Source organism: Carassius gibelio, chromosome A7 (genome assembly GCF_023724105.1).
Source record: "Carassius gibelio isolate Cgi1373 ecotype wild population from Czech Republic chromosome A7, carGib1.2-hapl.c, whole genome shotgun sequence".
Taxonomy (NCBI): domain Eukaryota; kingdom Metazoa; phylum Chordata; class Actinopteri; order Cypriniformes; family Cyprinidae; genus Carassius; species Carassius gibelio.
The window spans coordinates 23,472,232-23,544,320 of NC_068377.1; the positions used below are offsets into that span (position 1 = coordinate 23,472,232).

Below are 72,089 nucleotides of genomic sequence, written 5' to 3' on the forward strand. Positions count from 1 at the left end.
TAAAGAATGATACTGATTTGAAATCATAATCTTCTCTAATACTTAAACTAAAATGAAAATTATTTTTAATAAACACACTAGTGATTTAAGGACTCTATTATTATTTATAATGTTAACCCTGAAATTGATATGGACTCGGGTGGTCACATGGTAGGTCATCTGGTAGGTTTCTCTCTTAGGTATCTGGACATTAACTGAAAATATGTTTATTTACATGCCCAAAATCATATTTGCAGAGCTGGGCTATCAGCTGGAGAAAGTGGCCTGAAGAGATGAACAAAGTAATGTAGGCCAATACTAGCAGTATTATTGTACATTTGCTCTAATCATAGCAAACACCTAAAACGAAAACACACATTTTGAAGAATAGGCAGGACCATGTTTATTGTAAAAAAAAATAAAAAATAAAAAAAGGAATGAACTGTGAAAGTCATATAATGATCAGAATCAGAATTCCCTTTTTTTTCGCCAGTTGTGTCCAAACACATGAGGAATTTGTGCTGGTACACACATACATACAGAAAAAAAAATTAAATAGTAAGCCTTAACAATTAATAATAATAATAATAATAATAATAATAATAATAATAATGTGTATGAATCTGGAACAGTAGATTTATCTACAGATTTGTACATTGTTTACTCTATATGCAGCTGTATAAATAAAGAGATATGTATTATGTATTTACATAATACTTGAAAAAGAGCCAATAATTAAAGATTGAAAATGAATTAGAGAAATGATTACAGAACATAGGTAATGATTTATGTGTTACCAGTTTAATAAGCTGGAGATGGCATAAGGGAAAAACTGTTTTTATGTCTAGATGTTCTAGTGCACAGAGATCTGTAGCGTTTGCCTGAGAGGAGAAGTGCAAACAGGTTGTGTCCAGGGTGAGAGGGGTCTTTGATGATGTCACATGCCCATTTCTTCACTTCGGAGTTGTACAAGTCCTGAAGGTTGGGCAGGTACACTCCAATGATCCGTCCTGCGTTCCTTACAGTCCGTTGCAGTCTTCTTAAATCTGATTTGCTGGCTGACCCAAACCAGACCGTTGTTGTAGTGCACAGAATCAACTAAATAACAGCTGAGTAAAACTGTGTCATCTGTGCCTGTGGCAGGTTGAACTTTTTCAGCTGATGGAGGAAGTACAACCTCTGCTGGGCTTTTTCACAAGGGAGTCCCACTTCAGGTCCTGAGAGATGGTGGTGCCCAGGAACCTGAATGACTCTCCAGCAGTAACAGTGCTGTCCACGATGGTGAAAAGGGGGAGACCTCCTGAAGTTCACTATCATCTCCACAGTTTTGTGCGTGTTCAGCTCCAGGTTTTTGTGACTGCACCAGACAGCCAGCTGCTCAACCTCTTGTCTGTAAGCAGACTCGTCTCCTTCCTGGATGAAGTAGTGTCATCTACAAACTTCAGGAGTTTGACAGAGGGGTCAGTGGAGGTACAGTCATTTGTGTAGAAGAAGAAGTGCAGAAGGGAGAGATCACAGCCCTGAGGAGCTCATGGTGCGGTTGTTGGATGTGAGTTTTCCCAGCCTCACTAGCTGCTGTCTGTCTGTCTGTCAGCTGTTGATCAACTGATGGAGGTGGGTACAGAGAGTTGTGTGAGTCAGTAAGCAAACTGCAGGGGGTTTAGCAAGGGTCCAGTAATGTCCTTCATGTAGGCCAGCACCAGTCTATCAATTGACTTCATGACGACAGATGTTAAAGCAACAAGTCTGTAGTCATTAATTCCTATGATTTTTGGTTTCTTGGGTAGCCTACAGGGATGATGGTGGAACATTTGAAGCAGGAGGAGACTACACACAGCTCCAGGGATCTGTTGAAGATCAGTGTGAAGAAGGATGATAGCTGGACAGCACAGGCAGGTTTGGAGGTAGGTTGGAGAGACACTCTCTGGGCCTTTGGTTTTTCCGTACCTTTGACTAGGTTTACAGGACAGTGTTTTCTTCTTACAGCATAGTAGTCTACTTGATCTGTGGAGTCCATGAAGCTATTTCTGCTTATCATGAATTCATGAGCACACTTTTTTTTTTCTGGAGACCCATTGTCTGCTCATCTTTCTTTTTTTTTCCAGAACAATTTTTTCATTACTTATTTTGTTTCCTTCAAATTTCTGATTTTCTTGTAAACACCACAAAAATTGATTTACAGAATGTACAACCCTCAAGGTATTAACATATGTATTAAAAACACCAGAATTGCTTGTATCATAAGGGTTCTTCTTGGAGTCAAACACCTGTAAGATAAAGTGTACACTAATGAATCACACAAATCACAGCGTTAGCAACAGCACAGAGGATTCATTAAAGGCACATATGACCCTTAATTGAATATTGAGTGCATTGATTTGTATTATCATTGATATAATAATCTGTTGTCTGGTAAAATCCTTTATTATTGAATTTGGAGCATATTGGTACTCTTATTCATACCTGAGCTACATCCACACATATTTGTGCACTTTAATTTGTGCTTTCTGCTTTTTCATGCATGCAGTATCTGAGAATTATACTTTACCATTCCAACGTTTGTGATCAGTAAAACTTTATTTATTTATTTTTGTCGAAATGTTTTTGAAATATTTGAATGGCAGTGAAGTTGGTCTCTTCAAAAATAAATTGTATAAACCACGTGAAATGAAATGTTTATTTCATTCACTCAAAAACAAAAAAAAAAAGCATGTTTTAGAGAAATGTTCTAAAAAGTGCCACAAGGTGGGACCATCGAGTCGAGTCATTTGTCTCATCCATGGACTTGTAGAAGATTCCTATGCTCTTATTGCAGTAACGTCTGTTTGGATCATGTTTTTGTGTCTTTATGTTTATTTATTTTTATCTTTTAATATTTCACTATAGAAACAAGCCCAATGACGTGATTATCATTTTTAACATATTGTTTAACTACCTGCTAAGTGATATAGACCTATAACCTCAAAATAATATAAGTCTAGACACAAGAGCATCAGTATCAATTAATATGATTATCATTTCAGAAACTTGCTAATTACTAATTGTCACATATATTATTTTGAGATTTGAGAACATCAGCATGAATGAGACATTATTGACTCATATTTGGCTTTCTGACAAATATGGCATATAAGCGTGCGAAATATTGAACAGGTGGGTTGGTTCAAAATTCAAGTTAACTTCAAAAAGGTAGCCTTTACCCAGTAAACTTTTATCGTTCCACAAGGTTCATTTGTTGATATCCAGGGGAAATACAGTCTAATGGTTCTCAAGAGTTGCAGAGCAACAACCAAATCAGACATAGCCGACGTAATAACGTATTGTATGACTGTATTCAAATCGCAGACGGACCAAAAATTCGAAATAAAACATGTAATCAGCCATTAAACTGGGTTGTTATTTAGTGTGAATGAACGTTCATTTAAACATTACGTCATCGTGTCACGTCCTTCCCCCGGTCTAGAGGCACTCGAGTCCGCGCGAGCTGGCGGCCTTTCTAAGCGCGCGGCAGTCATCAGCCTGCAAATTCAAATGCAGTCAAGCCTGATCGGGCTCTGGAGCTCATGTTAACAGACAATTAATCAACCGGTTGATTGCAGCGTGCTGCGAGCACTGAAGTTGACCGAAGGCGATATGTGCGATACCATTCATCAACTTGTCACAGGAGCTACAAAGACTCGAGCTGGAATGGAGCGAGATGTTTTTGATTAAACGCTTCCAAGGAGATGAACCAAACAAACGTTGCCATGAACCAGTGTGTTTGGTTACACACACACAGAGGGCAGGGAAGGCTGCCGGAGCCAGGTGCCGGGCTGTTGTGTTTGTCTATGGTGTGGATGCCATGGCAATAGAGGGACCAGCGTCGACGTCCTGTCTGTCCCTCAGGTTAGACTTACCATAGTTGCTAAGTCCGCGTATTATACGCTGTAAGGTAGCTTAATGTTTTATTTTTACAATGTTTTTGTAATGTATTAATTATCACTGTAATAATAATAATAATAATAAAAAAAAGTAGGCATAGCATGCTAATACTTAGAGTATATTTGGTTTGAATAGACAATATTTTAGTAGGCTATAAATATGTCCCATTTGAAGCTCTTGTATTTTTTCTAATTTCCCATCTCTCTAATCCTCACAGGTGATTGGAGATGAGTTTTGTTCCTGCTTTGTTGCAGTTTGCTGATTTTTGTAAAATAACTTATGTTTTTGCTTTTCAGATTAAACAAATTGTTGAAATGTAATATGTTGCAGGCTCAGTTATTGGTAATTGATAATAAATAATATTGATGATAATAGCTTATCAAAAAATATTGGGCTTGTTTTGGGCTTGTTTTTGAAGCTGCGGTTGCTTATTTGTCTTTCACGCTGTGTGAAATTGTAAATAGGCTATGACAATATATAGCGTTCAGAAAACATATTTTTGACTTTGTTATTAAGTGTTTGGTGTTATAATTTTTTAACCACAATTTTACTAAAATAATAATTGTAGCTACCACTATTTTTGGAAGTTTACCGTCTTTACATTGGCACATTTTGTTAGGTTTATGAGAGGAAGCACGGGCAGGTTTAAAGAACATTTTATGTGCAAGTACTAAACAAGGCAAAAAAAAAAAGAAAAAAAGAAAGAGGTTTCAATCTTACAAAACCAGGAATGACAAGAGACGTCCAAGTTGATTTTTTTAACAACATCATGATGCATCAACTGCAGTTGTTTTTAATGTGCTTTATTATTATTTTTTAAATAGACTAAAATACAAAAACAAACAAAAAAACACACCAAAAGTCATTTAGTAACGGTTTATAGAAAGGCAGTTTCCAGTTTCAGTAACACAGTAAACTAACTAAAACAAAGATATGACAATGCATTTTTGGAAATAATAAGAGAAGGGTAGCTAATACACAAATAAAGCTGGTTTACCATTATCCTTTGAAGAATGACATTTTTTGACAAGTTTCAGCAATGAATATTGTTAGAACTTAACGAAAGCAATTACGCAGGTCCATCAATACACATGTTAGAAGAAATAAATCTCTTAAAGGGCTTACTGTGTTTCGCTTCTCAGTCTGAAGCATTGCAACGTTTGGATGCACCTTTCTCGTAACTATTAAACAAAAACATCAAATACACCACTTATCTGTTTCCCCACTTGAAGAGCTGTCTTCATGCTTGCTCTTTGAGATTTTCACCTGAAATCCTACATACTGTACAGCAGATGCTGATCTGCATAAAAGGAGTTAGACCAGTCCTCACCAGTTCCTTCTTACTATTCTTTCAACCTTCTAATGGAAACCCACTGTATTATGTTTAAAGACAAACATTTACAACAGTTCCTGTGTTACATTGCATAGTGGCTGTTTGATTTTACAGGTCAAAGTTCAAGTTTGGGTTTGGTCCAGACCTAAGTGCTAATAAAGATGAAGCTCAGAGCTTGTTGACATGGAGACAGTGTGGCCTTACTTGGCCTTCGTCTTCTCCTCGTAAGTCCCAGCGTTCTTGTAGGCCCCTACATAGCCAGTGTGCTCCACAATCTCCTCCCGTCCACCTTTTCCTTTGCCTTTCCCACTCTCATCAAAGCGCTCCTTGTGTGAGCCCGTATATTTAGATGTGTCGGTTAACCGATCCACGGTGCCAGTTTTTGCCACTTTCTAAAATGGTTAAAACAACAACAACAACAACAACAAAAAACACAAATTAATAAGGAAATTAATAAAACTATTGAATTACAGCAATATCTGTCAAAGCTGGAGAGCAATACACAGAGTAATATATATATGTGTGTGTGTGTGTGTGCGCGCTCTTGTTTTTGTGACATATGATATCAGGACACAACTCTGTATAATGACATGGGTATGACACAGGTATTACAAGGAGAGGGCGACTTATGAGGACATAACCCATGTCCCCATTTTTCAAAATGCTTATGAACCATTCAGAAAGAAGTGTTTTTTTGTTTTTTTGAAAAAGTAAAAATGCAAGTTTCCTGTGAGGGTTAGGGTTAGGTGTAGGGTTGGTGTAGGGCCGTAGAATATACAGTTTGTACAGTATAAAAAAACATTACATCTATGGGATGTCCCCACTTTCACAAAAACAAACGTGTGTGTGTGTGTGTAGGAATAACAGTGATATCATAAATGGAAAATATAATAAAAATGGAACTAGAAATTACCCATAATATGTGCTACAGCACACCAAATTATTATTTTTTATTTAATCAGATGATCTGCACAAGGCTGTTTCAGCCTGCCTCAGCAGAGCCTTTTCTTCATTGAATGAATTCCACATATACATCACATATTCCTGCAACTTCTTTTGAACTTTTAACTAGTTGCCAGGTTTGATTTAATATCGTTTGATTTGTTACTGCCCTCGAAGTGCTGAACCGTCTGAGGAATGATGTAGTAGAACCTTATTAGTGTTTCGCAGTCTTGCTTCTGGAGGTCCACCAACACTATTCATTGTAGGTGTCTCACTAATCACATCCAAATGACACATCCAGCTGAGTTCATAGAGAGTTCTACATCTACAGATGGGCTGAATTATGTGTTAGATACAGGAGACATCCAATTTGTGCAGCGTTGAAGAAGCATCATGAGCAACAACTGCTTGGCAGACTTTGTTTTTCTTAGTTCATCTTATATTTGCAAATATTCAGGCAATACACTCCCATATTCCTGTCACATCAAATATATTTCTGAAAGAAGTTGATGCAGCCTAGTAACTGAATGGATGATGTCATTAGAATTGACTTGCAGTGAAGTAGGATGAAATGGCACACCGATAACCTTTCTGTCTTCTTGCTTTATTCTTTAGGATTATTCAATGCATTTATTTGAGTAAAAAACAATACAGTCACTTCATTATTATTGTCAACTATTATTGCAAATAATATTAAAATATTAAAATAATTGTTTTTCTATTTAAATGTTTTAAATTGTAAATTATTCTTGTGATGCAAAGCTGAATTTTCAGCTGCCATTACTCCAGAATTCAGTCTCACATGATCTATCAGAAATCATATTAATATGCTGATTTGGTACTCAAGAAGGTACACAAGTGATTATTTTCCAGGATTCTCTGATAAATCAAAAGTTAAAAAGAACACCATTTATTTGAAATAGAAATCTGTAACATTAAAAATGTATTTACCGATCAGTCACTTATTATCAATTTAATGCATCTATGCAGAATGAAAATATGAATTTATTATTATAAAGTATTACTGATTCAAAACTTTTGTTTGGTAGTATATATATCACAATTTTTTTGAAATGGCAACACTGATTTTGATGCACAGTATAGTCACATTTATTTTTCACATGCCTCAAATGATTGTTTTCAAATGGTTGGCTTACCGTTACACCGACGTTGGCAGGTTCTTTGCCCTCGATTAGCTTATATATGGACTGCAGTGCCTCTTCTTTGCTTTGATTTTTGAACCTCTTTGGGGCCAATTCTTCTAGAGCTTTCTGGAACTCCTCATATGTTATGACCCGAGATGTTTTTGCTCTGAATAATATGGTAAACATAAACTTTTCATTATTTCTGTTACATTGCCAGTACAGTGTTTATTTTTCTATGAAAATATTAATATTTACACTTAACATTTTATGTGGTTTATTTTGCATGCACTGTAAAAAAACCAAAACAAAAAAACAAGGTATATTAAGATTTAAATAGCCATCTGAACACAAAATTATAAAAAAACTCACTTGACTTTTGTGAAGACAATATCTACATCAGTGCCGGTGACATTCTTGCTGTCAATAACTTTGCAGTCTTTGCACAGTTTAGCCCAGTTTTTGCCGTTCATCTCCTTTCCAGTGGCTTTGGTGTCACCATGAACAGCAAACTTCTTAAAGGAGGTCAGAAGCTGGTCCATTTCTGTGCTTTCTGCCATATTGGGTATTCTGCCAAATAAATAGTAAGACTATAAACCCATGAAACAGTTTCCCACAAAAAAGAGATGTATTAACTGTCCAAATAAAACATCTGCAATTGTGGCATGATCACGTTTTAATTAGACTAAAGATATTAAAGAAATGACAGAATAATGTGGTACACTTTAAAAAAGAAGCATTGCATTGCATTATTATCTGATAGGAATCTCAGATGTGTATTATTCAGTATACACACATAATGTCTACAGCCTCAGGTTGTACAGATAAGGTTGAGTCCAGACAACAAAGCATCTTTTGCTCTGATTTAGCATTTCTGCCTGATCCAAGTTATCTGCATTATCTAAATTGTCCTGTGATTTTGGCTTTGAGATATTTCACTGATGGTATTCTTGTTACAGATCTTTGGAAAAAACTTCTTCAGCAGGTCACCCTCTTTTCCGTTGCATTTTGAATGGCCCGAATGAATAAAATACCAATTAAAGAACCAGCCAAAAGTAACACATTGGGTGTGTGTGGAGCAACAGAGCACGGTGTAAAATTTAAAGGCTGGAATGACTGAGCACTCGGCAGACGGCTAATTATTCACTTCAGACAAAAGACACTTCACAAAAGACAAAAACATACTGATATTAGAATTTACTAAACATTTTCAGATGGCCTCTTTCTCTCCTTAGTAGTTTTGCTCTTTTTTTCTTTTTCTTTAGTGTGCTGTTAAGAGAACTCAGCCAGCTTCCTAATATGATACAAAATCATGTATCATATGATACAGTATCATATCATGTATCATAGTGATGAAGTGCCCTGTCAGTCACTATGAAAATCTGTTATTTACTATAAAGATAAAGTTTTAAAAATCATTCTAATTCTACTAAGGATGTTCACAGCACAACTATAACAATAAAGACACAGAGGAACAATATCGTTGGGATCAATTCCATAAATGGCTGCCCACTGCTCCGGGTGTGTGTGCACTGCTGTGTGTGTGCACTTTGGATGGGTTAAATGCAGAGCACGTATGGTTCACCATACTTGGCTGTATGTCATGTTTCTTTTTTACTTTCAGATATAAATGGGATTATTGGCATTGGTGATGTAAAGTACAAGAATGCATGGACTTGCAATTTCAAAGGATCTGTGAATGTGTTTGGATAACATGGAATTTCAGAAGTGAGGCCTAGACTTCTAGACGTTCTTGGTGTGTCTCCACAATACAGCCATTGTAAATGGAGGTGAGAGTAGGTGTGTGGATGGTCTGATGTGTCTCGGAGTTATTGTGGAATGTTTCAGATGGATGTCAGAAGTTTGGCAGCCGATGGCCTCATGGAGAGGTGATGAGTGTACAGCAGCAGTGGGTGCTTGCCCTGGCTTTAGCTCATACTGCTTCAGCCATCTGTAAGTCTCCGCAGCTCACACACACACACATCAAACAGTCTCTAATGCTCGGCAAGGCTGCATTTATTTGATCAAAAATACAATAAAAACAGCAATATTCTGAAATATTTTCTATGTTCCTGTATTTGAAAATGTAATTTATTCCTGTGATAGCAAAGCTGAATTTTCAGCAGCTGTTAGTCCAGAGTCGCACGATCTTTCAGAAATCATTCCAATTTGCCGATTTGGCACTAAAGAAACATTTCTTATATTATAATCAATGTTGAAAACAGTTGTGCTGCTTAGTTTTTTTTTTTTTTTGCTGATAAATTTTATCAGGATTCTTTGATGAATGTGAAGTTCAAATGAACAGCATTTATTTGAAAATAGAAATATTTGATAATATTATACATTTATTTTCTGTCATATTTGATTCATTTATAATGTGTTCTTGCTGAATAAAAATAAAGGTATTTCCTATTTGTTGTGAAGAATGAATCCCAAAATTGTCGCACCACGTTGTAATCATCAAACGGTTCCTCAATCACTGAACAACTGAAGTAATCTCATTTTATAAGTCATCATGCTTAACATTTTGCATGCGTGTGCTGTGAATTTCCTTAATACAGTGTGTGAGGGATCGTGTGCGAGCTGCTGCTGAGGTTATGCACACACAGGCGTCTGGATAAAGACATCATTGTGAATGTGAGCCTCACCCTTCTAACACGCATGCACAGGCAGTCGTCCACATAAGCACACACTGCCCACCTCCCAAGAGATCCCCTCACTCAGGACAAGACTTTGTGGAAGTGTCCATGGAAACCATTGTATTAAAGACGGAAACAGAGACACACGTATCCACCCATCCAGACAAAACACACAAACAAACAGTAGACCCATCAAAATAACAAAGGCATATCCTGAAGACTTTACGAGCAAATCACAATCATCTGTTTCAGCCCTTGAGATTTATAGCTAAACCTGGATTTCATACTGAAGTATAACAGATTTAATATACAGTATGATAATCACTTCACAAACAATAAAACGTTACATGTTTTAAAGACAACTTAACGACTGTTTACTTGAGAAGACAGACCCTGTAATTAACCTGATGATATCAGTAGTGTTTTGTTCAACATTTATGATATGAATGGCATCGTAATGTGCCAATTTGCCACTGGGAAAACATCATGTAATATATTTAGCCTATAAATAATTGCAATCTAAATCATTTTAATTAATGGCAGTTATAATTATCCAAAGTGAACATGATTTAATCTTCTGGCACTTGATGGCCCTCAGTCACACTGCAGATGTTGCAGTCAGAACATGTTACACTGTCCACTGAAAACATTTTAAGTTTTAAATTCCTACATTTTTAATTCATTTTTGCAATTAAAACATTATATTTTTACCCAGTTTGACTTCTGTGCTATTTATTTATGGGGGAAACATGCCAACAACAATTTAAAAAAGCCATGACGAGTATTCCATTCAGCACAGTTTCTCATAGCAATGATTGCAAATTTAAAACTTGCTTCAAATTTGGCAAAATCTGTAGCATATGTCATGTGTCTTGAAATAACACCACTATGTGTTTATGTAAGCTTATGTACTGAATTCACATTGTACTGTGCAGCCATACTCATATAAGGCATGTTTCTAAATGTAAACAACAGCTGCTGATGCATGGTGTATTATGGGTCCATATGATTTTCTGTGTGCATGCATATAACGAATAAGATGAGTCCATGTATGCATGTTTACCAGACTGCATTTGTATATGAAGACATTCTATCACATTAGTTTCAGTAAAATTTCTCTTACCTGTGCTACTGACTTCCAGCTGCAGGCAATCCACACACACGCACACACGCTCCCGGGTCTGCACAACTTCTATCCTGTCCTGCTCTGTCTCTCTCTCTCTTTTTCTGTCTCTCCTGTTTCTCCCTTCTGAAATGGACTTTAAAGGGTGAGGGCTTGTTATCATCTGTTTATTCCTGTATCCATGGAGCCGTCCTGTTTAACATTAAGGGATGGCAATAAAAGAGAGAGAGGAAGAGAGTGTGTGTGTGAAGGAGAGAGAGAAAGAAAGAGAGCCTACTCGAGTTGTAGTGACCAGGGTCATTTATCAGTCGGGGTGAATTGGAGACTTGAGCACAGCAACATAGAGAAGCCAGAAAAAGATTGAAACACTGTCCAGGGTGTGGCACTTGTTTGTTTGTTTTTTTGTTTTTTGTTTTTTTCTGGTTTGTGTTCATCTTGTGTTTTACCATTGCTGTTGTTGTATGTAGATGCTACTCATTCAGTGGTGTGAATGTGTAAGAAGAGAGCGAGGAATGCGATTCATCCAGCACTGCATGCATGTGTTAGTATGCGTGTGTGAGAATGCTCATCCAATACTGCCTGTGTGTGTGTGTGTCCATACTTAGCTACACCTTCGAACTAGATTGGTCCCCAGAAGTGCTCAAGCCAAATCTGGCAAAAAATCTATTTTAAGGACATTCAGGAACTATGTCATTTCTACAATTCAGTCAATTGTAGAGGCTGGGTTTAAGCAAACGAAATGATCGAAACCTGACATACATCATCAAGTGATTTTAGCATTAAAATAAAAATAAAAAATAAATAAATACATGCACTGATAAATTGTTCAGAGGTCAACAGCATGCATTTAGGAAATAAATTAATTTTCATTGCATGCTGCTTTAAACGCTATGGCATGCTTGATTCTTTTTGGTCAACAGAAGCTTTGAGGATTCAAATATTTTTCAATGATTACCATTGCTCATCTAGGAAATGGTCATACTCTGTCTCTATTTAAGCTAATAAAATAATTAAACCATTTAATGTCCAAGTATTTATTTAGGTAGATGTGTTATAAGTAGAATCAATATAAAGTCAATATATTGATATATATATATTTCAATAAATATGCTAGATTTATTAAAGAAAATACTTAAAAAAATAAACAAATTAAAATATTATTGGTTAAATATTGCAAATATATTGTGGATATGCAAAAAAAAAATGTTATTAGCGTTTTTGTATGCATGTACTTCTCTTTAAAAAAAACTTTGGAGTGTTGCCATTCTAAATAATGATCTAATGAAATCATCTTTCATCACTCACTTGACCTGATTACATTACAGATGACAGCACTGAGACTTGCTATGGAAAAGAAAAACTACACACCACGGCAATACATTGGGTGTGTGGTGTGTGTTTAAGAGGAAGGGAACAAGACATTGTGTTCATTTACCGATCAAAGCCATCAAAACTAAGAATACGTTTGTCAGCATTTAAACACTGAAATATAAAGTGTCTTCATTTTATTTCGGTTTTATAAAGTTTCCTACATGAAGGGAAGCCATCAGTTGAAAAGCAAACAACTTCATCGTAAATACAGCAGACATACCAAAGTAAATATCTTGTCCAATATGAGGGGCCTTTGAATATGGTGTTGGAAAATGGGGGGCCTTCAGGTCAATAAGACTGAGAACCAGTGTTTAAAAAAAAAATATATTATAGTGGCACCCCCCTTTGAAAGTGGAAAGCCACTGCATTCATGTCACATTTAAGAGACTGAGCCAATAAACAACACCCACCTATTCTACGCTACCCTGAAAAACATTCAGATTCTGAAATGTAAAACAAAAAAATATTCAGGAGCGCACACAGTTGTAGACATTATCATTTAATATGGGAACATACCGGATTGGATTATTTCTTTCTGTTAAAATAATGATTTCGACCATAGATGTGTGACATGCACTCAGCCCTGTTAAACTTTTATGTTTCAATAAAGTGTTGAGTGATGTCTGTTACACATTCAGTGGCTTAGACACACACTGTATATCTCTATGACCTTTTGATGATTGACACGTTTAGTGGGTGTATGCAAGTTGTCATGGAAACACATTGTTGTGATATCAAACTTCACAGAGAAAATGGCGCGCAGAAAGTGAACGGTCCAGTATCTGCCGTAGTGTAATATTTACAGTGCACAACATGTCAAGCAGACTAAATTCTTGCACTACAGCATTTCAGCACATCAGAGACGGGACATGACATGCATTTACCACAGAATTTCAGTTCATATCCTGTTTTACCCTCCCACTCGCAGCACCTCTTTATCACCCATATTATTTTAGCAAGCAACAAATCAGTTTTATACTCACAAATTAAAAACATGAAAGCTGACCAGTCAAAGGTGGTTTTAATGCAGTATGCATCATGGAATTGGAATATTTTATCATAACTGCTCTTTATTGCATGATTCATTGTGCATATGAGGAAGTGGTCAGCAAATCCAAAATCCAGCCGCAATCCAAAAATATCCAGTTTTCTCATTAGCTTTTTACTTAGCTGCTTTTCTATGCAAACGAATGTCTCTGCATCCACTCATTTAACACTGTGAAAGTAGAGAAAACCATAGCCAACAGGAAACAGATGTGCACCTCAGAACCAAAGGTCTGGAGCTGCTGGTTTGTGTCTTTGCATGTTTGATGTATAATGGAAAGAATCAACTCTTATGTCCGCATTGACTGTTCATTAGGCTAGCTGGTTTTTGCATGTGACCGAATATGAAGTGTGTAAAGTGTTTTCGAAGTCTGCTTGTATGTATAACCATTGGAAAATCTAGTACTGCATCTATCTGTCCAGCAGTGACCACTGGTGTCCACAACAATGCTGTGATTTAATGAACACAAGCAGTGGGAATGGCATCAAACACTCACTAAATATTTCAGCTTTTGTTTTAACTGTTGTCATAGAGACTATTGCTGCTAGCATATGTTATTGTCTTTCCATTTTTATCTGGTTAAGGACTATAGAAGATCTCTCAGGCATCGGCGATGCATCGGTTCTCTCAGTTAATGTACTTGATTTCGAACACAAGCGAACACCGATTTGCCTCTGATTTTGGGTTTTTGTTTACAGTACAATATCCACTAATTGTAGTGCTAAAATAGCTGGCTGTCAATATTTAGTTTGTTTAGTACTTTTAACAAAACACATTGTTTCAAAATCTTTAGAGTATCATGATGTTAACGTTTATAATAGTCGCATTTAGCAGATTAGAGCTGTACGATAATATACTTTACATTTGACATTTTATATGTATTACTTTGCTGGTGTACAGTATATGTGAGGGTAACGTTTGATGGGCCTGCTTGTTGTAGGATGAAAAAAAAAAAACTAACATGGCTGGAGCTTTGAATATCAAATCCCTTGATCTCACTATCCCATACGGACAACAAAAGCAAAATTTTCATCAGTGTGCACCGTATAATTCATGAGATGTCACAATGCAAGTCATAATAAGGTCTTTGTTTGACTATGATGATCAGAACAGTCTATAAATCTGTTTGACTGACAATAGTTTGAACACATTATGAACCAGCCAAGGTGAATTCTGAAAACTCAGCTCTTCGTCTGTGGTGAATAATTGCGTGCAGTGTGCTCCTGTCTCCAGCCAAAAGCTTTCTGTCAGTAATACTGCTGCTGCTGTCACTGAGTCCTGTCACAAGTTCTGCTGCATGCCTCTCTTCAGCAGAGCAACTCTGACTGACATGTATAACTGTTACCATGTTATAGTGTCCTGAAGCCATGGTTACTGTGGGCACACAGCACTGCAGAAACAGCCACCTGGGTTTTACAAGGACTATATCCAAGACCAAAAAGAAATCGCAACTAGTCGTCCTTGAAATAGTACATTTTTAAACATATTTTAAAGGCTTATAAAAAAATATATATCTATGAAAATGTTAATATACCTAAGAAGGATTTTAAAAGCGGAATAGGCAGCACAGTTTTATAGTAGCTTGACATTAAAAGGATGTAGGAGCAGAACGTGATATTGAGCTTTGAAAGCAGGATAGGAAGGAAAGTCTGAAAGATTTTATACAGCTGGTCAGGGAACAGGATCCATCTCATCTGTGCTATTTTCAAAACCAAAACAATAGCCCCATTCTCAAGGAAAGAAAATCACAAGAGTAACTGCCAATGATGTCATACATCAGATGTTGGTAAATAAACTTCAGTGGTTAACCACACTCTTATTTGGATATCGTGACTCAAGAAAGGTCTGACATTTCATGTCCCATGTCTCTATGCACCCATATTGAACAAGTTTTCATCTTAACCCTCTGGAGTCTAAAGGTATTTTTGGGGCCTGGAGAAGTTTTGTCATGCCCTGATATTTGTCAAAAATGTGTCATTTTTCAAACTTTTGTTTCAGTTGCTTATAAACATCTAAATGGCTAAAGTCTAATCTCACTGTAATCAGCACAAACTGGGCTGTAATAATATATGAGCAACATGTATGTACATGATTGTGTTTTTGAGAAAAAAATTGTTTATGCGTTGTGTATTTTTAAAACTAAAAATGTTAAATCACTTGAATAAGGCAATAAAACACATACAGAACATACAGGTTACCAGAACTGGAGCTTGTAGCCTAGAATTTTTCTTTCTAAAGATTATGTGAAAATCTTCGTTTACTCACTCACAGGAAACATTGATTTAAATTTGCAAAGACACTTTTTGATGGTAAAAGTCATATGCGAGTCGGCATCAACTATCATGAATATCATTGTGATTTACACCTGAGAAGACAGGCTTTCAGCCAGCCTTCTCCAGTCACACAATCCTTTGGAGTCTAAAAAGAGTTTCCCCCAACTCCACGTTTGACCATTACATAATATTGTTTTCGCCTACGAAATGACTTTAACAACAGGCTTTCTGTCAACTTTCTGACCTGGCAGAGAACAGTATTAGTGTTCTCAACTGATAAGCCCATGAATATGCAGTATTGAAATATACTGGTAGGACCTACATCAGGTGTTTGTGTGACATGATTGTGTGCAGGTTTATGCTACTAAAAGCTTTGTCACTACAGTTCTACACAATTACACAATCAAAAAATAACTTACATTCTTCCTAGAGCAATATATGAATATTGGATATTTGGGTAATTTCTCTAGAGTCTCCAAGTTGTCATGAATTTGTATTACCCAAGTGTTGCTATAGACACCCGTGACTATTTTTGCTTTGGATTCTGAATTAATTGATGTGTGCACTAGTATGGACTGTAGAACCTTAAAAAGGAATGTACAGTACTTGGAAAAATGTCTACTATTGATTCATGACACAAAAACAGGGCAGCAATCATGCAATGATACATGTGCTCTTTTTAATAATAAACATGTTCATATTGCTTCCCCATCGGGCCATCATTCAGCTACTCCCTCTACCCAAAACATCATGTACCAAGAATGTTTTGGTTCATAAATAAACAACTGTGTAACTAGGTTGTCTCGATAGTGCACACTGTGACTCAAGTTCACTCATAGAAAACTGGACCTGATTCAATCAACCAGAACCAGACATATAAAAGCTTATAAAAACAAAAACGAAATGCAACAATTAAATTACAAAAATAATTTTAAATTGGTAACTAAAAACAAAAACGTACAGATAATGAAAATAAAAACTTTGGCATTTAATATATATAAATAAATAGTTAAGAAGGGCAGCACTACATTAAGTATTTAAAAACATAGTTGTGCAAAGCTTCGGCAAGGTCATAGTGAAAGGTACTGGAATCACTGAAAGGCTAAATAAGTTAGTTTATAATTTATATAGTGTTGTGGAATCCTCAAAAAAAAATTAGATGAGGGCTCAAGTCCAATGCTACAATTCACAATCAACAATTTCATGACTAAATATACGGTATATAAGTAAATCTGATGACCCGCTGAAAACATATCTAAATGCAACTTTGAACAACGACAACCAGCATTAGATGTTTTGTCAAGCAAAAGGTCAGACAACAAATTCTCTCTGCTGACATTCGGTGGTGTTTTGCATAGGTTGCATCAGGTTCTGAGTGCTACATCAGTTTTATTCTCATCTTACTAAAGCAGCTCAAGTTTTTTAATGGAGAAACAAAGCCGATTGCCTGCCCCATGAGTCCAGACTAGTGGTGATGCGTCTCTGTAGTAGTCACTAAGTAGTGTCCTCCATATTTTTCTTTTTGCCTGTCTGTTTGTGTTTCGCACCATGGGGACTTTCCTCTGTGATAATGCCCTCTAGGGGCATGGCAGGCTCTCCGCTTTCCCGACTCACGAACATAGACGGATTATGGGATACCATCCCAAACCTCTGCTCTCCAGCTTTACGAACGGCTGCTTTCCTCTTGGTCCTGGGCTGAGGGGAGGGTAAAGCTTGTCCAGCTGCTGAGGAAGGCAAAGCACACTGGAGAGATGAGGAATAGCTGGTAGCAGACATAGCAGCATTAATAGTCCCGGCCAGGGCTGCACTGCCAAGCCGTGCCATTGCTACAGGGATCTCCTCCAGAGATTCTGCAGAGTCAGAATGATACTCAGCAGGGGGACCAGCGGCTTGAACGGGTGCAAAAGGGGGAAGGGAGGCCCGCAGGGGGAATGCTGGGAAGGGTAAGCGATGACCAAGAGAGGAGGAGACAGTGGTGGCAGCTACAGAGGAATCTATTTGTGTAAAGGGCAGACACAAACCACAAAGGTAACTCAGACTCTGATTCACCAATATCAAGAGCACTGAAAAACACCACAAGGACTTTTTTTAAAGCATTTGCTACAATTATTTCAGAATCGATTAAATGTTGTATTTTTACAAGATTATACTATGAAAATACATGCTTAACTCAAACAATTAAACTTGTAAAAAAAAAAAAAAAACTTCTGCAAGTAAAAAAAACAAAAACAAAAAAACCCTTTGGTAAATGATGATGATGACAAAATTATGACAAACTATCATTATAAAAAGCAGAAATTTATCTCATAATTATGATAAAAATTTCTACTTTATGACAAAATTATTAAAAGAATTAAAAATTATGACAAACTCATTTAAAAAGTTGAAACTTCTCATAATTTTGACTTTTATTACTTTAAAAACGTCAAACAACTCCTTCAACTATTTTAAGTTTATCTCATCATTTTGACAGTAGAAATTATGAGATAAACTTAAAATAGTTGAAGGAGTTGTTTGACTTATCTCAATGACTGTCATAATTTCAACTTTGTCATTATTATTTTTAATGTCAAAATTATGATTTACTAATGGATGTTTTATGTTTTATGTGGCAGAAACAAACTTCAATAGTTACTAGATCAAATATTTGCACAAGGCACACAGGCAGTTCAGGAGAACAGAACTAATCAAACACAGTAATTACGTACAACTAACAATGCAACACAAGCTAAAATAAAAGGTATAAATCAGGGAAAGACAATTGCTCTATGAACAAATGTTTTATTCTTCTTTTATAGTTTTGCTATTCTTCAGTCTAAAGCAAACAGGGTGTTGTTCAGTGATTCAGATCTACCACCCTGTTTAATATTATAACATAGCAACGTCTTCCATAACTTACTAATCTCCTAAACCAGTGACGCACTGTTAGGATTAGTCTACATTCTATCATAGTTCTCATGTTCAGTATGTGATATGCTGCTAATATGTTGCAGCACTGTACTTTTTTATCTGATCTGTGTTTGTAAACATAAACATGTAGCTTTAAAATTTTAGGCACTTAAACGAATACATAAAACACATGCATGAATAATATCAGCGTTTTATACCTATACGTCCAGGAACTGTTTTTACTATTTCTATTACTCTCATCTCTATTCAGGCCTGGACTCTGATCTTCAGTTTCCTAGAATGAATCACTCTGTTCTATTCCACATTTTGTAAATTACTTTAGATAAAAGTTTCTGCTAAATAAATAAATAAACACACTACTAGGGCTGCACGATATTGGGAAAAAATGACATTGCGATATTTTATTTTTCTGCGATATATTTTGCGATATGAAATCTAATAAAAAAATTTCTTACAAACAAAAATGGGGTGAGCACACTTACATTCTCATTTTAAATGATTTAAACATCAACACCATCGTGTCAATTGATTAATATGCGCGAGGGAGAGAGAGCAAGACAGCGCTCGTGTTGTTTGAAGACGGTGAGCGTGCGGCCATGGCTCTCTCGCCCTCCCTGTCTCGCGAACGCGCGCTCTCTCTCTCTCGCGTGCTCTCCGCGAATCACATACGTCAAGGGCCGGGAACAGCTGGCCCGTACAGTTAATGAATAAACGGATCAACTACAACAGCCTACATCGCACATCCTGCGATGTGACTATCGTGGATTCGTACATCGCGATATCGATGCTTAAACGACACATCGTGCAGCCCTACACACTACTATTCAAACGTTTTGGGTCAGTAAGTGGCAGTAAAGACTTACACTGTTACAAAACATTACCATTTAAAAAAAAAAGTTGATCTTTTGACGTTTCAGCCCTTGTGAGCATAACAGGTTTCTTTTGAATCGACCTCAAACTTTGAACAGTAGTGAAAAGTAAAGAGATATTATATACGTAAGTTGATCGCGCATGTGTGTCTTACCCTGCTCAGCAGAAGTCTTTGGCAAGCCTTTGGTGGTGCTGGGGTCAATAGGCCGGTCACTGTTTACCTCAGCTGCAAGTTTGCACACTTTCCTCTTTTTTTTCTATAGAAATAAATTAAACAGTTTTACCACATAATGAGGGAGACAGACGTTTAACGTAAGTAGAGTGTACAGGGCACTGGCTGTATAATTAGACCTTAAAATTAGTATTAATTTGTTTTGTGTGTGCATGTTGTGGTGTGTGTGCTGATGTGTCACACCTGTGTGTGTTTGTGAGGGTGAGGAGATACTTTGTTCTCTTTTAGGACAGCAGGGAGGATCTCTTCTTCACCCACGTGTTCAGAAGAGCCTCTGACCCGGCCGTTGCCATAACGCCTGCGGAGAGACGCCCATTACTCAAAGCTTGTGCACAAATGACCAAACAACAATTTTACATTCACTTATTTACTTCAGATGTTATACCATAGACAACATTTTTTCAAAAGAAGATGCATCCACTGTCTTCAATGATCTTTTTCTATGACTGCTAAAAGTTCCAAGAGCCAAATTAAAAAAAAAAAAAGTAATGACAAGTCGTTCCAAAACTTTGGAAATTCTATGGAATCCCTCATCACCCAACATGGCCGTTAGTCTGACAGGACATCACATCACATCGCTTTGACACTGTTGGCTTTTGTCCACATGCAATCATACATCCACACTTCCTGTTACACAGACTGTTCAAACCTGTCCCAGACACAATGTAACATACAATAGTGATCAAAATAGACATAACAGTCTTATATCTTAGCTTACTAACAATCATTTTTATTGTACAGACTATTATAATCTCACATACAACGTGAACTTCATATTCATGATTTCATTACTTTTTTCAATGAAAACAATTAAAGTCTGTTACTGAATAGACAATTTACCATGGAGGCCTTTAATGTTGCATAATAATAACCTGGAAATTGAAATGCCGTGGGAAACAATCCTGCCCCATTGAAAATAAAATTGTATGAAAGCCTGTTTTGCAATCGCTGTTATGCTCTGTTTCTTTTTGTAAATGAGCAAAACAGGCCACAGTAAAGGCTCCTGCAGAACTGGTCCAGTTAGGAGCCTGGAAAGGTAATAAATGAAACAGGGCTTTGTCAATGAAACAAAAACCTTACAAAAATATGGATTATTGTAAAATGTGGATAGAGAGTTTGACTCCTAATCCTAGGGTTGTGGGTTCGAGTCTCGGGCTGGCAATACCATGACTAAGGTGCCCTTGAGCAAGGCACCGAACCCCAGCTGCTCCCCCGGCACTACTGCATATATAGCTGCCCGCTGCTCCGGGTGTGTGTTCACTGCTGTGTGTGTGCACTTTTGGATGGGTTAAATGCAGAACACGAATTCTGAGTATGGGTCACCATACTTGGCTGTATGTCACATCACGTTTGTTACTTTGTCAGCTAATGGATCAGTCCTTCCAGATATAAAAATCAAGTTTAGAATAATAAAAAAAAGAAAAATAAAGAAAAAATCTGAAACTGATGCTCTCACATTTTAACTGCCCCACAAAAAGCATTAGTGTCCTTTCTTCCTTTCCAGCTGAGCTCTCAAAGGGTTGTCATGATACCATAATTGGCCAGTAAAATAAATGAGGTTATCTGTATTTTTTGGGTCAGTGACAAGGTAATCAGTCAACCCCTTTAGGAAAGAGTGGATGAACTTTATTTGTTCCTTTGTTCATCTAAAATTACCCCAGATTCATTTACAAACAAAAGACACAATTCACCGCAGGACTTGTGGAAAGCTTGAAACTAACAGTCAATGCTGTGGTGACTATATTGGATCCAACAGTAATCTCACAACACACAAGTTTGAGTAACTTTTTTACTTGGTCAATATTGCTTCGTCTGTGATTACGGATCGTTTGATATGAACGGAGTATTTAGCCGTTTTTGACCTAAATCAAAGAAGCGTCCATCTGTGAAGGATTAACAGCTCACTGTCAAACATACATAACTGTTAGCCAATCATAGCAGTGGCCATTTAAAGAAAAATTATTGATAATAATAAATTTTGCACGGTAATGTACATAACATAACATAACTCGAGTCATTGACCATGTAATATTTTTAAGTATGCTATCATTTTATTAATCCAGCTGGCAAAACTCACGCTTGGGAGCTCATGCCGGTGGGATCCTCTACCTGCATCTCAGGGTTGGTGTAGCCAAGTGTCCCATCATAACTGACCTGCTGCTGCAACAAAGCAATGATAGAAATTAAATTATGGTGAGAGAGCGTTACCAGGCATATCAGAGATACATTACAATTGCTTCGAAAAGGAGTAGTGGTCCCACATAAAACATTACTTTTTGCATTGTAAACAAAGAATTATATGATCCAAATTAGACACTGAATGTCTTTCAAATTAACCCCACGATGCACCACCATAAGAAAAATAATAATAATAAATTATTGGCAAAAATAATGTACCCATATTACATTTGCTCAAACTAGCTGAATATAATGCCACCAGCTGTTTTATTCAATAAATTAACTGTAATCAAATCTTCAGTTCTTTATCCCCTTTGCGTGCAAACATCGCTGACGGCCCCAGTTTATTATTGTTTCACTTTCACAGCACATTAAACATCACTGTCTTACTTCATCTGGACAAACTGTGCATCAATGGAAAGTTTAAAGACTCAAGCTTCGATATTTGACCAATATTTTGATAAAACATTGTTGCAGTGACAGATATTTAGTGATTTATGTCAGGAGTGCAAAATAATAAATCCGTATTATGCCACATTTTGAATAGAAATTCACAACTCACTCATATTCAGTCACGTCAAGAGCGGTTTATTTGTGTTCACATCAGGGGCGATTCTAAGATTTTGATTTTAGGGGGGCTCAGCCCCCAATAAGGGTATGATTAAAAAATATTATTTGACTATTAGGGTAGGGTTGTATACTACTAACCTTATTGCAATCCACTATTCCATTGTATTCCCTGTATTTCATATATGGGAGTAGGAGTACTGACTGAGCCATATACAACACTGTAAAAAAAAACTAATACAGTTTTTTACATGTGACCAGTCACTGGAAAATTTTGAATTGGGAATGTAGATTTTTTTATTTTTTTTTTATTTTTTTTACAATAAAGACTTCCTGATTCAGTATTAGGACATTCATGTTTATCCTTTGATGATACCACTGCTTTTTCTTATGAAATGTACGTGGAAATTGGCAGAAAATTAAAACAACATAAGGGTTCAATGACTGCAATGAATCTTGGGAATACAGTGGTATTGTGTGTGTGTGTGTGAGGCTGTCTGTTCTATTCTCACCTGACTGTTGCTCATTTGCAGACCTACTCCCGCACGACAAAAAAAAATGTTGTATATCCATCTACAATGAAATATAAATTATTATATTTTATTATTATTATTATTATTATTATTATTAATTTTTAGCTTTTTAGCCTTTATAATCAACAATACGGTTGGTTATACATCAAGTCAGCCCCTGAACATTTATTTCATTTCAAATCATTTAACTAACCAGCTAATATTCATTAAGAATATAGACAAAACATGTATTAATGTAATTGTCTATTGGCAATATGTTTAATCTGTTCTATATTTATTTATATTTATTAAAAATAACATCATTATCAATTTGCCACTTCTATAAATCAATTACTTAAAAAATAAAAAAAAAACACAGATCCCTTTAGCCTACTCTTACTCTAATATATGTATCATGATACACTAATGATTAATTATTACTTAATACAAAATTATGTTTAATAATAGAAAACAAAATAACTCCACATGAAGTTTCTCTCTCTGTGCCATTTAGTACTTTCAGACAATGATGTGTGTCGTTAATAATTTATTTTGCATGGCTGCATAATGTAATGCCGAAATACACAATAATATGTTTTCAATTTCAAAAAGTAAATTAAAATAAATCATGATCGTTTTCTAAAGTATGTTTTCATGGGTGTTAATCGCAAGAAAAAACATCTGTCACACATCTGTGATAAAGGCTGAAAGTGAACGCAGCGAAGACGTACTGATATTGGATGCGAGAACACACGCACCACACGCACACACGCACGCGCACACGCACGCACACACAAAAACCTTGTACTCTCTGATGTTCGCTCTGCTCGGCGCCCCTGTGGATTGAAAAACGCGCTGAATCCATGCAGACTCAGATAAGGGGAGGAGCCGGAACTTGATGCAGCTTGCCACCGTCTCAAATGAGATTTTAAAGGGGACTGAAGCATCACTAATTAATTAATCAAATAATTTTTAGGGGGGCTGGGCATAAGTTTAGGGGGGCTGAAGCCCCCCTAAAAAGGGCCTAGCGACGCCCCTGGTTCACATAGACTCACTGAACAGCGTCAATAAGGATTTACAGACCAAAGATGCATATCTGCGGAGATATATGGATATATTTACTGATGTTTACTTCATATTTCTTCAGACAGAATCGTCATTTCTATTCATTTTCCACGGATTTACGCGATCAGATGATAAACAGCCTCTCCCAGCGATCTCTGTGTGCGTGCAGTAGTCACAGCTCGTGCGGTGTGTGACTCAGACTCTGATTGGGTCTTTCAAACGTCAATCTTAGAGTTTCATATCTGGACACCGCCCCATCGTGTCACATGCTTCCTGCACACTTCCTGGTAGTTATCTGGCCAAAACAACACTGAAACACCTCTGTACACACAAAATATCCGAATAATAAACCCGCGATTACGATAGTAAAGCTTGGTATGAGAATTTCTTGAGATCTGGGGCGTTTTTATAAAAAAAATCGAAAATGTACATCGGAAATGCTAACTTGTGCAGCGATGAAAAAGGCTACAAATAACATATTTTTACAACAGTAAACGACCAAATTCCACCCGTGATCGCTAAAGGAAGTTATTATAAACACTCGATCGGGGTTTAAAGTGAGTTTTGAGTAAAAGTGTACTAATAATTTCATAAATTGTCAGATGTAGCTTGATGCTAACGTTAGCACCAATGCTACTAATAGCAGGTGCTTTTCTTCTTCATAATGCATTTTTGTCTCAATAATTCACGTAAGGTCGTAAGAAAATGTTTTGTTGTATTTTTATAGTAAGACTTTTGATAAATAAGGGCTAAATGCAAAGAGAGACTGAAGTGAGATCGCTGCTTTGTTGCTTTGTAAAGCCTGAAAAACCACAATCAAGGCTAATAAAGGTGGAATAAAAACAAAAGAATAATGATAAAAGAATAACGCGGATAATGTGTCATACTTGGCGGAGGTGTGAAAGAACCGTTTGGTGAGAACAATACAATCATGATTCGGGCAGTTTTCAACAGTGAAACATACACAAAGAGCACAGGAAAGTTTACATGTGAGATCTTACAGAGATGACAAGGGCCATAAATCAATCTGATTAGCCTTCTCTAAAAACACACATGACATGGCCTTAGAAAATATTTCATAAAATTCACAGTTTTACAGATTCGATTATGACATTTTTTATGAAGTCTTGGAAGACTTGTGGCCTTAGCTACACTGTGTTTTCAAACTCATTTCCTACATCAACATTTTTTTAAATACATTTAAAACATATGTTTTTAATATTTTTATTTTTGTTTTTATGTTTGAGCTTATATATCTCTATTATCATAACAGTCTGAGTGATTCTGATTCCTGAACAGTAAACTTTAAAGTGTCAGCTTTGTGAACAAACGTTGATTATGTATCTAGTCAGAAAGAATCATGAGCAGAAACCTTTTTATTTTGGGTATGTAATTTCGGTCTCCATGCCAAAAAAGGGGGGTTACTAGTAAGGGGTTAAATGCTGGGACTCATTTTAGCAACACAACCATCATCATCCAATAAATCTGCAATATGTGCATATGGATGGATGTTTTTGTTGTTGTTTGCTTTTTTAGTGAACAGAAGTGTAGAATCTAAGAATATGTGTGAGCAAATTTGTGTCTTAGGGCTGTGAGGTACTGATGGCACTTATGTGCTTGTGTATGTGGTAACATGAAATTAGTGAAACACCAGCCAACACAACAATCTACAAATAGTGAGCCAAAGCAAACAGTTCTTAAAGAACAGTATAGTCACATGCACACCGCTCAAGCGCTCTACTGAGGTGTACTACTGAGTTAAGGTCAACTTACATATCCCTTCTGGAAAAAAAACTAACTAATATCTCAACCTCTCTAGGTAAGAGATAGCACACGTTTAGAATAGTGAAAGTCTATTGTATGTTACATACTTCATTTTAACTGTTCACATATGGTTCAAAAGTTTGGGGTTAAACTTTAAGTCTAAAATATGCTTATGGTCACCAAGGCTGCATTTCTTTATACTTCAAAATAATATTACAGTTTAATTAACCATTTATTTCTGTGAGGGTAGAGCTGAATTTTCATCAGTCTTCAGTGTCACATAGCACTACAGAAATCATTCTATGCAGATTTGGTGTTCAAACATGTATTTTTATTAATCAATGTTGAAAAGCGTTGTGCTGCTTAATATTAAACTGATTCTTTATTTAAGATTTATTTTATAAATGGAAAGTTCAAAAGGACAGTATGTATTTGATTGTATTTATTAGATTGTCAAAAAAATATTATACTGTCAAAGTTTAAAATGTTACTATCATGCCTTCTTAAAGCCATATTTTTAAACCACAGTGCTAAAGGTCCATCAAGGCAGGTACACACTGTCCTCTGAACACAAACCATGTGCTCTGTGGCAGGAAGTGAACTCATGGTGTGAGGTCATTTCCTATAGTTTAGTGTGAGCTCAACGTCCCGCCCATGGGAGGATTTGGCAGCATCCTGGTGGAGAAGTTTTCCTGGGAATGTGTTAATTGCTCTGAGAAGCAACTGGACAGATGATTTCATCCTCACACTAGGTTGTTTTAACCACCTGGTTGCTACAACAGCTTGGTTTCCATGAGCTAGCCACCCTGATGATTATATATGTGGACACTTGCTCTGTTATTTCAGTATTCATATTCAGTACATAAGCCTTCATGGGGAATCTGATAGATTTGTGAACAGATATGTATTATTTCAAAGGCTGAAAAACCTAAATCATTATAAAACAGAAATTTTGAAGTTTGAAGTCATGGCTGTATCTAAATACATGCTGTACACTATCTTTCAAAAGTTTTTGGTTACTAAGATTTTTTTAATGGTTTTCAATGAATGTCCTTATGCTCACTAAGGCTGCATTCATTTATTTATTTTTATGCTGTAAAATCAAAAAATATTAACACAGTTTTAAATAATTGTACTATTCTAATGCAGTTAAGTAATTTTTTAATGCAATTGCAAAGTCTGGTGGACGCTAATTACTAATTAGTGAAAGGGGAGTTGTATAATGATATGACACTTATTTGTGACACTTTATTCACCAGGAAGAACAGCTCAGAGTATATTTAGATGAAAATAAATGTAATTTCCACAAAATTATTATAGAATTAATAGCATAGAATTAATTTAAACATGTGTCTGCATGTCTCCTGCACCTGTGCATTTCATGAATGCTCCAAGTACTAATATATAATTACATAAAAATAAGACGAAATACATATCTGTTGAAAGCCTGTGTTTTTTTTAATGGATTGTCAACAAAATGGTGACATTAATCAGCTAATTAACTGATATATTTGCAAAGTTAATGCGAGTAGAAAAATAAATCGATTATCTTTCTGTGATTTTAAACAAAACAAACATGTATAAACATTGACCATAATTTTTTTTTTTACCTTGATTGGATTCATGGTGGGAACCTCAGATTCATGCTCTGGAGGGGGCTTTCTGGAATCTTTGGCCTCTTGCCGATGCCGCTGTCGCACAATATACTCATATGTGCTAAGTCTGTTCCACACTAAAGGAGAGAAAGAGACAGAGTCTACTGCCATATCATTCATAAACATCACATCATTTATTATGTCATTCAGGATAGGAACCATCTCTGCATATTTATTGAACATAATATTCACATCATTAGGAAAAAACGTGCCTTTTATAAAGAATAAATGTGGATGTTTATTTCTGGTTTGATCTCAAAAACAGGTTGGAAAGCCTCTGGATTTCCTTGGAATGCCCCCTTGTGGCACAAAGTGAGATGCCACATGTGCATAACTGGGCTTAATGTACTATATACATCAGCATTGATTATATTAATAAATGTTACTTGTCAGCATATAAGAATGATTTCTGAAGATTCATGTGACACTGAAACTGCTGAAAATTATTTGCCATCACTGGAATAAATTAAAATTTAAAATAAATTAAAATGTAAAAGTTATTTTGATTGTAATAATATTTCACAAAATTATTATTTCTATTGTACAAAAAAAAAAAGCCCTAGTGATAACATCATTTAAAAATATGTTAGAAACCTTGTAGGTGGAAATAGAATAGTGTACTCACTGAGGTATATGTGGAAGCAGAGCAAGTGTCCCAGCAAAAGCGCAGACAGCAGGCCCAGAGCAATGGTGACTCCTGCTAGAGCGGGAATGGCTGGACCAGCTGTGGTGACTGGAGCCACTGGTAGAAACACAAACCACACCACAGACTCATTCCTTACTGCAGACAGAAAAATAGAAAAAAAAAAAGAAGATTAGAGCTCTGACATCTGGACACATCTGTCTAAATGTGTGGTTTGTTTGTAGTGTGACTAACTTTTCAGTACATTCAAAGTGCCCACAAAACACCTCTTACCTTGTTGAAAGTGCTTGTCAGAACGAAGTTTCGATGGGTCCAAAAAGAACTCTATAAAAACATAACTAGCAATAACTACAATCAAAACAATCCCCAGGAGAGCGGAGATCACACTATTGAGAAAAATCCTGTCACAAATAGAAAGAGAGAGAAAAAGAAATAATTAACAAATACATTGCACTTGGCCTTCAGATATTCAGGCCTTCAAATAGTTTTTTCTAGTAAATGCTATATTTATATATTATTGTATAAAGATTTGCAGACAGAAAAAATAAAAATAATAATAATAATAAAATAATAACAATAATAATAATATTAATAATACCATATAAAATATAAAAAATATAATAAAATATAAAATTCCAATTAAAGATTTTTTTTCTATTTTATTACATTTTCAAATGTAATTGATTCCTGTGATGGCCAAGCTGAATTTTTATTTTAAATATAATTTGTCTTGTAATAATGTAAATGTGTTTATTGTCACTTTTAATCAATAACACATTCTTCATTAATTAATTAAAAATAACAAATAATAATAAATAAATCTGACCCTCAAAATTTTGAACAGTAGTATTCCGATCTACCAGGATGAATTTGTGGATGTTATGCCACTTGTAAAAAAAAAAAAATGCTGCATTAGTTATGCCACAGGGACTTTATTCACACTGCCTGAATATTTTCATTTAATGAATCATTTGCTACACAAGAAGGTAAAAACACACATGACTTATTAATTGGCCAGCGTCCCAAAGGTCTGCCAGTGAAAATGAAACTCACAAATGAAATGAATATTTGTATGTGATGCTAAGCAACAGCCCTTGATCTCATGACTGCTTTATGATTTCCATTTGAGAAAAGATTACATATATCATAAAATCATGAAATGTTTCACATCAGCGTACTGGATATGGTGACAGACTATAAAATAAAACGCTTTATTTGAAATGTACGTGTCTTTCTGAATGGTTTGTCACAGGATCCATCTTTAAAAAAAAAGACTCACTCACACAGTTGAAATATCTGTCTACCAGCTGCTTGTCCATGAAAACAACAGGACAGAGAAATGAAAGACAGAGAAGAGGAAGTGAAAACGACTCGCCTGTAGTTTCTGCTGCCCACACAATTGTTCAACCATCGACAGTGGTGGTCAAAACTTGCCACACACTTATTACATGCACTGCAGTGTTTTGATTTAGGCCCCCTGGGGAGAACAATTCAACAGGTAATTGGTTATTTACAGTTTGTGGGGTAAGAGCTGCTTGACAAGTTACAGTACAGGGACAGGCAAAACAGGGTAGCATATCCTGTGGAAGTGCTAAGCATAAGCTCCTAAACATTAATTCAGGAGATGGTAAGACAGAGAAAACAATGTAATCTCAGAAACTTGTTCATACAGTCTGTCAGATGCAAAGTAGTAGTCTGTCAGTTAGTCAGTTAGTTTGAAATATGTCAGTCTTGCTGTGCGGTCATTTAAACGCTTTTGGAAGCAAAGTGGTTTAAAAACCAATGATTATAAATGATTTATGAACATTAATCATTATTCACATTAATTGTTGACACGGTTTCCGAGCCTGATACGAGCGATGCGCACCTTCAGGCTTAAAGCAGTTGCGTGTACAGCCGGACTAAACTTGAGTTCTTTCTCGCACCTTGTGCTTGAACGTCCAAATACACATAGATATGTGTCAAAATGCCCGTCTTTCTGAGTATCCTCACAAACTTATTCATCTGTGTCTTAAATGAACCTTAATAATTAAAGATAAAGCAGACCGTTATTGTGTGAGGTCTTATAGGGACAGTTCACCCAAAATGTTTAATTCTGGCATCAATCACTCACCCACAAGTTGTTAAAAACCTCCATGAATTTCTTTGTTCTTCTCAACACAAAAGAAGATATTTGGAATAATGTTCGTGACCAAAAAGTTTCTGATCTCCATTGACGTAGAGCTGGCCAGTGTGGCAAACATGTATATTGTTACTGCGGAATAAAGTGTCCAACATTAAAGATCTTGCTATATTTTGTATTCCGCGGTATGCAAATATATCTGCATAACATAGTACACTGCTTAGGCACTTCTACCAGTATGCCTTTTTTTTCATACCAGTTGCATAATTCAAACCCGGTTTACCATTTGAACCAGTATATTGCCCAGCACTACTGTCAGTTATTGTCAAGTTGCTCACAAAACTATTAAAAAAAAGTTCTCAAATGAACTATATATTACAGTCAGCATTAAAAAGTGCTGCAGAAGTTTAGTAATTTCCAATTCAAGACTTTCGGTGTCAATGATCGTAAGATTTAGCAACTTGTTCTTATGATATTCCTATTGCAGCATTTTACCCACACAACAATAGAGACATAGACAGCAACACGTCGGTACTTACACATCTACTTCACAGAGGTAGCAGTGACAGTTCTCGATGACATGTGCATGTTTGGTGCGGTCAAACACCGGCATGGGTCCCTTATAACTCTTAGCTCTGACATTATAATCTGCAGGGTCAATGGAGATGGCCATCAGGTGCATGAAGAGGTGACAGACAAATGTAATGCCTGTACACTGATCTCGAAGTTAAAGACTGATAATTACTCAAAAAAGTGAGACTCTCAACTATTTAAGATTTGCTGCACATAATTCACACAGAGCTGCACAAAGATCCAACTTCCATCGGCTGCTACAGGGTAACATATGCATATTAATAAGAGCTGATGTGTACAGAATAGCTTTTGTGCAGGCAATATGACAAACTGCAAAACAAGGATACAATATATCCGGCTGGGATCCAGTGTTTGGGGAGGAGAGGCACAAATACACCAAAGGCTGTGACAGCAAAGTAGAGATAAAGCAGCCAGGCCAGGAGCTGGAAAGGGTGCGGGGGCCAGCTCCAACCATTGGTCCGAGAGCACAGGGGCACATTAGCACTCCTGGGCACCCCCTCACTCACTGGGGCTGTGCGGTTGGAGTTCTTACTGCAGACATCCATGAGAGGGGAGCCTCCTTCTGTCACTCCTGCCATTAAAACAGTGCAGCATGTTTATTTTTAAAATATTACAGGTTTGATTAGACTCTGCAGACTTGAAATAACCCCAAAATGGCAATTCTGTCATCTTTTAATCACCCTCAAGATGTCCGAACCTGTATGGCTTTGTTTCTTCTGTGGTAGATAATAAAATATATTTTGAGAAATGTTGCTGTGTTTTTTTTTGGGGGGGGGGGGGGGTTTAGTTACCTACATCCTTAAAAAAGAAAAAAAGAAAGAAGGAAGTCATACAGTTTTGACAGAATTTACTTTACATTTTTAAATAATGTCACAAGAATGTTTACAACGGAGGTCAGAATTATAGTATTTTTAATAGTTTCACACAAAAGGTATTGAAAATGCATCCCCAAGATTAGGGGACATCATTGCATTTTTTATTTTTGGCATTTAGTTTCTGGCATGGCTGCCAACTCAGAAAAGCTGAAATGAAAAAACGCAACTAATGCAACTAGCACGACTGTGTAACACAATGTTGCCAAAGCATTAACACACACACACACACACACACAGATATATATATATATATATATATAAACAATAAAAAGAAAGAAACAATAAAAACAACATAGATAACAAATAAAATCCACCTAAATAAATGAAAAGATAACGTATGTCAGTTTAGAACACCTTTACATTGTGCCCGGCTAACACAATTTTTACAGCTGTGTTGTCATCTCTCTGGTCCTTTATAACCAGCTCATGCTAAACCAGAAAACTCACCTGCTCAGTTACTGATGTCAGGAATCCGGGCTGATCCGCCACATCTGAGCCGACATTAGCTGCACTGCCTCCTCGTTACACGAAAACTACCAGTAACCTGACACATCATCGAGACTCATCCACAGCACCAACAGTAACCTAATCCTCTGTACCGTAAACTAACCATTCTGCAAACGAATCACATGATCTTAGTAAGATGATCTTACTATAACCGCGCACAGCTAGATCAATATTCAACGCGTTTTATCGGCCTAACCAATCGAACCTGCTTGAAGACTTTACAAATATCAACAAATAAAGGTTTTATAATACAGCAGCGCCACACAATCCAATATTTTCGGCTCGTAGTCACAGTTAATGTATTAAATATCTGACCGACGCACCCACATCCGGGAAAACCGTTACACGATTTCTATTTCAAATTAAAAGTCCGCTCCATTAAATAACAAAGGAAAAACATTTACATGTACAGTGCTGTTAGTTACTAATGTTAGCTTTTTAAATTCATTACATCATATCTGAAGAACTTACATTTTATTTATTATAATTATCATTAGCAGTAGTAGTAGGAGTAGTTGTTGCTTTGTCACGAGCTATAGATGTTGCACTGTAGGCAGTTTTCCAGGAGATGGCAGTAATACCATGCTTTAAAACAATGTTAATGAAAACGTTAATTCTCCTAACTCACTAATTGTCAATGCAATGTGAGTGCTATGGACATTGTAGTATGAAGTGCTACTCACATGGTCCAAAAATCCATATCAAACTGTCCATTCAAAGTTTATGTATACAAAAAAGAATATATAATATGTTCTATAATGCCAAAATATCTAAAGATATTCCATATAAAATGTCTATTGAATGAGGAGGACAGATGTCTAGAACAAGGACCAGAAGCTTGTTTGTTTCAGGTTATGTATTTAAAAGCTATTGTTAAGGCTTCATTATCGTTTTATCTGTTATGTGAACATCTTGTAGATAGGCTACTCAAGGATTTGGCTTTAGGCCTAACTCATTTTTTTTTTTTTTTTTTTTTTTTTTTTTTTTTTGGGGTGGTTATGTAAGCATTATTTTTAAAACACATTCCTATGGGGCACATGAGCAAATCCTTCCAAAGAAGCAGGAAATATTTTGTCCTCAATGGGATCCTATCTGAAATCACTATGGATTGCCTACTAAACAAATATGATTCTTCAGTTAGATTATCTTTGTAATATGGCCATAGATCAGATAATTTAACCATAATATTATTTAACATAATAATAACATGGTAATTTCACAAAGCACAGCATGTTTCAACTGCTGCATGCCGGATGGCTTTCCAGTATAGAACTTGACCATTTTAATCACTAGATGGCTTGATTTTAATTTATTTAATAGCTTATTTACAGTAGATAGATATTATAGCAGACAGAAAACAGACTTAGACTGTAATTTTCAAGTGAACTCTGGTTAATGGCGTGTGTTTTCATTCAGCATTATTTGTCTGCACTCCAGAGTGTGCTTGAAGTGACAAGGCCTGATGAAGAGTGCTCATAATCTAATGTGGCACAAAAGGTTTATCCAATGGCTAAATGGAAACAATCCATTACAAACTCAATCATTCATCACTGGCCTGCTGCAGACCCCCAGCCTTCAAAATTCTTACGTCTCATTTGAGTGAAATACCATACGGTATGCAAAGATTGACCAATAACCACAACACCCCAGTTAACAGCATCTGAGTGGGCCCCTTAAGGGTTGTAACTCAGGAAAGAAATCAAGTGTCTGTCCTCTGCTTTGGGAGGGAGGGTGCTGGGAATGTGACACCAAATTGCCTATGCCAATGAAGTCCAGCTTGTCCTGTGGTGGGATGGCTCCTGTCCGGGAATAAGCACATCTGGAGTTCTGGAACATTTTGGCAAAGCAATTCAATTCCTCAAGGAACTTGCTTTGGATGAGTTTGTATCCAAAACAAACACGGGTTTTCTTCACTATTTAGTGATGCACCTGTTCCAACCCCCTTGGTCCCCCAGGGGGAGTCAAATGAGGTAAGACTGGAGGGGTGACGCCGTTCTGAGCACGTCTACAGAACAGGCATGATATTCTACGAATGTGGTAAGTGATATTTGAATGCTGCAACAAGCACGCTCCATAATAATTTGAACTTCCCCAGCAGGATCTGCTGAACAATGAGCACTATTTCTATCCCAGTTTGACGTTCTAGCGGACGTGCACGTCACAAGGTTTAGCTAAAAGTTTTTGGCTGAGCGTGGAGCTCATGTAGTCCAAGCAGTAAAAGCTAAACTGCTTTTGAAGAGAACATTTGGGCTCTGTCTCTCTTGGCAGTGGAGTGAGTGGTAACAGAGAATGTTAAACAGGGGCCAATGAGTTTATATGGGTTGGGAATGACCCTCTCACACACTTTCCCACATATAAAACTTAAAAATCAGAGCTTCGACTTCCATCAGTAGTTCTTCAGCAATTGGATTCCTTAAAGGGGTCATGAACTGAGAAATCTAAATTCCCTTGATCTTGTGACACATAAGAGGTCATCGTACTATAAAAACATCCTGTAACTTTCAGAACTCAAAACATTCTCGCTAGTCTAAAAACAGCTTAAATTGAAGCCAATCTGCCAAAACGACAGCTTGTGGAATATGCCGCTCTATGACGTAATAGATTGGGTAAACCCCGCCTCCGCAAAAGAAGATCAACGCCTGCTTCTACATCACTGCCTGTTTAGCTCCGCCCTCTGATTAGCGCACAACAAGAGAGGCAAACAGAGGTCAATACAGAAACCAAATGTTAAATGCTCCCAAGATAACAAGATGTGGTTCAGTGCCAAATTGTAGACAAACATAGTCTTTGATTAACCTTCCATCATATCCCAACATTATGGAAAGAGTGGATTAGCTTTATTTTTAATGAAGTTCCAGACCAGGTCAGTAAAAGTTTGGTCATTTGTTCACTTATTTAATTGTTTACAAACAAGGCCCAGTTCGATGACAAAGTTTCAGAAAGACTGAAATTAAAAGATGGTGCCGTGCCAACTATATTGGATATGACAGTAATGACGCACCACACAAGTGTGATTAGCTTTTTATTACATGATCACTATTGCTTTGTCAGATCGTTTGATATGAACTGCGTGTTTATACATTTTTGACCTAAATCACAACAGCGTACATCTATGAAGGATGTAGGCTGTCAAACATACTGTACACTACTGTTTGCCAATCATACTGTAGCAGTGGTCGTTTACTTCCGAGTCTACAATCCACCACACCTAATCAAACAGAGATGAAGGGAGTCAAAACAGGACAGAAAATAGCCTATTACTGCTAAAATATGTTTTTAAAGGGAACAGTTTACAATAATAAAAAAAGGCAGTTCATGAGCCCTTTAAACTCCTGTAGTAAAATTAACAAGCCTTAAGGTCCATTCACAATAAGAATGATAACTATAAAGATAACGATTTGAATGCCAGGTGTCAGATGACTATCTATAATTCCGATCAAGGAAACGCAGTTAAGAATGTGTTCATTATACGCTGACACATACATTTCTTGGCTTAGGCTGAGATTTGACCTGACAAGAACTGTATGACTGAAGAAAGCAGTGCTGTCTTCGAGAGGCCCAGGCCAAGGATGAGCAAAGGCTAGAGGGAGAATCTGGCAGTAGCATAAACACACTCTCACACACACACACACACACACACACACACATGAACCTCATGCTCTGGCCTTGGCACACTGCAACCCTTGCCTGATAAAATTAGAATCAGGAGGTAGAACAAAACTTGAAGTGCTTTGCATGAGTATATATTAAGTTTCTCATAAACTGAATCTGTCAGGCACGTTTATAGTCTTGTTAATCAAAAGAAAAGGGGACTCCTGAACTCTGACTGACTGTATTTGGCCTGTGACCGAACACCATGCGAATGTAATGAGCTCATTGACAAAGTGACTTGAGGACCTTTAAACATTTACTCTGTCTCACTGTTCAGACTGTTGCATGACTGTTTTTGTAATTGCATTTTTTTTTTCTTTGCATTGAAAATCTCAACAACAAAAAACATTCAAACTGTTGATTTACTGTTTGTAAGTTAACTTGTTTGTCTCAAATATATTCAGAAGATTTAACAGTCATAGTTGTTATGATGCTCTAATTTACTGATATTATCTCAACGAAACGATACTTATAAGGCAAAGGCAGTATGCAGGGCAATGCTGAGATTGTGAGTTCTGCTGTGTTCTGTTGTGAGTCCATCATTTGCTGTGTTTATTTGGTCCTAATTGTCACACACAGAATGAGTCACACCCTCATTTTCCTTTCCCCCAGTCTGATTCATCCCTCTTTTTCCGGTCTTTTTGTTAGAGCATTTGCTCTAATTTCCCAAATGGTGGCCATATATTGAGACTGGGAGTTCTTGGCATTGTCTGCATTGGACTCGATCTGAAAACTGAGCATACATAATCAACAGCTTTGCAGGGTCAAAGAAATGAATGAAAAAGGTCAGAGGCATGCTCTCTGGGAATCTGACCTTGGAATCTTCTCCGTCTGTGCTTTGACAAGCAATTTTTATCACTTTCTCTTTATAATTGATGTTGAGGCATATCCCCCCTACCCTCGCTATCACAACAGTTTCCATACAGAAAAGGATGATTGTGCCTCTCCATTCCACCTCATGCCACTTCCCAGCTCCCTCTGTACCTCGCACGCCAGGAACAATGATTATGGCAGCAGGGGTTGTGCGTGAATGTTTTTTTTTTGGGGTACATGAGGACAGTCAGGGGGATCCTTTACTTCTGTTGCCAGGTCCTCAACAGGAGTCTCCTGGGATTGCTGCTGGTGTAGCACGCTCTTCCTCTCCTCCACAAAGGGAGATTTAGCCCTTGCTGTGTTTAGGGAAGTGGACTCAGAGGGAGGTGGCGCACCAGAAAAAAGGAATCTAGAGCAAAGAAACAATAGCATCACAAAAAAGAACATTCATGGCCTTTTTTGTTTGCAGAAAGCTCCTTGTTCCCCCCTCAGGCATTTTAGCATTGTGTGTGCCTGTCCACCCAAGACTACGACATTGGTTAACATACTGGGAGTAGAACAACATAACAGAAGCGGCAACACTTTTTCTCTGACACGAACAAATGTCCAATACTGACCTGCAAAGAAAAAAAGTTTGTTTTTCATTATGGCTATCATAACATATTATTATTATATTTTTCTAATGTTGTAGTTTTGGGTAGAACAATATTTTTGCGGGGGGGGGGGGGGGGGGGAAACACTTACATCACTGTAAATCTTAGGTTAAAAAGTAAATATTTTCTGAGTAATACAGTAGGCCTAATTATTCATTATATTTAAGGGTCCAATTTAGTGGCATTAACCCATTATATCCCATTTTTTCCCAGACATGAATGAATACTTTGATGAGTCAAATGATGTGTCATTAATAACCCTTTGATATAATCAATAATTATTTTTTAAAATTTTGGAAAAGTGTGTAAAAAATTGTGTTTTATGGTCGGATACAATTGTGACTGGTGGAATAAGGTGAATACTGAATCAACATATTTCTATTTTTATATGTCATAAAAATTGCTATGTATCTTAGACCAGATATTTTAAACTGTTTGATCACATTCTAGATTTACTATTCTGCATAGAAAACCTTATGCAACATTGATAGAAAAAAAAAAGAAATTCAACCATCAGTGCATTTCAAAATATTTACTTTTTTGGTAAAATAAAACATCACATTTTTATATTAGTGCTACCAGTAATTACAACATCAATATTGTAACATTTTTGTGACATTTGATTTTTTTTTTTTTTTATTGCCACATTTTATTGCAATTTTCACTAGCAACTACAATTGGATTTGTATTGCAAACCTAAGTTCACTGTTATCCCAACTGCCACTAATGTGACAATCAACATGTTTACTCATTCTATGACCATGTGGCGAGTGGGGCAGGGCAGAGAGGCGTGGGAACAAGGAGTGAGGCCAGGTGTAGTGATTTGAGATGAGCTACACCTGCGCCCCACCGCCAGTATCGAGTCCCACGTAGGAGATGGAAGGATATAAAACTGGAGCGACTATAGTGAAGGAAGAGAGAGGACCAGGCCTGGGACATTATTTTATGTTTTGGTTTTTATTTATGCGCACCAGTCGTCCGTGAAGGTCTGGTGCGCTGTTTTGTGTTTATTTGGAATTATTAAAGTTTCATTTTGATTGTGCGCCGGTTCCCGCCTCCTTCTTCCGGATGATTAGGAAGTTTTTATTATTACAGTGGTGCCGAAACCCGGGAGAAGGAGGGACGCGCTGCTGAAGATCCCTCGCCGCTGTGGTGAATCCGCGGTGCCATCGAGCTGGCGAAGAGTGTGCCGCCATGGACGCTCGAGGCGGTGGGCTGGAGCGAGTTTCCGGGGACGGGCGAGCTCGCTGCCGGCCGCCCACGATATGGAGGGGCGGCTGCCGGCCGTGAGGGAGCGGAGGAGTCGGCGCCGTTCGCCAGGGGGCCGGAGCCTGCTGCCTCCGTGAAGGAATCCGGAGGGGCAGGGAACGGGTGACTCCTGTCGGCTGCCCAAAACCGGAGGAGCCGTCGCTGTCCACCGGGCGGCGGAGGAGTGTCGTGCCGTCCGCCGAGGGCCATCCAGTGCCACCGCCAGGCACCGTGGAGGAGATCACCCAGCCGGTGGAGGGCCAAGCAGCAGTACGTCTGGGAACCGGAATTTTTTTTCCCTCTCTCCCCTTTCTCGTCTCTGTCGCTCCTCCTTCAATCTCCTTTTCTCTCACCTCGTCTGTCCTACCCCCAGGTTCCCGCAGGTCCCCGTGAGCGGTCCCCCCCGGAGGGAAGGGGGGGGGGGGGAGTAGAGCACAGTCTCGGGAGTACCCCCCGGCCTGCGAGGGGCGATGGGGGTATGTGGCGGGGCCGAGAGGCGTGGGAATGAGGAGTGAGGCCAGGTGTAGTGATTGGAGATGAGCTACACCTGCGCCCCACCGCCGGTATCGAGTCCCACATAGGAGATGGAAGGATATAAAACTGGAGCGACCATAGTGAAGGACGAGAGCGGACCAGGCCTGGGACATTATTTTATGTTTTGGTTTTTATTTATGCGCACCAGTCATCCCTGAGGGGCTGGTGCGCTGTTTTGTGTTTATTTGGAATTATTAAAGTTTCATTTTGATTGTGCGCCGGTTCCCGCCTCCTTCTTCCGGATGATTAGGAAGTTTTTATTATTACAGACCACACTCAACAAAACTTAATATATGTGAATTCAAATATTAATACACCTTAAAGATAATTTGTACCAAAAATCTTATCCATATCTTTATGTTGACACACTTTACAAGCATTTTGTTTTGGAGCTTTGATGCAGTTATTATTTTCTCAAGGTACAAACAGGAGTTACAGTAAACTACTCTGGTCATGTGACAGTTTTTGAAACTGCACATATTTCATTGAGACCGTTTATTTTGATTGTATTTTATTTATTTTTAGAAGTTTATAAATGAATTTTTTATGGTCACCATTGTGACTGGTGGGATTAAATGGATTACAAAGTTTGAAAATGCTTGATCTTAAGACATATGGTTCATTTCATTAATAATAATTTTGACACAGTGTGTAATTACTGTATTTTACTTTGTATGACAAAAAATAGGTTATTAATAAGACTTACATGTAGCCATAAAACACAGTCTATGGCCAGGTCATATCATAGTATGAAAGTCTAGAAGAGTGTGTGTCCTGAGGGAAACTGCAGGGATTGAGAAATGTCTAAGTGGTTGCAGCTTTCAGAACCATGAGTCTGGGCAGTCATCACATCAGAGCTATCCAGCTTTGTTACTGTCTTCTTCGAAACGGAGGACACACACAATACTTGGAACTACATTTTATGGCAGTGTGACACAGGGAAATGAGCCCTAGTGCAAGCTGCCAGCAGTGGTCTCACAGTTTCAGCTGAATGTGAGCAGAGCAGAAAAATAATGGGCGGATGGAGGTGCATCTTATTCACAGCCATGGAAAACTCTCTTCTTTTTTTCTGCAATCATTCTTCAAGCAAAGGTGCAAAGTTAAAGCACTAGTTTTGATTACTGTGATTAATTTCAACCGTTATCATTAAAAATGCCGAGGACACAAAATGTGAGGGTCAAGTAAGCAAAATAAAATCCCAGCATAAATCATCCTATATGTGAAAGAACTGCATTAACATTGGCCTCGAAATGTACCAGAACATCTTCAATGTCATGGCCAAAAACATGAACAACCAAAATGAAACAGATCTTTTTGATTTACAGAGGCAGGTGCTGGGGGAGTTACTGATAGCTCCCACCCACTGTGGAAAGCACTACAGACCCCAGATCAGTGTCCTTGAACTTCTTGTCATAATTACATAAAAAATCCCAAAATGGGGTAGATGATATCAGGCACTGTGTAATATGTATGCACTGGAAAAATGTGACATGGAAGGAAGCAGACCATTAAGCATAATGCAGACAAAATACGTGACTGGTTGCCCATCTCTGCACAAGCAAAACAGAGACAGTCAAGGAATTTTCAATGTCACATTTTTATGACAACCGAAGAATGTCTAGGAAAATATGATCCACACATTGGCCCATGTGCTGCAGTGCAGAATGTAAAAAAGATGTGTAAGAAGTGTAAAAAAGATGTGTTGCACTTTTCCCTTAGTGTACAATATATTTAATTGTTTCATTAAAATTGAGTGAAAAAGAGTGTTATTTTTTATAACACTTGGGAAATTTCAGGAAGTTATGAAAACACTGTACTGTCACTCAGTGTTCTGTAAATGAGTTATTGCTTATTCTTAGGAAATCTCTAAACAGTTATACAAGTCAAGTCAAGCCTTTATTTATATGGCGCTTTTACAGAACAGATTGTGTCAAAGCAATTGAACAGCATTAAACAGGAAAATAGTGTATCAATATTGCTAAAAGGCAGTGAATTCAGTGAATTAAGTGAATTAAGTGTCCCCAACTAAGCAAGCCAGAGGCGACAGTGGCAAGAAAACAAAACTCCATCGGTGACAGAATGGAGAAAAATCCTTGGGAGAAACCAGGCACATTTGGGGGTCCAGTTATCCTCTGGCCAGACAAAACCAGTAGTTCAATTCCAGGCTGCAATTCAGATTGTGCAGAAGAAGCATCTGTTTCTTGTGGTCTTGTCACGGTGGCCGACTAGGAGACAAGGTCTTCACTGCGGATCTGTCTCTGAGGCTCATCTAGTTGTCCTCGTCTTGACTGACATTCAGGGCTGTTGGTCCTTTCTAGGTGCTGATCCACCATCTGGTCTGGATACGTACTGGATCCGAGTGACTGCAGTTACCATCTTATCTGGATACAGACTGGATCTGGTGGCTATGTTGACCTCGGAACAAGAGAGAAACAGACAAATATTAGCGTAGATGCCATTCTTCTAATGATGTAGCAAGTACATCGGGTGTTATGGGAAATGTTCCCGGTTCCAGTCTTCCTAATTAATGAAGCCTAAAAATCCTTTAACAGATTTGAATATTAGCAATGTATTAATGTTTTATCTGTAAGCCAGTTTAAAGAAATAGGTCTTTAATCTAGATTTAAACTGAGAGAGCATGTCTGCCTCCCAAATAATGTTAGGTAAATTATTCCAGAGTTTGGGCACAAAATAGGAAAAGGATCTGCCTCCTGCAGTTGATTTTGATATTCCAGGTATAGTCAAATTACAAGAGTTTTTAGAACGCAGCGGACGTGGATGACTATAGTGCGATAAGAGCTAGCTCAAATACTGAGGTGCTAAACCATTCGGGGCTTTATAAGTAATAAGCAAAAAGATGTACTGGGCTGAGGACTTCTTGCTGAACATCCTGCAGGATGGACGGCCATTGGAACGATATGTGGAGGAGTTCCTGAGAGTTTATCATCTGGTGAACCGGAGTGATCAAATGCTTAATGTTTGCTTCAGGATGGGACTGGACGATGACAATTTGTTCCGATTTCTGTCTCTTGGTGATTGTTATAGACCCGTCACAGACTTTATAAATAACATCCTCTATTCGAATAACGTCCTGATCCCATCCGGAAGTATGTGGGCACTCCGGCTCACCATTAACCAACACCCTCCACATACCGCTCCAGTGAGCCCGCTCCCTTCCTTCCACCCGCACCTTCCTGATCCCCTTCCTGATCTGGAGTTCTCGGCTCCTATCCAGAGTGCCCCCTAAGTTTCCTTTCCCCTGATCCGCCATGGCAACCTAAACTGCCTGATCTGCCCTGGAGGCTATCCTGGTCTCCACCCTGTTCCTGTTCTGCACCAGCATCCAAGGCCCCTGCTCCCTGTAAAGTTGCAAAGACTAAAGTCTTAAATCCAAAGAGATATTGTTTATTAAAGTTAATAGTCAACCACACCTTCCTAAAACGGCTCATTCTAACACACCCCACATGTCTACGTCAGGATTTGGAATGAATTGAAAATGTTCATGCAGAGTAAAGAAGGCGTTACTTTTATTCTTGCTGTTGCCACCGCTGTTGTGGAAAAGTTGTGTTTTATTGTGAAAGTGAAGCTACTTTGTTTGGCCTTCCAAAAGAGGACACAACTAGACATTTTGTGGTTAAGTTGACTTTTTTGAAAAAGTCATGAAAACACTATCATTGAGTTTATCTTTTGCTATTTGAACAAATGGGAATGCAACAACAACAACAAAAATACATACATAAATAAATAAATAAATAAAAACATTTGTAGTCTCCCATTCAGTGCTTTAGAGGTTTACCAAACTATGATGACTTCTGTTGCTGAGAAACCCGGAAATGTGAATTGTTATTTGTAAATGTTATGAAATAACGGTTCAACTACATTTTACTGCTGAAAGCCACTACCAGAACATAACAAAAACTGAACGAAAAAGGCATTTTCCAATCAGTGGGCTTTTATCAACTGCTTTAACCAACTGATTGAAATCATGAAGGCCCACTCTTAAATGTAGCCCTAGACCTAAACTTAACACTATGTTAGAGCAAATCAGGTAAAGCAGTTGAAAAATGCCCACAGATTTTGGACAAAACCCCAAAGTCATACTGCAGGGACCAAAACTTTATTTTGAGTGTTTCCGCATAATGTTGCACTGGCCAGATGGTACAAGTCGACTTTGCAAATATTAACTACTTCTATGAGGGTGTAAAAAAAAAACAAGAAGAAATTATGAGCCAGAGTCTCAAACAGTAATTCTGACATTGTGTGAATGCATCTTATGTGCCCTTCAGTTGGAGTTTGAAATATATATGGGTAATTTATGAATCCCAAATTGTGATGTTGGAAGGTATGAGTGGACTTAACCCAAAGGTTGCAGGTTCAATTCTCAATACACTCAATACCCACAACTAAGGTGTTCTTGAGCAAGGCACCTAACCTCCTTAGTTTTCAATATTTCCTGTATACAATTCTTCAATATTTCACTGCACAAAATGGTTGTCCAGTCCTGGTGTGGGTGTGGGTGTGGGTGTGTGCGTTCACTTACAAGGATGGGTTACCATAACAGCGAACATCATTTTACACTTAATATTGGATATCTGTGTGGAAAAATAAAGGCTTTAGATATACAAAGACAGTGCACTCATACATGGGAGAAAGTACTTTGTGCAATATAGAGTAAATAAGTCCTGTACAGTCATTCAGTTGCCATTAGAGGTGCCATTAGAGGTTTCAGTTTCCTGAGATGCACACTTTAGGACTACACGTGCATACTGATAGGTCCAGCCTGAACCCTTTTTTATGCTCTTTAAGCATATTAAACAATGTTAAAACAAATGTTTAAAACATCCTTCTCTTCACTCTCTGAGGCAGAAGTCTCAAAACTCATCCTTTCTAATCACCCTACAACTTGCCCGCTTGATCCTATTCCATCTCATCACCTTCAAGCCATTTCTCCTGAAGTTGTACCTGCACTCACTCACATCATCAACACTTCCCTCCACACTGGTGTTTTTCCTTCATCATTTAGACAGGCACGTATAACTCCACTACTTAAGAAACCCAACCTCAACCCATCTCTTTTAGAGAACTACAGACCAGTTTTCCTTCTTTTATTGCAAAAACACTTGAACGTGCTGTGTTCAAACAAGTCTCTACATTTCTCACACACAACAATCTCCTTGACAGCAACCAATCTGGCTTCAGAAGTGGACATTCAACTGAGACGGCCTTGCTCTCAGTTGTTGAAGCTCTAAGACTGGCAAGAGCAGAATCCAAATCTTCAGAATTATGTGCCCTCTAGAAGCTTGCGTTCTACAAGTGAACGTCGCTTGATTGTACCATCCCAAAGAAGCACAAAGTCACTTTTACGGACTTTTAAATTAAATGTTCCCTTCTGGTGAAATGAATTCCCCAACTCAATCCGAGCAGCTGAGTCCTTAGCCATCTTCAAGAATCGGCTTAAAACACATCTCTTCCATCTTTATTTGACCCTCTAACTTTAACACTCACTATTCTAATTCTATTCTATAAAAAAATCTAACTACCTTTCTAATCTTTTTGTATTCTATTTTATTTTCATTTATTATGCAATGCATACAGTATGTATGTGTGTGTGTGTATGTGTAAAGCCATGTAACTAGCTTGCTCTATTCTTTTTTTATTATTATTCTATCGGTTTTCTTTTTATTTATTATATTATTTAAAATCCCATGCTACGTGTTCTGTGTTAACCTAACTGAGACTTGTTATAGCACTTTTATATCATTGCTCTTTTTGTTGTTTTTGATTGCTTCCAATGTCTTCATCTGTAAGTCGCTTTGGATAAAAGTGTCTGCTAAATGGATAAATGTAAACGTAAATGTAAATTTTTATGAGACAGTTCATGTCACATTTTGTTACTGATTTGAAATTTTATTTTAGTTCATTTAGAAGTAGCTGCCCAAAGGCGATGCAAATATGGCTGTCAAATGAACAGACTTTCCCTGAAAGGGAAAAAAAGTCTAATGTGAATTATAATCAGTGATTTTGCAAGTTATTTAAATTTTACATGAAATACAATTTTCAAGAATTTTAAAAGTGTGATGAACAGAACAACTGATAGATAACAAGTTCCCTTAACTTGCGATTTGCTTTATGTAACGAACGAAGTCTGATAGCCTAAATACGATAGAAATTAATGAAATAATTTTGATTTCATATGTATTGTTCACAATATAATTCTTTGGTTTGTTTAGGCTACTGCCGTGTTCTTTTTCTATGTGTTATGACTTGACTGCGTGACATAACAAATTCCAGACTCTAAAGTGTTCTTCGGTGCACTTGAAAGCAGCTTGAAGCCTTCTGCTTATAGCAGGATAACAGATATTTGGATTTCTGAACAACAGCACTCGTGCTCATTTGATATTGCGTAAATATACAATGAAATCCTCTGGTTAAAGACTTTTCTGTTGCATGTGAGTTTGTGTCCACTAGTTTTGGAAACTCAGCATGATTGTCTGTACATAGCTGCAATGTCCTTACTTCATATTAATTATCAGTCTAGCAGAAGTCTGTTTTATGCTCTTTAGTAGACAAGTGAAGTCCAGATGTAGAAGCATAAGTGTCTAAACCTTCCAAGAAATGGGGGGATTGGCCCAGTCCTGGTCTGGATTGAATCAGTGCTTTATAAATTATTTTGATGCACCATTTTTCAACAATGTTGTTCACCGAAAGCCTTTTCAGAACAAAATTGGCACATTGCCTATATCACAAAGATGTTACATAACAGTTCAGCACATTTCATCGAACACTAACAGAACAGTTATCCCTATGTTGAATGCTTTAATGTTACATTAGGTTATTAATATTCATCATCAGGTTATAGGTCATGATCCGTAGTGGCCATGTTCTTCCTTTACACTGACTGAGACAATCTTTGAATTTTAATAACCCTGTAACTGGGAAATTTTCAACATGCTGATCTTCAGTTATAAAGTATGGCATTTCTTGTTGAACAGCTTACTATATTTACTTGCATCTGATATAGCTACAGACTTCCACAGATAAGACAAGATGAGTATGCTCCATTGGGAGAGAATTATGAAATCTTGCCTGCGTGTTGACAGCAGGATATCAAGCAGGACAGCGGGCCTGTTTTGACAACATTTCTGAAGCCTGGGAAAAAAAATTGTTCTGTACAGAAAAGTAGGTTAAGCTAGGATAAACCAGAGAAATGTCGACATTGTGTGGGCGCAGTGTTTTGTTGGGAATCATAGTTTTTGGCTATTTAAACAATAATAAAAAATAAGCATTAAGTCAGAAGTCCTGTACATCATGTTTGCTGTGTAATCTTAGTCACACCTTTAAATTGAATAACCTAGAACACTGTTTAAGTCTCGATGGCTGCTCTGTCAATTTTGCGTCATCAGGTAGGAACCTAGGTGTGCTACTTGATAGCAACCTTTCCTTAGAAAGCCATGTTTTCTAGCATTTGTAAAACATTTTTGCATTTTTCCAGCTGCACTTTTCCAGCTCAAAATATCTAAATTACGGCCTATGCTCTCAATGTCAAATGCAGAAATGTTAATCCATGCATTTATGACCTCAAGGTTAGGTTATTGTAATGCTTTATTGGGTGATTGTTCTGCACGCTTAGTAAACAAACTCCAGCTAGTCCAAAATGCAGCAGCAAGAGTTCTTACTAGAACCAGGAAGTATGACCATATTAGCCCGGTTCTGTCAACACTGCACTGCCCCCGTCAAACATTGTATAGATTTTAAAATCTTGCTTATTACTTATAAAGCTCTGAGTGGTTTAGCAAGCTCTTATCGCACTATAGTCCTTCACCTCTGCTGCGGTCTCAAAGCTCTGGTCATTTGATAAAACCAAAAATCTCAAAATCAACTGCGGTGGCAGATACTTTTCCTATTTAACACCCGAACTCTGGAATAACTTACCTAACATAATTCAGGAGGCAGACACACTCTGTCAATTAGATTAAAGACCCATCTCTTTAACCTGGTATACACATAACACACTAACATGTTTCTAGATTTTCTAGATTTTTAGGGTGCATTAATTGGGACAAAAGGAACTGGGAACATTTCCCATAACACGTGATGCACTTGCTACATCATATGACCTCGGCAGCCCTGAATGTCAGCAGAGACCAGGACATCTAGAAGAGCCTCAGTGAAGATCTTCTCTCCTAGACAGCCATCGGGACAAGACCACAGGAACCAGATGAGTCCTCTGCACAATGTGACTTTTTTTCTGCAGCCTGGAATTGCGTCAGGTCTGAACCTGGTTTCTCCCATGGTTTTTCTCCATTCTGTCACTGATTGCCACTGGCTAGCTTAGTTGGGGACACGTAATATCCAGCGATATCATACTTGATTGCACAGATACTATAAACTGAACTGAGCTGAATGATGACATCACCGAATTCAATGATGAATTGCATTCAACTGAAAATGTAGTTTTTACTATTGTCCTTTCGCATTATTGACACACTATTTTACTATTTAATATTGTAAAGTTGCTTTGACACAATCTGTGTTGTTAAAAGCAATATTTAAATAAAGGTAACTTGACAGCAAATCAAGACTGTATGAAGAACATGCAAAATGCACCATAGCAGTCAGCGCTGCATGACAGACAGTGCTTAGGGACCCTAACTTTTTTTCCCCTTACAGATTAAACTGAGAACAAGCACAACCTTATCTGTGTTCTCCCTGTGTTTACTCTGATGTGCATGTGTCATAAAATGTCCAGTAGGTGATAAGACCAATGTATGTCCAAAACTTACAAAGATTGGTCTGCACTCTGTTTTAAAACAGGAGACAGGAGTTTTTATCTCCTATTTAAACAAACAAACAAAAAAAAAGTAAAGTAAATGAATAAAAAAAAAAATCTCTTCTCTTCTCTCACTACTTTGTGAAATGAGGTCCAGGACAATTCATGTCGAGGCGGGGATGGAAATTAGATCAGAGGTGCCTATGGGGGCAAACATAGAATGCAAAGAGGGACAAAAGGGAAATCTCAGAATGAAGTGTGTGAAGAATTCATGTGTTTATTGGCTTACATGAACCGTTAAATATGAGATATGGTTCGGCAAGACCAAGCAGATATTTTGAAGAATGTTGGAAACCAAATAGTTTTGGTGTCAATTGACTTTCATTGTTCTGTGAAAGAAAACAAGTCTTATAGATTTTGAACAACTTGGTGAGTAAATTAAAACAGAATTTTCATTTTTGAATGAACTATCAAACAAAAGTGCATGCGAACACACTTACCAAGAAACATAAATCAGATCATAATCCATTCTTAGAATACTTCCAGAAAGACTGCAATCATGTGTTTAAAATGTTTCTAATAAGCCCACAAACTTTTTTTTTTTTGAGAGAGAGAAATTTATTTTATTAGTCCCTATTATTTTGTGGTCTGAAAACTCAAGATCTCTAACCAGGATCCTGAGAAAGAACAAGCAACACATTTCCATAAAAAATTTTCAATAGTAATTTGAGAACTAGTCTCTTTGACTCTCTGTGGTGGCTGCACTTAATAGGGATGCAGCTGAATATGAATTGTGGCCCTCACTGGCCTTACTTAATCTCTAGGAATCCTCAGCTGTGTGACAAAGCAGCTGTGGTTTATATTTGTTTCAGCCTGAGAGTCTGGCCTGGGGAAATTGAGGACGCACACAGAAAAAAAAAAGAAAAAAAAAACTGCTTATGGGAATACAGGACGCAATCCTGCCGTTTGGGTAAACCTTGGAATTTACCTTTGATTATATCTGACATAAGAGAGGATTTTTAAATAGAACAGATCATTGTTGCTGCAAACCTGAGAGTGAAAACATACGGGTGAAACTGATATGCCCCTAGGGAGTTAAGGGGTATTGAACTACATCCAAGATGTGCACTGTGAATTTCTTTTTTGATGTTTTAAAGGTTCATGGCAGGATTACATGAACCTTATATTTCAACCATAAGTTCTTGCATATGAAAAATCTATCAATGCTGTGACACCATGTAGAATTTATGGTGAATTTATTCATTCTGTGCTTCATAGTAAGCCACTCTTCTGTTTTCTTGTACCTGCAGATGCCATTTAAATGTGTTATTTAAAAACCTTTGAAATGCGTGTAAATCAAAAGAGAAATATATTGTATCTGCATCCTTGGTTTGGGAAGAGTGAGCTCAGGGTCATGAAGTTAAAGCTGCCTTACAACAGTCTTGTGCTTATGATTCTACTACTGTGAGGGCTCATTTTGAAAATGAAAATAAAGATTTTCACACAAAATGTACTGCAAAGCAAATCACAAACCTGGTCTTTTATATGATTTGTCCCTGAGTCAGACTGACCCAGACAAGAACAGTTCTTAATGTTCTCGCAGTCTCTTTTTTTCCCCTTTGATTTGATATTTTCCCTCTTCAAAACCTTTACAAAATAACAATGGTACTTTCAGCACATATAGCTTATAGCATATACGTTTGTGTTTTATTATGTGGTAGAATTTTATAGAGGCTTGTAAAATAATATATTGTGAGCAGACCAGGTGTTAACTGGTTAATAATATATGCAAACATTATATTAATGCATTATGCTTCAGTATAACAAGTAATTCAGTAGCTCTAAAGGGACAGTGATGCACTTATACAGTTATGGATATAGTAAGTAGCATTTTTTTATATCATAATTTGAGAAAAATACATTTGCAGCAATATATTTTGTATTATATAACCTTGGCATTAATTTACAAAACTTGGATATGAGTGGGTTTCTAAAACAAATGTGCTCAGGTGGTTATTGTAGATTTGGCATCTTAAGCCATGGAAACACATTCTCTTTGGTTAAGCGAAGGAATGCAAAAATTATATTTCTTGTAATCTACTGTTCACGTCACTATATCAATTTACCCAACTATGATGGCTTCCACTTCTGAGAATCACAGAAATGTAAAACAAAGTTATTAGATCAAAAGTCTTTTTTTTTTCTTTGCTTCGCCTTTACAGAAACCACAGGCATGCAGTCAAGAGCCTGCTTTTAATCTGTGACTACATTGGGCAATGACACAAGTATTTCTCACTCGAGCAAAAAAGATTTACCAAGTTAAAGACTCACTGAGTTTAATGGGATGTCATGTTTCTTTGTGGAGAGAGTGGTGAAAATTTATAGTTATGTATACAGTATGTGCCTTTACAAGCTCATTCACAAGACTACATTTAGTTTTTGGTTAGGAGATCATATCAGATCCAGAGTATGTGAGCGAAGTGGAGTGGCACCCATTTCTGCTGTGCAAATGTTGTTTGTGATGAAAATAACAATAAATTTTCGTCAGTTATTTTATCAAGAGATCGATGCATTTCTTACTGATTTCTGCTCATTCAAAATCAGATACAGATGAAGTAGCACTGTAAGATTAGTTTGAATGCATCTTTGCAAAAGCGATTGCGTGTGAATGTGCTGTACTTAAAATATTTTTTTCTGCATCTACAGACACATATATATATATATATATATATATATATATATATATATATATATATATATATATATATATATATATATATATATATAGCAATTTTCAAGAATCAAGAATCAATCTTTATTTGACCCTCTAACTTTAGCACTCACTATTCTACACTATTCTAATCTGAAAAATAAATAAATAAAAAACAAACTACCTTTCTAACCTTTCTAACTACCTTTTCATATTTTCTTTTCTTTTCATTTATTATACAATTATAAAAAAGACCTCTAACACTAGGTTGCTCTATTCTCTTTCTATTCTATCTATTTTTTTTATTATTATTATATTATTGAAAAGCCCTTGCTCCGTGTCCTGCGTTTAAGCTGAGACTTGTTATAGCACTTATATATCATTGCTTTCTTGTTGTGTTTGATTGTTTCCACTGTCCTCATTTGTAAGTCAGTTTGGATAAAAGTGTCTTCTAAATGACTAAATGGAAATGGAAACATATAATATATATATTATTTGTGTGTGTGTGTGTTATTTCATGCTCTACTAATTAGAGGGTGAGGGTATTGACTGTTAATTGGAGGGAGATACAGATGAAATACTGAAGGTCTGTAGAGTCTTATCATTTTGCCTTCTCCGGACAGAGCATTATTTGCCATAACTCCCTGATCTTTGTGGTGGGTCTGCCGTCAAGGGGTGAATCACATTTTTTTCCCAATTAAACTGTACTTGGGTTCTTTCATCTACGTTTTTCCAACCTTGTTTGTTGCATTATCCACATTTCCAGTATCCTACATCACAGAAGGCCTCCTCTTCACTGTGTGTTGTCAAGAAGCACATTAACATTACCAGGTCCCTTGTTAATGTAATTTTTTTTTTTTTTTAAGGATCTGGACTGCTGTAATGAACACTTTAGAACAGATATGTTTGATCACGAATCCAGCCTTAGCCAGCCATGCTGAGGATTGTGCTTTTTCTTATAAACTTTAGTGGCATAGGTATCTGGTTCTGTGTGTAGGATCACCTTAATTAAAATGGCCATCTGTGACCGGTTCAGCGAACAGGCTTTTAGTGGTATTACAGCAATAAACAAACAGTAATTATGGACCCATGCTCAACTGGCATTTCCATCCACATGTTTAGAAACATGCGGTTCCATGCAGTGCCGTTTCAGCATTTAAAGCTTGCTCTATCAGTGTAATTAAAGCCAGCAACAACCCTGTGTTTCAAAATGATCTGAAACCACACCAGTCCAGTTTCAGATTAACTTAGAATAAGACATCAAAGAACAAGAGGAGACAGAGCGACCGAACACTCAGTGGTTTATGGGAAACGTTAAGCAAGGAACAGCACGTATTTTGACTTAAATTGTGTGTGTGTGTGTGTGTGTGTGTTTGAATGATCACTTGTAGATCACATGCATGTTTTGCATTATTGACACACTGTTTTGCTAATGAATGTTGTTCAGTTGCTTTGACGCAATGTATTTTGTTTAAAGCGCTATATAAATAAAGGTGACTTGACTTGACTTGTATTGTGCGCACATTCATCAAAACACATATTGTGCGCTATATACAGACAAAATAGACTCAACAAGTCCGGAGGATTTCTGTAGTTAACATTTTACTTGATGCACACCTGCCTATAATCTGATTTTATCACTGCTTTGTTGAGTTTTATGTATTTATTTAGTACTGTGTCCAAAAGATCAGTTATGGATTTAAGTGAGAGTTAATATTAGACAGATGTTAGGATCTTGGGTAACAGGCTAACATCTGGATCAAGTTTCAGCTAAAGTTGTGGGATTGCAATGATTTGTGAGGTGTCTGACACAATGTAGTTGGAAATTTGTGTGACTTTTTATAATTTAATGTTAGACATCATGGAGCAATGTATTTAAGTTTTTTAGACCAGGGATCATTGTAACACTATTTGCACTTTTAAACTTTTTGCACTTTCAAATCTGCCATAGTTATTGTAAAATGAATAACTTGCGCCTAAACTTGAGTACTAATGTTGATTAACTATTAAAATAAGCTTAAATCATACTCATTTAAACCTTGCATACATTATTGTCACAAGTAAGTCATCATACAGATCATAGTGTGTGCATCATTACAAAATACTAGTGCAATTTTAATACGGTTATCTTACTGTTACTACTACTCAACAATATTGTGATGAATACATTAACAGAAAAAAAAACAAATAAACAAATTGCACCTATCACTGTTTAGAAGTATGTTCATACTATAACAATTTGTGTCGAAAGAGTCAACACAGTCAACAAATCTAATTATATATACACTTCAAAACTATCCCAGTGCATATAGGGAAAAGTTGAATTTCCATAATACTATTCTTCAACAAGTGCTGTTGTTTTTGGGTTAAAGGGATTTTAGTGTTCGAGTACAAAAAAATAAAAAAATAAAAAAATAAAAGGACAAAAACCAAATCAGTCATTCACGGCTGTTTTCACATGTATGCTGCGCCCTCCCCTCAAACCCATTTTAATCTCTCTTGTCTTGGCAGGGCTTGTGAAGGCTATAAAGGAATACCAGATTGTCTGTGCCAAGAATAAAAAAAAAAAATTGTCAGAACCTTGAAAAACTGAAAGGACTTTTCCAGATTTGTTTGAGATAGGGGTGCATGGCTTGGCTTTCTCGTTAAACTGAGAAAAGAATCCGAAAATAGCTCTTATCTACAACTGTCAGGTCTTGACTACAGGACAAAAAATGTGTTGCATAAGATTTTATAGATTAATCTGTGTTTTCACCCGTATTGCAAGTGTTCACTGGAAGGTTATCATGAAATAGTATTGAGGTTCTTATTGGTAGGGCAAACATTAATTGGGTCACAAAGTTAGACTGTTATGAAGGTGGCTTTTTTAGTGCCTTAAGGAAAGCAGTAATGCAAAACAAGTGTATGATTGGAGCTTTGACACAGTGTAGTCCACACTGTATAAAACTGCAAGCGATTTCAACTAATTATTATTTACAAGTTCCACAGAAATTTAGCGTTCAGTCAATTTCTGACTTCAAAGAGTTCTCTGAATTGTTATTTTTCAGTTGGGTCAACCTTTAGTGAACTATTTTTATAGTCCATTAAACTAAAATGTTTTAATTGGTCGAACATTTAGAAGAATACAGCAATTTATGTCAATTAAAATTTAACAGTTTATTCTATGTATTCTATATGTTACCCTAACTAAGAAATATTACTTGGGCATCATAAGAAATTGCTGGGTGACTACATAAACTTAAATATAGTTTAAAAAAAAATATTAAACATTTACACATATTGCCTGAAATAATTACAATAAACTAAAATGTAGTTTCAGTGGAGCAGTCTGGTCACGTTCCAGTGTTTGGTGCCTTAGAAAAACTGACTGGGTTGCATCTGAAATCTTGCAGTGATGACAAAGCATCAGTGAAAGTCTTGGCCACAAGTTAACAAAATGAATGAATGAAAATATGCCTTTTAAATCATTTACTATTTATAGATGTCAGTTAATAAAATATTTTTGATGAAACAGAAGTTGCAACCTTTTTTTCTTTTTTTGTGCACAAAACTATTGTACAATTAATTTCACAACAGGGAGCATTGATGTTTACTGGATTTGTAATAGAACATTTAGATTTTATATTATAGGGCTTCAAAAGTTACCTCAAATAGCATAAAAATAATATCAAAATATAATGGCCCTTCATTTTGTTGATAAATGGTGATGTTTTACAAATTTATATATTTGTGCAGACTTAATATAATATGTCTGTGGCGAGTGGGGCAGGGCCAAGAGCCGTGGGAACGGAGCGAGGCCGGTGGAGTGATTTGGAAATGAGCAACACCTGCTCGACCCACCGGTCTCGAGTCCCACGGAGGAGATGAAAGGATATAAAACAGGAACGATGACAGGGAAGGACGAGAGAGGACCAGGCCTGGATTTTATTTGTGTTTTGATTTTATTTGTGCGTGGCAGTCGTCGTGAGGGGCTGACGCGCTGTTTTGTGTTTATTTTAGTATTAAAGTTTCATTTTGATTGTCCGCCGGTTCCTGCCTCCTTCTTCCTGTGATTGTGAAGTTTTTATTGTTACAATGTCTTCTTAATCTTAAATATTTTTGAAACATTTTGTTAATTGTATTTTCTTTACAGTGTATGTTTACCTTTGGGGATACGGTTCTGATAAATATATCTCGACATTAAAGGCACAGTATGTAATATTGTAATACTGAAATATCCAAAAACCACTTGAACAGTGTTACGGTATATATTTTGCTGACTTGCTGTCCATTACCACAAATGTTTCGAAGAATATTTGAATGCTGAGAAATAAGCAATTTTAACTAGTGACATGGATCAAACACCAAATACACTTTAATATGTTGTGCGTTTAAACAGACCGATGATGACTGCACATAGTAGCATTATAATAGAACTTTCAAATGTATCTACTATGATAAAACTATTGCCTTTTTTCCCTTACAAATGCATGACCAGAAAAGTGCAGTAGAAGTCAACTGTGGCATACTAAAATCTCTGCTGCTTTTGAGCTGTGCCATGCTCAATCAGCAGCCTCGTTTCACTTCGATGGCTTTCAGCCTCACCATGTTTCATTCTATTACATTGATAAATGTGACCCTGGACCATAAAACCAGTCATAAGGCTCAATATTTCAAAATTGAGATTTATGCATCATCTGAAAGCTGAATAAATAAGCATAGGACAATATTTGACTGAGGTACAACTATTTGAAAATCTGGAATCTAAGGGTGCAGAAAAATTGAAATATTGAGAAAATCGCATTTAAAGTTGTCCAAATCCAGTTCTTAGCAATGAATATTACTAATACAGAATCAAAATCAAAAAATTTAGTTTTTATATATATCTACGGTAGGAAATTTACTAAATATCTTCATGGAACATGATCTTTATTTAATATCCTAATGCTTTTTGGCATTAAAGAAAAATCAATAATTTTGACCCATTCAATTTTTTGGGCTATTGCTACAAAAAGACCCCATCGACTTTTGTGCTTCAGTGTCACAAATCATTAGCTCATCCATAAACATGATTTCTGTCCAAGTCCCGTCGGATTGCATCAGCTGTGGGGATGAAGATTACAACTTCCATTATTCCATACTCAGTAACGGCATCATCAAACTACGCTACCTGATCTTTGTTTATTTAGAATACGTGCCCTCCAGCAGCAACGCTAACGCTTGTCCAGGACAAGTGGATTTTGTGAAGGGGCAATTGAAAGACAATTTTATTTGCCCGACCAGACAAGTAACATGATTACAACATCAATAACAAACAATTATTATTGTTTTAATTAATTACTCAGATTTTATTACTTTCAGTGTAAACAATGACTGATAATGGATAATGTATTGACAGTATCACGGTTGCGTCAGTTGATGCTCATGCAGCCTGTCTGATTTGCACAGAAATCAAACTAGTAAGAGCAACAGCACACACAAAGAAAAAAAAACATAAACAAACATACTGCGGTAGAAAAAACACATATATTTTATATAATATACAATATAGGTAAGCATAATTACACAAACAAGAGTGATGTTTTCCTGACTATCAGCATGATTGCAAAGGTGACATTGATTTCATATAACAGTTGTTCAATAAATAAGTAATTAATATTAACTGACTTGCGAAAACCATCAACTCATTTGGGGAAAGTCATAGGTCACAAGACACAAATTAGACAAAAAGCATGAGACAAAATCCTGGTCTGTGGCACCTTGAATTTGTAGGGTTGGAGGCTTAGGTATCACCTTATTACTCTGGAGTTGTGGTCTTTCATCGTCTGAAACCAGGTTAGTGCCCTGTGGTCTGTCTCCAGATCAAACTCCCTCCTTAGGATATGAAAAAGAATCATTAGCATTTCGAGGGACCACTTGATATCGAAATACTCTTTCTCCATAGTTGAGTACCTGATCTCCCTGGACAACAACTTCCTGCTGATGTAGACCACTGTTTTTTTCTGCTCTTACCTCCCCCTGGGCCAGAACAGCACCAACTCCTGTAGCTGTGGCATCTACCTGGACCAGGAATCTCTGGTTGAAGTCAGGGCTTTGTAGGGCAGGGCTGGAGCACATCTTCTCTTTGAGAGTTCTGGAAGCTGCCTCACAGTCCTCAGTCCACTCATTCAGACTCTTTGCTGATTTCACCAGCAAGTTTGTAAATGGTATAGCGATGGGTGCAAAGTTAGGGACTGGTGGGTGCAATACCAACCCACCAGGCCCAGAAAGGATATCATCTCATTCTTCGACCTAGGTCTTTGGTCTGAATTTGGTCTAAAATTTACAGTTATTATGTGACCATACCTTGAAACTAATAATAGTGTTTTTTTGATAACTGATAAAAAATAATGTTTTGCTCTCTTCAATGTTCAGTTCTTCGTGGCTGAAGTAGCGTCGTGTTTAATAATCATTATAGCACCTTGCTGTGATAAGGAAGTGATTAATAAAACAATTTCAACCAGTCATTTAATTTAATAGAGGTTTTTGCAACTTTAAATGAAATAGAAACATAGGGCCCTATTCTAACGATCTAAATGCGAAGTGTAAAGCGCACGGCGCTGGGGCACTCAGGGCGTGTTCAAATCCACTTTTGCTATTTTAATGATGGAAAAACATTTGGCACGCCCGGGCGCATGGTCTAAACGGGTTGTCCCTATTCTCTTAATGAGTAATGGGTGTTTTTTGGGCGTAACGTGCAATAAACCAATCAGAGTCTCATCTTCCATTCCCTTAAGAGCAAGTTGTGCTCGTGCCATGATAGATTTGCTATTTACACGGCGGAATTTGGCAAACGCTAATAAGCAGTGTGTACGCTCTTTAAATAACAAAGAAAAAACATTGTACCAGACTTTAGACCAGGTTTGATTTGTCTATGGCGCAGTCTATTTTCAGTTCCTTAAAATAGCAATGCGCCTGAACACAAATGGGTGCAAATGCATTTCCTTATTAAATGACGTGGCGCTGGACGGAAAAATGCGAAAGGCGCCGGGTGAAACTAGCAAACACACTTGCACTGCGCCTTGCATCACATTGCGCCGGGTGTATGATAGGGCCCATGTTTACAGAATATTTGTATGCTGTATATTATTATTTATTTACATAGCAATACTACTACTACTACTACTTGTAGAAATAATACCAGGATGCTTAAAGCAACATTTTTGCCAAATAACCCAACAAATTAGTTATATTATAACCCGCTGCATTGGGTTAAAATAAACATTAGGTAGGTGATATAGTAACCCACCATTGGGTTATCTGTTGGATATTTTTTAACCCAATCATTTTAAGTGAGTAAGGTTGTTGTCTTGATGGTGTTGGGCGAAGTGGATCATGTGGTGGATTAGCTCCCTGTCTGCTGGCAGAACAAAGCAGAGAACTGTTCCAGGAGGCTTTATAGCTGAGTTCTGTTGGGGTCCTGCAGGTGCTCCAAGTTCACCTCAGCTGGTTCTTTCTGTGCCCAGGCTTCTGACTGGTTCCTCATCCATTACTTCAGTCATTTCCCTCACCACCCACATCGCTCTTGATTCATAGATGGCTCTTTCCATTTTTTGAGCAGGTTGATGTGATGAGTCTGCTTACCTCTGCCCTTATATGGATGGTGTTTCCCTTAGGTCACAGGTCCCATCTTCCTCACCACAGTGTATGGCTCTTACTATTTTCCAGCAGTTTGTTGGTTGATGCTGGAATTGTTAGTAGTACCTTATGCCATATATCTAGCTGTATTTGTCTTGCGTTCTGATCATGCTGCATTTTCTGGGCTTTCTGTGCGTGTTTCATGATCTTTCTTGCCTGTTCTTTACAGCGTTCAAGCCGGTGTCTCATCTCCAATACATACTGATAGATGTCCTTTTCTTCTTCTATGCAAGCAGGATCTGACCAGCTCTTCTATATCAGGTCCAGGGGTCCTAGATTGAGGAGCTCCACGAAAAGCATGGGAGCCATTTGTCCCAGTCATGTCACGTGTCTTACACAAGTTTCCATAGCATGTTCTTTTTTTTTTTTTTTTTTTTACAATATATTTATTTCCTTTTTCAGTTTGCACATTACAGAAGATTACACATTTAGTAACAATCATGTAAATACAGCAAACATTTTACACCCTATTCTCCCACCCATCACCCCATCCCGAAAAAAAAAAAAATATATATACATATATATATATATATATATATATATATATATATATATATAATAAAATAAAATTACAATTTTAAAGATACCTAAATCAAGTAGAGAGTGTTTCCCAAGTCTGTAAATCATGATAATACACTACTCCCTCAGAGCTTGTTGTAGCAGGATTTCAACATTCACATTGTGCCTTAAGAAATTAGTAAAAGTCATCTTCAAAAATCTTTTTTTTTTTTTTGACAATATACATGATCTTTTCCATTGACAGGTTTGATGCCATTTCTTTGATCCACTTTTCAATTCTCGGCTCATTAACATTTTTCCATTTAAGAGCAATTATTCGTTTAGCTTGAGTTATGCCGGAGTTATGTGTGTTCGCATCAGTCATTTATATTATATGAGTTTCAAGCTACTGATTGTTTGTATCAGAGCCTTCTTGCATGCCTCATTCCAATCCTCTAGAGATATTTCATCATTTATATCTTATTTCCATAATCTTAGTTTAGATTCTGAGGATTCATTAGACCCAGACACAAACAATTCATGCAAAGAGGAAACTGAAGCTTTATCATAACAGTGACCTATAATTGTTGCCTCTAGTGGCGAGATTACAGGAATATCTAATGAATGATTTTGAGATGATGATAAAGCTTTTAAGCTGCAGATATTTGAATGCCATATTTGGTTAATATATCTGCAAAGGACATAAATACTTCATCCTCATTGTACAAACATTGCACTTTCCTTAACCCTTTTTCAGCCCATATCTGAAACCATGCATCACATTTCCCTGGTTTAAAATTAACATTACCCCAAATAGGACTGAAACGTGACCATAAGGGCTTTATGTTCAAATATATACAAGAATCGAACCAAATATTAATCATGTTCGTTACAATAGGGTTGTCCGTGTTTTTTCTTAGGTATTTGTGATCTGCCGAATACAAGTATAAGTGCCATGGTAACCTTGGTGTAATACAGCATGATTCCAAATCCATCCAAGCAGGAGGGCTTTCAGATGAGAAATAAAACATGATTGTATGCAACTGGGCTGCTCAGTAATACCACTGGATGTTTGGACATTGAAGTCCTCCTCGATCAAATGGCAGGTATAATAAAGATAAACATAGTCTGGGCATTTATTTTGCCAAATATAGTTAGTAAACAATTTCTTGATTCTAGAAAACAAAGATGGGGGGGGGGGATACTTTGGAACAAATAGAGAAATTTTGGAAGTGTATTCATTTTTAGAATATTTATTCTGCCAATCATTGAGATGGGTAAAGATGTCCAGTGTTCTACTGATGAGGTAGTTGCTTCCAGAATTGGTTCATAATTTATCTGAGCAATCTTTTACACCTCATGAAATATTTTTATTTCCTAAATACGTAAAATTATCTGTTGAATAGAAAATATATATATTTTTCCTCTCTCTTTCATTAAGTAACATTAAAGATAATTTGGAATGATTAACTTTACAGTATATCCAAATATTTTTCCAAAAGTTTCAATGAGATCCAGGAGTGCGGGGACAGAGCTACTCAGATTTGTCAGGAACAAGATAATGTTGTCTGCAAATAATGCTAATTTATGTTCCAAATGACCCTTTCAGATTCCATGAATATCATTATGCGCCCTCACCGCTATGGCGAATGGTTCTATTGCAAGGATAAATAATAAAGGTGAAAGAGGACTCCCTTGTGGGCAGCTCCTAGAGATACTAAAAAATTTAGAGACTATATTATTGGTCAAAACTTCTGCAGTGAGCCCAGTGCAAAGTAATCTAACCCATTTACAAAATGTATCACCAAAGCCAAAGCATGTGAGCACCTCAAGTAGGTAGTGCCATTCGACACGGTCGAAGGCCTTCTCTGCATCAAGAGAAAGTAAAGCAGTATCTTTTACCCCTCCCTGGCTATGTAAAATATTGAGCACTTGTCTGACATTATGAAAGCCCTGTCTTCCTTTAATAAATCCATTTTGGTCCTCTCCCGCCACCCGAGGGAGTAAACCCTCCAATCTTTTTGCAAGAACATTGCTAAGTATTTTCGTATCTGAATTTAAAAGGCTAACTGGGTGCATGTTTTCACATTTTGTATTTGGTTTCCCTGGTTTTGGAAGTAAAGTTATTAGGGCACTCCTTACGGATGTAGGGTGAAGACCATTCTTGAAAGACTCCTGGAACATCTCCAAAAGGGCTCAAATTAATTCGGAATGAAATTTTCTATAAATATCTATAGGTATGCCATCTGGCCCAGTCGTTTTTTCCAGCTTACAGTTAATTGCATCTGCAATTTCTTTTCCTGTTAGTTCTCCATCTAACACTTTACTTTCCTTTTCCGAAATTTTGGGAATATTAAGGTTAATTAGAAATTGTGCCAATTCATCAATTCTGGGAGTACCCTCAGAGGTATACGGTTTGTCATAAAATACCTTGAAGGCCTCATTAATCTCTTTGGCATCTACTATAGTTTTACCGCTTGGATCTTCAATGCAGTTAATAGACCTTTCTGTTTGTTGTTGTTTAATTCACAATGCTAAAAGTTTCCCAGGTTTTTCCCTCTGGTCATAATAGGATTGTTTAAGTTTCATTAAATTAATTGCTGCTTTTGTTAGCTGACAGTTCATTGTACTGTGATCTAAGTAGGAGTAATTGTGCATTTGCATCTATAGATTTAGTTTTATTATTATAAGATCTGTTTCAAGCTTTTTTTTTATTTTCTGTCTTAATTTCCATTAAGGTCCTCGTTTTCTTTGAGCTGGTTAAACTAATTATTTGACCCCTAATAAAGGTTTTAAATGCCCCCCATCTTATGCTAGCTGATGTCTGAGAAGAAGTGTTAAATGCAAAATGCAAGTCAATTTGTTTATCTAAATAATCTATAAATGAGGGGTCTATAAGCCATCCTGGTTGAAAGCGCCATTTCGGTGAATCCCTCACAAATTGAATATCTGTATAAATAAGTGATATAGCTGCATGATCCGATATTACTATACTACTATAATAACAGTCATAAATTTTTGAAACAAGCTGTGCTGAAATCAAAAAATAGTCTATACATTAGTAAGATTTATGGGTTGAACATCCCTTATAAATGTCATGGCCATGTTTTCCCCTTCCACGGCATGTTCGTTTTTATTGTTTGTAACTATGAAAATAAACACATATTTGGCCATGAGAACTTGAAAGAAATCTATATGTAGTAATAATTAATGTTAAATGGTAAGCAAAAATAATTGTCACATTCTCTGTGTAAAAAAATAGAAAGAAATATGTTGTTCCGCTTGTGCATTCCTGTATCTCCTTTCTTTCCTCCGTAATTGTTGTTGTACACCATACATTTTCTTGTAAAAGCCACTTTTCAAGGACATTATGGCCTTCATAATTTCCTGGTTGTTATTTTCACCCAAAGTTACTGCTTCATTATCTCCTTCGTCTGGCCTATCTTCAGCAGCCGCCATGGCATCGCTAATTTCTTCACCCTCGGAATATTCATCTTCGTTTCTTGCCTTTTCTTGTCTGTTTTGCCACCTTTGCATGACATTTTAATTCCCTGTTCTCTTATAGTTGTGTTGTTTGATCTTAAATACAATTTTGGTTGGTATTGTAGGATTAATTACGACCTATTAGCAGAGCCAAAAAGTTGGGATCTCTCAGCACCTCGCCATAAACGGAAGTCCTATAGAATGTTCTTTAATGTCTGATTGAACTGCTCCATCAAGCCATCTTGCGGATGCTATGCGCTAGTTCTGATGGCCATGATGCCCAGCTGGTGGTGAAGCTGCCCCATCAACCACAAGGTGAAATTTATCCCTCGGTCTGTCACAATCTCTTCTTGGATGATCTTTGGGGTGTTAATGGAATGGAGTGGGAAGGCTTCTGGGTATCTGGTCACATAGTCACATATCACCAGGATGTATTGATGTCCCACACTGCTCCTCTCAAAGTGGCCCCACAGTATCCATTGTAATGCGCCTGAAGGGAGAAGAAATAACTGAGAGAGGTTACAAGGGTGCTCAGGCCCACCGGGACACAGCACTGGTCTTTTGACAATGCACGTGTTGCAGCAGGTCTGTATGTCAGTTTAAAGTAAATGCCAATGATAACGTGAACTGATGCGAGTGTATGTTTTCTGCTGTCTATATTGTTGTTAATACTGTCATCTATTTTTATTTAGACTTAGACTTAGTCTTGTGTCAATGGCAACTTCCGGTTTTCTATCATATTTAGTTTAGGGGAGAGCAGGGGCGAAAGTACCATTTTTCAGAAAAACTTCATTTTAAAAGATAATGTTGTATACAGAGATATATTTCTGCTGTGGCCAGTAACTCAGGAGTGTGGTCTAACAATACCAGGTGGCATTTTGTAGAAATGTAGAAAGACTTCAGTATAATTTCACTTTGAACATAAGTTGAATATTGTTACTTTCGACCCCATCGGTTGGGACGAAAGTAACACACAGGTGGGTCAAAAGTAACTCAACAATATAAGCTAGATTTTTTTTTGTTAGTCTTATTTTTCTTAAGTATACCTGATTGTGACCTTGTTAATAAGTAACTGCAAACATATTTAGTCATTTATCTTGCCAAAAAAATTATTAAATTACATTTTCATTTTAAATTTAAGTTTAAGTTTCATCAGATGTCTTACAACCTGACTGTATTTTTGTTATAAATTTCAATGTATTTTTATATAATAAAAAAAAATTCTACAGAATGCACAATATAAAAATTTAATTACATTAGCATAATAAAAAACTAAACATAATGTAACAGTAGGCCTATTTATGTTTCCATCCAGTTGTTTTTATGCATGAATTGAAAATGTGCATTAAAACTTCTGGAAACACTGCAAATTCACAGGTGGAGGTGTAAAGGCTAAGATATAGCTAAAACCTAAATATAAATGTGATGTAGCAGCTGCCCAGAGAGAGATGTTCCTCTATGTCCAGAAACACCCTCTCAAAAACATCTTGATAAAAACAGACCTCTGTCTGTCTTTCTGACCCTCACTAAGACATATTCTTTTGGTATAATATGACATAAACATTTGTAAGAAATGATGCAAGACACAGAAATTCACAATATAGCTTGCACTTGAACAAAATAAATACTTTTTGTGACTGTCGCGGGACAAAAGTAACAACTGTTACTTTCGTCCCGACAGGAACTCCTGACATTTAAACTCGATTTAATTTTAAATATAAAAAAAATTTAAAATGCAAACTTTAGGATGTGTTAAAGCACTAAATAACCTGTAGATTGATCATTACTTTGACACATGAAACAAGAAAAACAACACGACTAATAAAAAAAAATTACCGCTTCAACAATTTACTTTTTGTACTGGAAAACAAGTTTTACGGACCTAACTTCCGGAAACGATGAGGAAATCACATGATATTTCTCAGCTCCGTCAAGGATTGCATGCTGAATATGCTGTCATAGCTGGGAATGCAAATGCAGAAAGAGGCTGGGAGAAAATCGCTTTGTTACTTTCGTCCCACGTTACTTTCAACCCCGCTCTCCCCTACTTAGTTTTAGTCATATTTTAGTTGATTATTTTGCTCAGTTTTAATTGCAATGATTGTTGTTATTTTTATGAAACTTATTTTTACATTTCATCAGATGTTTCTCTTTGACCAATAAGCACAAATCAATAAAATATCAACTCATATGCATGGTTTACTTTACCTAATGTAGTGTACATATTTATTGCAGTATATCAATTACAGACTTAATAAACACCAACACGTCCTCTCTAAATTATGAAAATTGATGGAACAAAAACCCACTGTCAAAAAAACAAAAAAAAAAAAAAAAAACAGAGAAATAAACAGAGAAATTCCAAATTGCATTAATGTTTCTCTTTTAAAATTATGGTAAAAAAAAAAAAAAAACTTACTGGACAGAGGTTGCTTAAGTAACATTACAATCAGCAAAGCACAATGGCAAACAAAACAGTCAAGATCCATGACAGAACACAGACTCACTAAATGACAATTTCATCTAAGCAGAATAACTCAGATGGAGATAGCCGAATTCCAGCTTACTTGAACAGTACTAAATGTCTGGGTTTTTTAGATCATGACGCCTCCACAGAGAGAGAGATCATGTAAAGTGTTGTCAGACTGCAGAAAGCATAAAGCCTGGTTGAGTACATATCCATTTAACAGAAAAGCTCTGATTGGGCTCTTGATATCTGGCAACCACAAACATGAACACTTGCATTATAGTCTTGTCTTGTAGAGCAGTCTGAAATGTTTTCCTCCACATTTTCCAACAAAAACCCAATTTGGTAAAGTTTTTGTTTTTTAACTGCATTTTAGACTTGTCTTTTTTTTCATCAACACTATTGCATGTTGATATAATGTCAATTATAGTTAAATGACCTTATAATAATTTTGTCATCGTCTCACAGGGGAAATAACTTAGTTGACAAACATTTTTTCATCATAGATTTCGTTAACAAAATTAATACCACTGCTGTCAAAAGTGACCAGGCCATGGAATGTTGTGTTTGAGGTGCATGATAAGGGGTCTACAACATTTAGGAACACTTAAACTAGTAACAAAATTGGCTTGCAAGAACAACACATCATTCACAATCACATACTTTTCATCACACAGATTTAAACCTTAGCTTTAAGGACCTCCACAGGGGCCAAAGGCTCAGGGAATGGAGTACCCAGATACGAGCGGAGCTTGGCCACTTGGTGGGACTATAAGTCTGAAAAACATAAATACAGCTATTACTACAAAGCCATTAGACAAATCAACTTCAAACTTGGTATGCAGTGTCTTTGTCCACTGTGCCACAAGTGTGTAATGAGGACATTATTATATCACAAGAAACATGGCCGCCATAGCCAATTCAATTTGAGCACCTATTAGACAAGGTTAATGGAAGCCAATTGGAACCAAACTCAGTGGGCATGTTCTACTCATGACCATAAAGGTCTACAAGAATTTTGAAAGAAATTGGCCACTAGTCCTTGCTAACAAGTTTTATGCCTCTGTAATCACATGGTGTTTCGCACAATATGCCTATCATCAGATAGATCTTCTAATACTGAACAACTTTGCCTCATAAAGCCTATAAAATCTAAATGGAAACGCAAAACTTTGAACACATGCAACTGATGATTCTCAACAAGCACCAAACCATATTGCGTTGAACCAAATTGAGTCAAAAAGGCTTCAAAATCCATATTTCTATGATAAATGACCTCGAATTGCACATAAATGTTAATATATTCACATTTACTCTAAAGCTTCATATCCTATAATATAGCTCCTTATTCTGAACAATTTGCCTCTAGGACCACTGCCGTCAATTATTTTAGTGAAGTGAAAGTGACATTCAGCCAAGTATGGTGACCCATACTCAGAATTCATGTTCTGCATTTAACCCATTCAAAGTGCACACACACAGAGCAGTGAACACACACACACACACACACACACACACACACACACACACACACACACACACACACACACAGACACACACTGTGAGCAGCCATTTATGCTGTGGCACCCGGGGAGCAGTTGCGGGTTCGATGTGATGTTCAAGGGCACCTAAGACGTGGTATTGACGGTGGGGAGAGAACTGTACATGCACTCCCCCCACCCACAATTCCTGCCGGCCCGGGACTAGAACTCGCAACCCTTCGATTGGGAGTCCAACCCTCTAACCATTAGGCCATGCCTTCCCCTTTAGATTGTTTAATAAACCTACTTTTGTGAACTAGTCCCCGAACTGCAGTACAGTTCTCTGGAGTCTCTAGGTCAATATTTATGAAAACAATGTTGAATATCTGCATTTGGACTGTTATAACAGGACTTTTCAAGGGCCCTCTCTTCCTTTGAGGCCCTGGTAATCAGTACTGCTTTTACCCCCAGTCGGAACCCAAACCTATAAATCCTAAGAGAAAACTTAAAACTTCACAAAACTTAGTCCATTCGTGCATCACATTATTCTAAACAAGCATGCACACTTTTATGGAGATTTGACAAAAATTGGCACTAAAATGGTTATAAAGAATAAAAAATAGTATATCTCTATGTTAAACTCCATGAAATTGGTATGCCAAATAGTAGGACCAAAAATCTGGTAGGGATAAGCCACCATGAGGTTCTAGCCACAGACTTAATTTTATCCAGAAGAGACTGATAGTTTCACTTAGAAATGCAAGATAATGAAGGAAAAAAATCTGATTCCAAGATAATTAAACTTGCCACTATCAGAAATCATAGTGGGTAAGGTCTGAATTTCTGATTTGGCAGCTAAATTAAGGGGCATAAGTATGGATTTTGTTCCAATTAATTTTATAACCAGACAGTTTACCAAATTTATCAAATCATTTTATGCATTCCTTAACCGAATCTGTGATGTTTGATATAGGCAGCAGAACATCATCAGCATAGAGTGAAATGTTATGAGACGTACTCTTACAACTTATTTGAGCTATTGCAGGATATTGTCTGACTGTTTGGGCCAAAGGCTCTAATGATAAATTAAAAAGCAAGGGTGACAGGGGGCGACCTTGATGAGTACCCCTGCCAAGATAAAAGGAAGGGGAGATCTAAGAACCAGTGAGCTCTATGATTGAGTATTCAGAATTAATAGTTTTGACTGCTTGTAGAAAAAAGGAGCCAAACCCAAAATGCTCTAGGACTGACCACAAAAAGCTCCACTTAATTCTGTCGAATGCTTAGTCTGCAACCAGAGGAAGGATTTTATAGCAAGCTGTATACTGTATAAATCTGCTTGTTGAATAAGAAGAAGGAGTCTACAGAGATTGTCTACAGCAAATCTCCCCCTTAGAAAACCTGCTCCGACGAACGACAAACGGCAGACTGGAAGTCATTCATTTTGAATGTAGACTAGTGCAGGAGCTGCATGGAGTTCTGATCTTATTCGTATGTGGTACAATTTCTGTGAAACTGTGCAGATGGCAGAGATAATTATTTTATAATTAATTAAATCATTATTTGATAAGCCCTATAAAACATGCTGTTTTTATTTTAGGGGTTGATTTTTGATGATGCATTCATACATTAATAATATTCATTAAAATTATTAATTTTACCATTGAAAATATTCAGAGGTAAAGGTTGCTGCAGGACCAGTTTGAAAGTTCTGTGTGACTATAGGGAGAAAGGAAACAGTCATGTCCAAATGTAGTGTGTAGTGGAAAGGTGGCTTTATGCGCTTCAGTTGCATGTAGTGTAAATAAGGGGTTGCACCGTGTCTACACCGGATGTGACAGTTGTCATGCCGCACCGCAACAGCTAAAGTTTGTCTACACTGGACGTGAAAATTTGACCATTCCTCATCATTTGAATTTTGACTTAGTACGTTATACATAGAACGAGGCAGCAGTTTACTGTCGGGGATATGTTGTGTCCAGTGTAGACAGCATCACTGATTTTAATGGGTCCTATAGTATTTTGTCACATTGCACTCTGCTGCTCACATCCGGTGTAAACACGGTGTGAGGTAGTGGTGCAATGGATCACAAAACTCATAGTTCAGATCATATTATAGATTTTGAGTCACAAATCGAATAATTTTTCGGATCAGCAAAAAAATAAGTTAATTAATAAATGACTGAAAGCTTACTGAAAGCTTACTTAAAATTAAAAAAAGTTAGTACTAATAAAATAACAATTAAACAAATTACAAGCATCTGAATACAACATAACGCAGTTACAAATAAATTCAGTAATAGTATTCAGGTGCAGAAATATAATATTTAAGTGTAAAATAACACAAGAGTGCTCACTGCACAAGTTAAATCCAGATTAATCTTTGTTAAATCTGTGGTGTTATTTGATTAACAGACAGAAGCATATGTATTTATAGGCTGCTGCCCCTTTAAGACAAAATGCACTGGCCTAATACTGACACACATCCAGTTTCTTTTTCAGCTGTTTAATCTCACTTAAGACTTAACCGACTGTGTTAAGAATATTTGGAAAAATGGGTATTTTAACATAACTTTGTGTGTATGTAAAAGAGAAGTCAATTCAGTGTCCACGCGGTGTCTCTCTCTCTGCATATGCAGCAGCGGCTGAGAACACAGAAAAAAAGTGGGCAAGTTAAAATTGCTTGAATGTGTAAATTGGCAAGAGAAAACGGGCAAATGATAAACTTTCAGTCTATGATGGTTAAAATTAACTGTTAATCCGGGAATCGCATGCGTGCCAAACCATGGGGCCTGGTCTGTACAGATCACGGATAATCTACGGTCCGTTGCACCCCTAGTGTTAGGGCCACCCCAAATGCTGTGTTTCATTTCAAAAGCCAAACTACTTTGTAACGTTATATGACCACTTTAATTAATGTGTTAATGCGATAATAACACGTTACTTTGCCCAGCCCTAATTTAAACAGCATATTTAATTTTTCTCGAATGACCATGCATACAAAATGGGCTATACTGCTTTAAATTTTAAATTGACCTTGCCTTTTCTGTCTGAATGGAAATAAACAGTTAGTCACGTAAGGCCAGAAAGTACTTTAGAATTCAGAACAAAACCAGCTTGCTTACTATTTATCATGTATCCTACTATTTATCATGGCCATTTATCATGTAATCCACATCTTAATAATGCTATTATGCATGTGACTGAAATCAAAGGGAAGGTAAAAATAAACCTTTGAATAGTTCAAATAAATTCCTAGAAATTCAGTAGGTCAGACCAGTCAGAGATAAGATTGGTGTCATACTATGCCCTTTCTGTAATGAAAAATAAATTTTCCCACTCATATCTGATGTATAATGTACAGTGCCCTTCAATAATATTGGCACCCTTTGTAAATTTGAGCAAATGTGGCTGTGAAAATAAATCTGCATTGTTTGTCCTTTTTAATATATCATTGTAAGTAGGGTGGCCAAACGTGTCATTTTTACGGTACACGTCCTGGCCAAGATTTCTATATTTGGCTTTGTTTTGCAAATGCAAATACATGAACAGATTAGATAGTAGCCTAAAAATAGTAGCCTATTCGTTCACTCAAATTGAAGCAGCAGTGCACAGATCGATCAGTGTATTTTGATTCAATTACAGGATATAATTCTGCTGAAAGAAAGATCAAAAAGATAAACAATACAGATTTATTTACACAGCTGCCTTAGCTCATATTTTTAATAAGCATGCCTATATTATTTTATTTTTATTTTTATAAACATTTTATTTTAAATGTTTTCCATGCTTTTTCAATGAACAGTAAACAACTGCACATTCCTGTGGAAAAGTCCTTAATACACTTTTGTATGGTTTACAGGCGGCAGGTAATGAATGTCACAATTATAATGACTTAGGATTGTGAAGAAACAGGGTTCCTGCTGACCTGCGTGAACATGCCATCGCCCTGCTGCGGGGAGATAAGAGGACTGCAGATGTGGCCACAGCAGTTACCCTTGCAATGTGCGTAATATAAATATCTGATCGTTTATGTGGCAAACTGGTAACAACAACCCATATCACATTGGTATCACATCAAAGTTGTTCTGTCATAGTTAACCTGATGCCACTTAACAATATCAAAAACTGAAATCACTGTCTGCATTCAATTATATTAGATTTTTCTTTCTTTTTTAAAATAAATAAATATCTAGTTGCCAAAGAGACCTAACAGTTAATTTTGTACTATTCTCTTTGAATTATAAACGATGAACGGTGAAACGGTGAACGATGAATTGGGATCACTGCTGCCCCTTCCAGTGTCCTGTGCGAGCCACCTGTGCCCCTATTTGGTCTAGGCTTGGGCTCGGAATAAGTAGTTCCACTCACCATTGTCAAAGCACTACTACACTAAGTGAGACTTGATAACACTGGGAAAATTTACCCATTCCACTGGGAACAGGGACACTGCCGAAGCCCCATCCTTCCTGTTTGAGTTTTCAGAAGCAAATACAGGTGTACAGTATATGGAGAAATTTTAGGTTATTGTAACTCTCTTGAAGTCTGCCAGGGAATCACGGCTTTACCATGGACTATACACACATGAGTACTGCTTAGGTCTCAATATGGAACCCAGCCGAATTCTTGGCCATGCTGAGTGCATGTGTGTGACGTCGTTGCCTGACTACCAGTTTCTCCATAGCTGGCTAAGTGGAAGCACACTATTTGATCAAACAGCCAAGTAAACAACTGTACAACGTTCAATGTAAAAAAGAAAAAGAGACAGGTTGGTCTGTGGAGGAATCATTTGCGCTTATTGATATTAAATATCTGATTATCGTCCATATACCTGTTTATAAACCAAGGGAACAACTGATGCATTTTTATTGCATTCCAAAGAGCTCCGTTATAAGCACCACAGTGGAAAATGAAACAGTATCCATGCTGACTGTGAAAGCACTTTAAATTGAGTGAGGACAAGAAAAGGCAGTGTGCCAGATATGTAATTTGAAACTGTCTTACCACAATAACACATCAAGTTCAACAAAATCAAGTTCTGTAAGTAGCACACTTATAATAAAATGTTGATGTAAAAAAACCTAGCTGCTTTTATCCTCCATGTTAATCAGTAATTTTACACATCATAAAAATGTGCACTTAATTTGCATGGAAAATACTGGAAAATACTGCGATACGGCAGCCATAAAAAAACATACAGAAGCCCAGGCTTATAACAATTTGTCTATATTAAAAGTATTGCTTAGATCTGTATGTTTTGTATCACAAGTGCAGTGTCCGTTCTTGGAGCATACAAGCTCTTCCCGCATGAGGCGTGTCGCTTCCATCTCAAGCTGTTCTGTAGGTTTTTAAAAGTTTATTAATTCTGAGCATGTTGCATTTCCATATTTCACGAAAATGCAACACTGCACACCCTTGGGTCCGCAGCAACACACCCGCCACATGTGAAGTCGATTGGATGAAAGTTTCTCGACATAATATAAAAGCAAACAGACAGACTGACACACAGTGATTCCTGCCTTTATTAGAAAGAAGAATATGTTCAGCCCCTCTCTCTGAAGCTTTGAATATTCAATGCTGAATACTATAGAAACGTCGAAGCTCAAAAAATGGTATTTGGACAAGCCCTAATAAACCGTATGGACACTCTGGAGCAGTTTTAGCAGGGAACATGTTGGGGGTCACCCAGCCTGCAGCTCTACAAACATTTGTCAGTGAGGCACCACGCACCAATACCCAAGAGTATGCAACACTTCTAGTTGAGTGAGCTCGCAACCTGAGCAGGCAGGGCACACCCTGTGCCTGATAAGCCAGGTGATGGCATCCACAATCCAGTGGGCCATCCTCTGCTTAGAGACAGTAT

At 37.0% G+C, this 72,089-nt stretch overlaps 2 protein-coding genes across 4 annotated transcripts; both read right to left on the reverse strand.

Moving 5' to 3' along the window:
* Positions 1 to 4,761: 4,761 nt before the first annotated feature.
* On the reverse strand, positions 4,762 to 11,265 carry LOC128016871 (tubulin polymerization-promoting protein family member 3-like). Its single transcript, XM_052601730.1, has 4 exons — positions 11,080 to 11,265; positions 7,690 to 7,887; positions 7,333 to 7,486; positions 4,762 to 5,625 (listed from the first exon to the last, which is right to left on the reverse strand). The coding sequence occupies exons 2-4, from the start codon at positions 7,875 to 7,877 to the stop codon at positions 5,434 to 5,436; spliced, it is 534 nt and encodes a 177-aa protein (XP_052457690.1). The 5' UTR covers positions 7,878 to 7,887; positions 11,080 to 11,265; the 3' UTR covers positions 4,762 to 5,433.
* A 5,160-nt stretch (positions 11,266 to 16,425) lies between these two features.
* LOC128016867 (palmitoyltransferase ZDHHC1) lies at positions 16,426 to 32,608 on the reverse strand. 3 transcript variants are annotated; one of them, XM_052601727.1, is made up of 11 exons: positions 32,203 to 32,608; positions 31,207 to 31,451; positions 30,826 to 31,001; positions 29,540 to 29,641; positions 28,438 to 28,565; positions 28,147 to 28,263; positions 27,477 to 27,598; positions 21,858 to 21,940; positions 19,964 to 20,078; positions 19,703 to 19,805; positions 16,426 to 17,762 (listed from the first exon to the last, which is right to left on the reverse strand). In XM_052601727.1, the coding sequence occupies exons 2-11, from the start codon at positions 31,423 to 31,425 to the stop codon at positions 17,263 to 17,265; spliced, it is 1,665 nt and encodes a 554-aa protein (XP_052457687.1). In that variant the 5' UTR covers positions 31,426 to 31,451; positions 32,203 to 32,608; the 3' UTR covers positions 16,426 to 17,262. The 3 variants fall into 3 exon arrangements, with proteins under 3 accessions (XP_052457687.1, XP_052457686.1, XP_052457685.1); XM_052601726.1 differs by having other exon boundaries at positions 21,858 to 21,937; positions 28,147 to 28,302; XM_052601725.1 differs by having other exon boundaries at positions 28,147 to 28,302; positions 32,203 to 32,607.
* Positions 32,609 to 72,089: the final 39,481 nt, after the last annotated feature.

Excerpts from the sequence above, each read along its gene's own strand:
- LOC128016871 (XM_052601730.1), bottom strand. The coding sequence starts at position 7,877 with ATGGCAGAAAGCACAGAAATGGACCAGCTTCTGACCTCCTTTAAGAAG. Across the intron at positions 7,487-7,689 it reads ATTGTCTTCACAAAAGTCAA|AGCAAAAACATCTCGGGTCA; the intron begins GTGAGTTTTTTT and ends CATATTATTCAG. Across the intron at positions 5,626-7,332 it reads CTGCCAACGTCGGTGTAACG|AAAGTGGCAAAAACTGGCAC; the intron begins GTAAGCCAACCA and ends TAACCATTTTAG.
- LOC128016867 (XM_052601725.1), bottom strand. The coding sequence starts at position 31,425 with ATGGATGTCTGCAGTAAGAACTCCAACCGCACAGCCCCAGTGAGTGAG. Across the intron at positions 31,002-31,206 it reads GGATCCCAGCCGGATATATT|TGTACAGGCATTACATTTGT; the intron begins GTATCCTTGTTT and ends CTTCGAGATCAG. Across the intron at positions 21,941-27,476 it reads CCACCATGAATCCAATCAAG|CAGCAGGTCAGTTATGATGG; the intron begins GTAAAAAAAAAA and ends GCTTTGTTGCAG.